Source organism: Wolffia australiana, chromosome 16 (assembly GCF_029677425.1).
Source record: "Wolffia australiana isolate 7733 chromosome 16, ASM2967742v1".
Classification (NCBI taxonomy): domain Eukaryota; kingdom Viridiplantae; phylum Streptophyta; class Magnoliopsida; order Alismatales; family Araceae; genus Wolffia; species Wolffia australiana.
Window position 1 is genome coordinate 325,944 of NC_135850.1, and position 72,089 is coordinate 398,032.

Sequence of the window (72,089 nt, forward strand, 5' to 3'; positions counted from 1 at the left end):
ACCATCTAGTTAGTAGTTCCTTTTAAATATTTTTCTCTTTAAATATTTTAATAAATGTTTTTATTTTTTAAGCTTTACTAATCACGAAAAAAGTTCCATCTGCAACCATGCTCAGATTTTAGGTTTCCAACCTTTCTTATGTGCATTAGGGATCATGCACAGAACAGATGGAGATGATTTGAATGTGAATTCAGAAATACATACTCTAATGGTGCATGCATGTTATCTAATTTTATACATTTATTCCATTAATTTAAACCCAATAAAGAAGTCTGTCCTGTCCTTGATCCTAAAATCCTGAGTAAGAAAGTTAGGGTCCTAAAGCATATCAAAAAGCATCTCTAGATGTATGTCAATGAATCTTGAAAATTTTCTCCGCATCTAAGTTGTTGGAATATCCAGTAGTGTGTGAAAAATCCTTTTTGGAAAAGATTCAATACAATAGAAGCAATGATCGATCTCAAATCAATCACTGAAATAAATCAAAGTTTGTGTACCTTATGGGGAACTTGTTCCACCCTAAACTTGTTCTTTTTTAGATTGTTCTAAAGGCACTCATGTGCCCACCCTTCAGTATCTGCATGATCAAGATGGCCACATGACTTCAAGAGTGGTTTTCCACATATGTTTCTTATTGTTACACATTTTATCACATTCTCCATCTCCTCACCTTATCGCTTTGATGTAATACGAATGTGCCGGGATCAACGGCTCGTATTACAACACAGTAGTGACGATGATTTTGAGATAATGCCAATTAAGGGAATGTATGAATAGTTGAGAAAACTCTCAGATGAGCAATAAAAGACACGACTGGTTGAGGTGAACAGTCCTTTAAATTCTTGGAAGAAAAGATTGGTCACAATAGACTCTCAATGACCCTTGAGATTACTAAAACACCTAAGTCGCGAGGGTTGTTTTATGACCCGAAATTGTTCACACTCCTAGATCAGAGAAATAATCTTCTACCACAATAATATCCTACCTCTCAAGAAAAGGGTGGCTATCCTATTCTGTCACCTTCCAAGTAATAGGGAGGAGGAAACGATAGGAGTCGACGGCACTGCAAAAGGTAATGATACTGAAAATGAAGGGGTAACGAGAAGGTACCTTGCAGGATTCAATCACAGGGACGCACAGTGAACTAGAGCTGCGGCTGGTGGCAGATTGAGGTGCACAGTAGGGACAGACGGGAGGCCAAATGTAACAAGCAGTGAGGCGCTGAGCGGGGCGGCGATGCACAGCAGGCGTGGTGCACACGGGGGCACGATGCTCAGCGGGTGAGAGGGCGCGGGAGCGAGAAGAGGCTGGGCGCGGTGTTTAGGGAGCAATCGCACAGGTCAAGGGTGCGTGAGGCGTGGGCGCATGGGCACAGGTGAGCCAAAACGTGGGCGCACAGGCGCGGGTGTGAGGGGCAAGGGTGCGCAGGCGGGGGTGCCCGGAGCACGGACGGAGCGGGGCGCGGATGCAGGGAAGCAGGTGCGCTAGGCGCAAGTGCGCGGGTGCGGGCGTGTGGGCATGGACGAGCGGGACGCAGGAGGCGCTCGGGGTGCGAGGGAGAGAGTGCGCTGGTGGTAGTGACAGCGATGGCATTGGCGGCAGCGACGGTGGATGGCGGCGTCTGCATCGAGGACACAAACACGACTCGCAATGGCAGCAATCTTGATCAGAATCCCTCAAGAAGGAGGCGGATGATCAAATTTTGACGATTCTTGACAAGTAACAGAATGATTTCAGACTTCTTGAATCAAGATCCTTCAAAGAAAAGCTGGGTACGGAGAAGACCAGTCGACATCAAGGCGAGCCATGGAGTGATCTCAACGTGGGAGGCGAGGACGACAACAAACCCATGATCTCCTCAATCTAGATCTCTAAGTGCTATCTACTTCTCTCTAAGATAAATTAAAGAAACATAAAATCTTCAATTGTTCAAAAAAATCCTGTCGACTCTTGGGCATGCTATCCCCTTATATAGGGAGGATAGGTGCCAAGTGAACGAATCTAGAGGGAGAAACCATTGTGAGACGAGGTCCTTTCTCTAGACAATGGTTACAACGAGAAAATACAAATTACGTGGACAAGGCCCAAACACACTGGCCCGGTCCAGAAAGTTAGCGAGACAAGATAAGGAAATCATTTATGCTGGATACTTGAACCCGGGGTCTCGAGCGTCGACGCGAGCGGCTTGGTGTGGTTGGATTCGTTCTGCATTGGTGTCGTCACGATGGTCCCCCATCACTCTTGAACCTCTGTCCTCTCTCTCTTTCCCAGATTCCGTTCTTGATGTTAATTCTTGGTTTGATCCTTTTCGTAACCCATAATGTATGTCATAATTAATGTTAAATCACTTACATATAATGTTTAAGTTAATATTAAAAAATCTGTCATACGAACATCAAGTTATTACTTATCATAATTACTTTAATTTATGTTTTCATTGCCACACCTCAGATGATCAAGTATCAATTTGTTTCTAGTATGAAATCATTTTTAACAATCAGAATTAAAATTATGATATCTTTTACTTGAGACGACATGGATGACCAAGAATATGTTCTTAGCATTAAATCATTTAATAATAATCTGGTGCATTTTCTTGGATATCCCTTTTGGTATTTACTCATCTTAATGACATTTATAAATGATATATCAACACTTTTATTGATTTTCAAAGCGATATGTCAATGTTTGAACACTTGAGTGACCCCTAATATACATGAGCAACTAATATTAAATCATCCACCATATGCACCTCCGCTTTTTAGTTATCATCATTACCATTATTGTATTTTTCCTTGACATGAAATAGATCACCAAAAGTCATTTTTTTTAGGATTCAATATTTTTTAGATTTGATGGTAATCTGGTGCCATTTTTTTGTTATCCATTATTAATATTACTTATATTTCAGATATACTATCCTTTTGAGGACTAAAATAATAAATGATATCTAAGCGTCCATCTTACTATTCTAATTTCTCATCATGTGAAATAAAATACATTGCAAAAATCATCTCATGTAAAGCTAACTTATGATTTAAAACTTATCTACTTGAAATCTACTCTCATTTCATGAATATTCCCTCATTTACTTTAACTCACATTGAGTTTATGTCAGAACCAACGTGGTAGCCCAGAAACATCATAAGCACATAGGAAAAATTAATAGATTTTGAAATAGATGGAAATACCCTTTTCCTTAACTTAATAATAAATTTTGATAAAGACTAGTTCATTCGTCAATTGTAGATTCAATAGGTGAAAAGTAATTACTCTTGAAAGGATATAAAATTTGATACTAGAAATGGTTTTTTTTAAAATGATACACAGATTAAAAAATAGACATTTTTAGTTCTATAAATGACTACTTTGGAAAGAACAGAAATATTGCATAAATATTTTATTAATGTAAATTCCTTGAAATGTGTTATAGCCCTAAACTGCAGATAAAACCTAACAAACTATTTGTAATATCCACATCAGGATAAACTATTAGGAAAATCTAATACTAAGCTTTTTCCTCCAGAAGTATCCACACAATCTTCAATCTTCTATATGATTCCAATGATTTGTCCAAATCTTCTCACCATTAAAGTCACATTGAGAGAGAAAGCTCCTCAAGATACAAATAAAAAAGAGGACAGTTTCTCAAGAAGAGACTTGCTTGGTGATAATCACAAATACCATGCTCATTTAATAGTCATTCCATGTAATTAATGTGCTTATTCTTCATTCAAATAATCATAAATGCATTTAACAAATTATTTAATTGATTTATTGCATTTTTACACTATAGTTCTGATTTTTCCTTTTTTTTATTTTCTGTAGAGTTTTCGATATTAAGTTCACAATGAAAAATAAGGATATAAGTAAAAAATAAATTTTGTAATAATTTAAATATTTATGAATTTATTATATTTCCACTTATTCCCCTGTTTCAAGAACTTTTCTAACGTTAACTTAGTAAATAACATTATTTTACAAGTTTGAAAAAATATTTAAGTATTTATTTAAATATTTTTAAGGGAATTTCAATTCACTTATTTCATTCTGCCATATGTTCCAGTCTGATTCATTTGGGTTATAGCCATTGATCTTCATCAACCAATCATTAGCTGTGGTGAATTATGGCATCTAGCAATCATTTTCTACGGCCAATGATTGTCATTTTATTCAAGAATTGATTATTATTTCTTTCTATATGTGAAACTGATAAGCATTAAAAATGACTGGATTCTTTTGCAATAATCACAGGTCCTTTACCCTGACATCTGGCATCACATGATTCAACAATGGGACATCTATTATATGCACCAAAATTTGTTGTCCCTTTTACCTTTTCCTAGGTATGTGGCAGATAACATGCAAAATACTGGAGTAGATCCATGCAATTTACATATATTTATGAATTGGAATAACCATATATGTGTTATCACAGTTCAATGCTAAAATATAATTTTAGCATGAAATTTCATTTTTTCTAGATTTAATGCTACTTTAATGATTTTTTTGACATCACATGCTTAAGGATATTGATATGATGTGTTCTGAAGCCCTTGGCCAAAAAACTGCTTTACAGTGAACTGAAAAGGTGTTCCATTAATTACTGAATGTTTTAGGAGGCCCCAAATGACTATAGATTGAGCCTATCCATTTTTTATGTTTCTGATTCAGAATATAATTTTTTTATTAATTATTTGACCTTACATTCATGAAGGAATTACGTTTCTAAATCATTATTCATAAGAATTTTATTTTTAGGTTTAAATTTCTTATTATCTAGTAATAATGTTTTTTATTAAAATTGGGCCACGGCAGATTTATCCTTTCAATTTGATCTAATGGGGACCTATGAAAATTTTTAGCAATGACAAGTGATGTCATTGTAATTCATGACACCATAATGTCCAATTATTTTCGAGCACATTTTACTTTTTAAATTTTTATGAAGACATGGACCAATGAAAAAAGAATATATTAAATCACAATAAATGTGATGCAAAGAACAATCTCAAGATGAAAGCTAAAATAGTCATTATTTGTGGTGTTACATGTTGTGGACATGGGTAACACCACCCTTGGTTTAAAACATAAGTGATTTTGGTGTTGTTGGGTTTTGGAGGCCTATTTCTAGATGAAGAAATCAAAATGATAGGCATTGGAAGACTTTAGCGAAATCAAACGACATCATAAAAAAGTATTGAATCAAGAACCTTTGCACTGATCGCATTTGTGATTTCTTGGATCTCGGAGCGAGATGAGCCAAGCTGCTCAAGTATGCAGCCTCTAGATGTATCCACGTGGCCCTCGACACGTTGGATCTCCTCCTTATCATTGACAAGCCCACTTCAACCTCCGTCGCCATCTTTGTATCATCCCAATGGCATTGGGAATGGAGATGAGTCATGGGAAGAAGGGAGAAGAAAAGGGAAGCCCCTAAACAATTCTGGCCTAGGTGAATTTTGTTCGGGGCCTTCCCCTATGTATACTAAGTGGGTATTTTATAAAAAAACCCCCAAATTTAAGTATATCTTCCGAAGTCCAAAAGACCATTTGCGTGTGACCCTCTAGGCCCATGTATCAGTCTAGTTAATAACTCCAATGATCCAATAACCTTTATTGGCCTTCCAAATTAATTAACTACATCATCATATAGATTAATTAACACTGTATCAATTTAATCCAATCAATAGGTTGAGTCTCCAACATGTGTGTGTGCCAAGCTACACCTTGTGCTCAAGAAGATACAAATGAGTGTATAAAGTCTCGCTCATGAAACCTGTTCATCATCTATTACCGTGTATACAGTCCCTCATCCACTTGAGGCTCCTAAAATGACTTGGGGTATGGTCAACTGTCAAAACCTAATTGGTCATCCGAGTTGGTACTAATGCATTCAAAAATCATCGAAGAAATCTTCTCCAAGATTTCATTGCCTTGGCCAAGGACTTCATAGCATTGTCTTCCTCGAGTTGTTACCTCTTATACTGAGGGTGGACGATCACATCTTGACAACTCAATCATCTTCATTAACTTCTTGATGCACCCGAACTAAGATCATTTAGAATCCCATGATTAGCGACACGTAGGTCATAGTCAAAGTATAGCCATTCATCCACAAGACGTCTTTGGTGTATCAAGTCTAAGTACAACTTACACGACCGTGACGTGAATCAACATGATTGAAAGTTCGGTATAATATCATTCAGGGATTCATACGGATCAATTGAGTGATCTCTTTCCTCTAAAGAACACCCACTATCTATGGGTGGTGTCTCGACACTAATGGCCTTAGGACCGGCCATACTCATCATATGAGTGAGGCTAGATAGTGTTATTCTATTGAGATACCTCGATGTCCTTCTTGCGTATCCTTCAAATAGGAATATTTAGAACACATACTGAAGAACTAGTGATCTCTATATTACAATCTCATCATAATTCACCAAGCCTGATCATGTATTCGTGGGCTTCATTGTAAGCATCAAACGTGCACTATAATGAATATGTTATATTATTTAACATAGAACAAGATGTGGAATGTGTGATTGGTTTGTTGGCCACATATATCTCCATCAGGTGTGGCACATGGAAACGCATCACTAGGTCACTCAATTATTGATTGTTATTTTCAATTCTGACATGAATGACACAAAGTAGTGTGTCATTTAATGTAAGAAAGTAAAAAAAAATTATAGAGAAGACATGTTGATGAGGAGTGGCGATGCACTACCATGTCACAAAATGATTAGTTAATGGGATTGCTTATTGTCTTCTTTGTCCTCATTGGGACTTGTGACATTCTTAGAGTGACCACTAGGGAAAGATGCGGCTCTAACATCAATCATTAAAATTGAAGAAGTGAAATTACTTCTCATGAGAAGGGAGAAAAATGGATGCCCAGGATTTCTCCAACTTCAATGCTTGATATCTCGTGATTCATAAAGCCAAGTGAATTGAATTTCTAGGGTTTCTTTGTCTTCACCCCACTTTTAATCCATGGCGTTTGATATATTTCTGCCTTAAAAAAATATCAGCAAGCAATAAAGCTTATTTCTGCCTTAAAAATAATTTCTTGGTGAGTTAGTCATCACAAAGTTTGAGGCAAATAGGGGGAAAATCAAAAACATAGACAAATGCCTGTAATCATTAAAAACCATTCATATATAACTGTTATAAGAATTGGAAAAGATATCCAGAATTCAAGAGATACATAAAATCAGATCAAGTGCTATTTCAATATACATCAACATGATAACATCGCAAAGAGAGGCATTTTATAACAGATATGTATAATTTTATATTAATTTTATGCTATTAGGTAAAAAAGATTAGAATGATAGGTTAACATTCTCAAGAAATGTTATCATCATTGGTTACCATGTTTGTATATTCCTTCTCTGTTTGACATTTCAAGGATGACTTATGTATAAAATCTTGATCCGTCATCTGAGGTACATACCAAGACAAAACGACTTCATAGCATCAACTTCGTTGAACTTTTTCTTGTATAAATGGCGGACAACCCCATGTTGACCACTTAATCATATTTTTGAATCTGTACTCCAGCAAAGATGTGTAGAATTCCATGAATCTGTACCTTCCATCCCCGAGACATCTTTGGCATCTCTCATCTAAGGACCACATACACAACTATAACCTAAATCAATCAGACTCATAATTATGTATAAAAATGATGTATAACACCATTTAAGGATTCATAAAGATCAATTTTGTGAACTCTTCCCCCTAAACAGAACCCACTATCTATCCTTAGTGTCTCCAAACTAAATGCTAAAAGATCAAGATTCATTATATGAGTAAGACTAGATAATGCTATTCTATGTGGATATTTGGATGTCCTTCTCAGGTATCCTTCAAATAGGAATATTTATTACTCATGCATAAGGACGAGTGATATCTATAAAAATATTTCATCAAAATTCACTTTGTCATTGCATGTATTCATGAACTTTATCACAAGCATCACACTTGCATTATAATGAATAGGTTGCATTGATGAACATCTGCCAAGATATGGAATGTGTGATTGTGATAGCTTGTGAGCTACATGTACTATCATCCAAAGGGACGTGGTGATCCCAAGTTGACAACACAGTCATATTTGTGGTCTTGTGTCTGCTTTCAAGCATGGACTGCTTGGAATCCTGTGATCATGGACTCATAGAACATGGTGAAAATATAATTATCTACCACCAAGATGGCCTTATATTCTTGGGTCAAAGAGCTAGTTACAAGAATCTATTATGAATCAACCTGGTTTATAGTTAGGTATAAAACAATATAGGGACCCCTATAATTTTAAAATGCCCTAGAGTAGCTCCCCATTAAGTAGTGATAAGTCTAACTTTAAGGGTTTTATGCTATTGTTTAATTCAGAATTCAAAAACAATACTTATGATTACTTTCTACTTAATACTCTATAAATAATATTCAGTAAGTGGTCTGCTCAAAAGGAGGTAGAACTTCAGTTTCAAAACTTTTCTGTGATTGGATTTCAAAGAAATAAGTCCAGAAGTCAAAAATATTTATTTATTTTTTATCTTTATCAAGTTTTTATTCAATCAAGAAGATAAGTTAATGACTAAAAATATTTTATATAATATATAATATATTTTTTAAATATTAGGAAGGATAAACGATGTTAGACGTCATCAAAAATGTCGTATGGCGGGGATCGAGACGATGCTCGGATACCTAGATAATGTCGACATTGTCAATAACGTCGTTCGACAGATAAATTCCCTAAGGGAAATATAACTACGTGATGTTGCATGACCTAGGCGGACGCTCGTGCAGGTCCGACTCGTGGGGATTCGCCGAGGTCTAAGCTTCGGGGTGGGCGATTGGTGACGATGATGGTGACCTTCTGACCCTCATCAGAGCAATGATGGCAATTACAATGCCGAAAATGATATTTCTGTTGGCGCTCACACGTAATGGATGGTCTTGATGCGTACCTAGGTAAACACTCACTTGTAGTTTTCCGGAAAATATACTGTAAGATGTAATATAACAGAAGAGCAAGGAGAATGGTGTACCTCATTGGTGGTGGCGTTCGTCGTCGATGTCCTCGTCGGTGCATGAGGTGATGCACACAGTTACAGGGGAGATGGTGTTGGAGGAGGGCACGCCGCAGCTCGACAAGCGCTGTGGCACGACGCTGGAGCAGAATTCTGGGGATACTCGAGGAATCTGTGGGAGCGAACAGGCAACGACGAGGCAACCTTGATGGCTAGTTTGCATCATGGGTGCGTTTGAGGAGGATTCGGCACGGCGGAGTGGGCAGCGGTCACAATTAGGCGCATCTGATGCAATGACGAAGGGCATGTCGAAGCACCAATTGTAGACTATGTTGGAGTTTAATCTTGACTCAGTTATTTGAGAGGTTTTAGTTTGAATATGTCAAAGAATAAAGCAGGTCGACAGAGATAACTGGTTTATAAGAAGATGTGGAGGCAGCAGCTAATTTTTAGGAGCTAAAGACTGGTGTCTTTGAAGACCAAGCACATGGACAGGTGTGTGGTCAGGGTTTGTTTAAATCCATAGGCAGTTATGGGGGAGTGCCTACAGATATGTAGGAGTTTTCATTGTTGTAGAATGTTGTGTGCATCAAGGTTCCTTCCTCTCTCAACGTGTTCTTGCATCTTGTTTCTCTGTGTGAGATCAAGAGAGTGAGGGCTTAAAACCTTTTTTCTCTGTGTGAGATCAAGAGAGTGAGTGTATGTGCTTCTCTTCTTTGAGTGAGTTGTTGAAGCGAGAGAGCTAGGATCCAACAGACTAGCAGAACATCACCGGGGCACAATGTGACATCTTCATTGTAATCCATTAGGTCACTCGATTGAATGTCTAGTGCACACGCCATCGGGAGGGTCCTAGGCATGGCGTAGTCCCAGCAAATGACCACAGAGGCGTGGACCGGGATCCAAATAGCAGGTAGCATCCAAGAGGATCCGGTGAGACTAGGGGTTCCGTGGGGCTAGCCTGAAGGGGATGGGGGGCAAACAGCTTGACCAATGGACTCTCATGATAGAATCGCAGCTGTAAAGTCCCACCAAAGAGGGCCCAAGTTGCCGCACTATGACAAGGCATTCCGCGATGTCAACGCCGACTGCCGAGGTGCAATAACACAGGCAATCTACGTCGGGCCCATGCAGCAATGGTCAGCATTGACCGGGCTGGCGAGTGAAACCGCAGTTTCTACTGCAACCGTCAACATGTCCCGCACGATACAATCTTGCATGCCCAAAAATGCACTCAAGGCGTTGTGCAGTCTTCTCGACAGAGCGTCAACACCCTGTGTCTTCAGAAGTTGACGACAGAGACAACAAGGAGAATAGGGAGGAACGCGGGCGCTGAGGGTGAATATTGTATGCCAAGCGGTGCTTGATGCGGCTGGTTGAGGCGATGGTCTTCTGGCCTATGTTGCGTGGAGGGTAGTGTAGAGGTCAGGGGAGGACAACCTTGCATCAGGGCTCCTTCCGCTTCACTCAGGTGTTCTACCTACTCTCTCTTCTCTCTCCCACACTCTCTTCTCCTTCTCCTTCTCTTTCTAGCAAGCACTGCTTAACTGTTAAGGACACGTACTTAGAGAACAGCACTGAGATGAGTCACAACTCGCCGGCTCCTCCAAAACATTTTCATAGCAACGGATTCCATTCAAAATATTTTCTTCTATTCTATAACCAATGTCACTTCCACTATTATAAATAGACCCTTGTAACGTTTGTTTTAGACACAGAAGATCAACTTATTTCTTAGACTACTTGTTCTTCTTGCTTCTTCTGACCTCTGATTCTCATCGTTCTTCACTCGATCATTCTATCATACTTCAACATGGTACCAGAGCGCGTTATGACGAGCCCTAAAGACGCGACGTGAAATGGAGTTATTAGCATCAAAGGTGACAAAGAACTCGATCGCCAGAAAAGCCCCAGCGCTACATATCCCTCAAGTTGGAATAAATTTCACCCGAACAAACTATCCGGTGTAGAAGCGCTGCATGGAGGCCACCGTCACATCCCAAGGCCTTGGTAAGCATCCTACTCACAAAAGGCCATCGTCTGAACCTATGTTTTTAGATCGAAAAAGCAACTGATGTATGATGAATATGACTGTCATGGCCATCTTGATGTTATCCATAATCGATGATGTTCTTCCAGTGATCCAAGACATCATTACTGCCCTTGAAGCATGGAGAACCCTTAACAATGAACTCACCTCTAGCTCAGAGGCAAGAGTCATGGAGTTAACCAACAAACTCCCCAATATCCGACGAGTTATGCACAAGATATACGCAATATCTCTAAATCACTTGGTGCAATAGGATGCATAGTCCATGAGCGCACATTGAAGTTTGTTTTTCTTCGAGGATTAGGCCAAAAGTATCAAGCCTTCAGAACTAGTGTAAATAAAAATTCCAGTTTTCTGTCATTTGACACCATTGTTGGGATGCTTTGAGCCGAAGAAAACTTATCGACATTTGGTGACAACAAGGAGACGGAAGACCAGCATCCACCAGAAGCAAAACAAACCCACAGCGAACAACCACCAAGGCAAAACCAAGGTCGAGGTGGCCCTGATAGAGGAGGTCGATGACAAGGAGGAAATCAATCCACCAGAACAGGTAAAAAATGCCAAATATGTGGGAAAATTGGTCATTGAGCTGACATTTGTTACAATCGATTTGGCCACAGAACTCCACAAAATCGGTCACCAACTCCACTCACAAAATTTAACTATCCACCCGTTCAAGCTTATTTTGTATCCCCAGGCATACCAGCATCGACCCCATCAGCACCAAATGCCAATATGACGCACTAGTACCCCGATAGCGGAGCCACGCACCATGTCACTACAGATCTACAAGTCGTGAATCCATTGATTCCTTTCTCGGGCACAGGTAAGCTCCACATAGGAGATGGATCAGGTTTGTCTATTAAAGCCATTGGTGATTCTGTCTTATCTACAAATACAAATACTATTTAACTACAAAAAGTCCTTTATGTCCCTAAAAACAATAAAAATCTACTATCAGTTCGAAATCTTACGATTGATAATAATGTATATGTTGAATTTCATCCTCATGCTTGCTTTGTCAATGATCGACGGACAGGGGAAACCCTTGTCAAGGGTGATGTGTGGAACGGGCTGTATCATCTGGCTACGACCAGACCACCACAAGTTTATGCTGCATGGGCATCCTCAGAATTATAGCACCAAACACTTTGTCATCCCACTTTAAAATTTTGAACAATATCATCTCGTGTTCTAGGGTTCCGTTAACTGACTTGCCAAGACAAAGCACATTCGAATCATGTGCCATGTCTAAAGCAAAACAGCTACCTTATGAACAATTGAGTTATGTTTTGTCAAAACCTTTGGAATTGATCTACTCGGATATTTGGGGACCTACCTCTGTTATTTCTTAGTTCAATTTGCTTATTATGTTACGTTCATTGATGCATATACTCGTTACACATGGTTATATCATCTTAAGCAAAAAAGTGATCTTCTCGACAATTTCATCTCATTCCAAAAATTAGTTCAACGACAGTTCAACTGCAAGATTAAAGCTTTTCAGTCAGATTGGGGAGGAGAATACAGGTCCCTTCATAAATATGTGCGCACACATGGCATTCACCATCGAGTTTCCTGTCCACATGCCCATCAACAGAATGGAGTTGCAGAACAAAAACGTAGACATGTCATCGAGATTGCCCTCTCACTCATGCATCATGCTGGTATACCGCAACGCCATTGGGATGAAGCAACTGCCACTGCAGCATACCTCATCAATCGACTTCCTATGGTCCAACTACACTTCCGGTCTCCCTATGAGGTACTATACTCTCAACCCCCTAATTGTACTCACCTTAAAATTTTGGATGTCTTTGTTATCCTAACCTCAAACCATATGCTTCCTCAAGGCTAAGTTTAAGGTCTGAAAGATATGTCTTCTTCGGGAACAGCTCTCACCAACACAGGTACAGATGCTTCAATCTTTGTACAAATAAAATTATTATTTCTAGAGATGTTATTTTTGGTGAAAATATATATCCATTCAAATTAAATTTCATTTCCATACCTCCTTTATCAAATGCATCTACGCCATGTTCCACCACACACCCAGATAGTATTCCTACATTGATGGAACCCGAGTCACTGTGCCTGCAAACACAACCCCTCGAAACTAACAATCCAGTCATGCCCAGTGAAATATCACCATGCCCTTCGCCAACCAACACCTATTCATCGGCACCAACTCCTACACCACCGAAACGTTTTCAAAATATTTCAGATCTATATTCACCACCTACGAGATATCTTCTCCCTTCATTTTACACCTCTGTCAAACTTCCCTCGGAGCCTCTCAACGTGGCAGCTGCACTTAATGATCCGCTATGGCGTCAAGCAATGTTTAACGAATATGAAGCTCTTATCAACAATTCTGCCTAGGATCTAGTGCCTCCACCAAAGAGTATCAAGCTCATCGGCTGTTAGTGAATTTTCAGAACTAAACTTCATTCTGATGGTCAAATCGCTGCAAGGCTCGCCTTGTAGCAGAAGGCTTCAGTCAAACTCCTACTGTTGACCACCATGAAACTTATAGTCCCATTTTTAAAATGACATCTTTGTGAATACTTCTCTACCTAGCAGCTAGTAATTGCTGGCACATTCATCAACTGGATATCTCCAACGCCTTCCTCCATGGTGACCTTGCGGAGACCATATACATGCGCCAACCTCCAGGTTTCACATCTCAACAACAACCAAATCATGTATCTCGCCTCCGAAAATATTTTTACGGACTCAAACAGGCACCCCGAGCATGGCTTGAAAAGCTAAGTTCCTTCTTTCTTACTCAGATATTTTTTATTACTCATAAATGTTTTGAATGGACTCATGCACTGACCCTTCATTATTCTTTAAAATTTCCAATAAAGCACCACTGTACATTCTCATCTATATAGATGATATGTTATTCCTAAGTCCTGACAAGCAACTCATTTTCCATACTATAAAAAACTTAAAACACTAAATTTGCAGTTCGAGATCTCGGTCCAGCCAAAAGCTTCCTTGGCATTCAACTGACTCATAGCAAAGCAGGTTTGTCTCTCTCACAAGAATGCTACACTATCAAAATACTACAATTAGCAAAAATGACTGATTGTAAACCAGTCAATACTCCAAGCTCCACCAATGTTGAAGTGTGCATCTCAAGGATGATGCTACATTATATAGAAAAATCATGGGAAGTGTGCAATACCTCACTCTTACACGTCCATGCATAGCATTTGCTACAAATAAAGCATGCCAATTGATGCATGACCCACAACCCAATCATTGGGCCTTCCTAAAACATCTTCTCAGGTACCTTAAAGGTACCTTCAAATTCTCTCTCTAATTTTATATTGACTCTCCAAATCAGTTACATGTTTTTAGTGATGTCGAATGGGCTGGAGATCCCATGGATCGAAAGTCCACCAGCGGATTTCTAATCTATCTTGGTCATAATCTTATTAGCTGGGCGTCCAAAAAGTAGACCACGGTGGCACGTTGCAGCATTGAAGCCGAATATAAGGTCATTGCTAACGCCACTACAGAACTCATATGGAGCAAATCCCTCCTTCAAGAACTCAATGTTCTAGTACTTCTCACTCCAAAGCTCTGGTGCAACAACATTGGAGCCACATATCTCAGTAAAACTCCTGTGTTTCATGCCTCAACTAAACACATCGAAATAGACTCTCATTTCATCCGTGATTATGTCTCACGTGGGTTACTGCAGATTTCCTTTATTTCCACACGTGATCAATTGGCGGATTTTATTATAAAATCTCTTCCCAAGACACAATTCTGTTTTCTTCAGTCCAAGCTCAATCTTCACCCTCATGAGCTTGCAGGGGAGTGTTAAGGACACATACTCAGAGAACAGCACTGAGATGAGTCACAACTCGCCGGCTCCTCCACGACTGCCGCAACTGCTGACAAGGCCAACCTTGCCGTCATTTGTTACCGAGAAACGCTATCATCAACCACCATAATGATCGTGTGGTATCAAAACATTTTCTTCTAAATTATAATCGATGTCACTTCCATTATTATTAATAGACCCTTGTAACCTTTGTTTTAGACACGGAAGATCAATTTATTTCTTAGACTACTTTTTGTTCTTCTTGCTTCTTCCGACCTCTGATTCTCGTCGTTATTCACTTGATCTTTCTGTCATACTTCAACATCAACAAAATAACACCGCTGGTTCATTAGGGCGCTCCTCATGCCCTCATATAGGGCACATGTTGGGCCCTTAGAAAGATCCATTATGGAGGGCCCATTTACATAAACAAAACAACATCAAAAAGACCGAACATAACGACATATGACGCACACTAAATGACACAAAGGCGACACGACATAGGACGACACAAACATGATCACGACACGACACATACAGACACGATGAAACAAAAATACAAATGCAATAAAATGGTGAAAACTATATGAATCAAAATGCAAGAAGGTACACATGTGCTTTCACTTGGGGTATTTGAACCCAGGTGTCTTCATATGTGCCTTGGCGCACCAGTCGGGCCGGATGCGAACTGGCAGGGCTGTCGATGACGGCGATGGCGGCTCTAACGATGATGGCCGTGCTGGCGACTCTGAAGATGTCTCTAGGGGAGTGGGCTGGCGCGCTCCATCAATAAATATATAGAGTCATTTTTATATCTTATTTTTTATTTTTTATTTTTTATTTTATGGAATTACATCAAAAGCAACAAAAAAATATTAAGGAGAGACAATATTTATATAAATTTATTAAAATTTTATTTTAATTATTAAAATAGGAGTAACGAATATGGATTTTATATTTATGTATTTTTATTTAAAGTTATAAGTGCTAACAGGCTAAAATTACCTTTTTGGTGGTTGGCAACAGTGGTCCCCAACAACATGCAATGACGGCAGGCATGGACCTGCAATCATGGGCCTTGGGTTAGATGTACTCTCAGAGGGCATGGATCACCTTAGAGAAACCTTTACTTAACCAAATGTGGCCAAGTCCTGTTAACAGAACAGGCCGGGGTGTAAAAGAAACACTTAAAACAATTTAATGGGATTTAAAGAAGAAGAAATGGGATGCAAAATTAGAAGAATAAATTGATGGTTTTTTTATTGAAATATGTTTTAATAACTAATGTGTCTGTAAGTTTTAGTGTTAGGCCCCTAACTAGGCGGCATTCCATGCCCAGAGGCCTGCATGCTTATTGGGGGGGCATGTCCGTTGTATTTCAGCTCACGACATTTTTAAGGACTGAGGCATAATGGGTAGCGATGCCCAAATACCTAATCTATTAGGCCATTGCCATTGTTGGTGGTGATTCACGGCAGACTGCGCACGTGCCCATCCACGCCCAAGGCGGGACGGATTAGGTATGGTACGCGCGTGCTGGGTGCGTGGGCTGATTGGTGTGTGCGCGCGCGCCAAGCACCGCGCGTCAAAGCCAAGCGCCACGCGCGGGCGCCAATGCTGCGCGCCAGCACCGAGCGCTGCGCGCGGGAGCAGGAAGTGCTGCACGCGGGTGCGAGACGCGCAGGGCGGGCGGCATGCCGCGGGTGCAGCGCGCGGAGTTGTGCGGGGTGCCGCACAACGGCCGCGTGGGCAGCGTGCGCATTGCGTGTGCGGGGCGCGCGGTGGGGAGACATCCCTCCTAGAGACTAAGGCATTAGGCGCACAGAGAGCGCAGAGACCGCATAGTGGGCGCACATCGCTCCTGCGGTAGTGCTGGGCGCGCAGCGCCCAGCTCGGGGGCGTCGAATGTGGCAGCATCGCGCAGACTACGCACTAGCGTGTAGACATGGATGTTGGTGGCGTGTGTGATCGTCAAGGCAGGGGTGGAGTGTGTGATCGCCACGCCCGCGGGTGCGCGGCGCCCAGCCCGGCGCATGTGTGTAGCGGCAGAGCGGGGGCGCACGCACAGAGCAGCGGCCCTGAGGTGGTGTGGCGACATTACCTCGGCGCAAGGCGCTTCGTCTCATTCCTTGTAACACCCCTCGTCTTCCTCCATGTAACCCTGATGTACTCTTTAAGATATCAATACAATGACCCCATTCACTGACGGTGCCTAGCACCAACATCTCCTCTAACCCCTTCTATGCGATCTTAAGCAATTGCAAAAGCTTCCGCTGCAAGAGATCAAGGCTGCTCAGTGTTCTGCTCCAAGCACTGAGGCCGGCACACGCCAATTCCGAGCAAGAAACCTAGCTCGACATTTGGCCGTGTGACATTTAGCGAGAGAGAAATTTGGATTCTAAAGAGAGAGAATGGGGTATAAAATGAGTAGATAAAGAGAAAGTGATGTAAAAATGGAGAGCAATTTAAATGAACGGAGATGAAGACAAAACTTTGGATATATGTTCTTAAAGTGTCGATGCTCGTGTCTTGAGCCCCCAACGCATATGGATCCTTATATTTTGCCAGGAACAAAAGGATGAGAAAGGTTGAACACTTCAAAATACTTCGACTACTATTATTCTCCTACTTAACTTGTGTTAAATATTTAGTACTGTATCCTCACGACAACAAACGCCCGAGAGAGAGCGAGAGAACCTCAAAAACACATTTTTCCCTTATCCCCCGTTGTCACTATCCCATCTCTTCTAGTTTTTCTGTATATATTTTTATCGTGTCTGCTTTGTTAGTCCAAAATTAAAGTATGATTCATTGGCGGAATTCAGCTTGGGGGAGATGGGAACCTACTACCATTTCAATTCCGTGATGTTGTCGAAGACGCCGGCCAACAAACCTGTTTCCGCGTCTATCGTCGGCTCTTCCAATTCTATTGCGGAGGACAAGTGGGCGTCACACAGAGGAACAGACGACCAAAAATAGACCAATATTAAGTGCCTAATAAATCGTGCACATACCTTTGCATCTGCCCTCATTTACTTTGGTTGTCTTCATCTTACGAACTTCCAACCAACATTTGTCTCCAAAAGGGTCAACGCAAAGGACAGTCAGCCTGGAGATGGAGAGGATTTTTTCCTTTAAAGAGATAATTCCACTTGAGATTCTCATGAGTTTCCCTTGTCGTCAAAAGGTAAATATTTTGCACCGTTTAAATTTTCTCTTCTCGCCTGTTCTAAAACACGATCTTCCTAATGGAAGATATGATACCTTACTGGTGTCACGTTGACGCGCGACCTAATTCTAAAGAGAACCCAAGATGCCTTGGTTGTTGGAAAGAACTCCAGAAGATAACGCAAGAAATCTTTCTCACTCACTCAGTAAAAGAAAGTCAAAAACACTTGTCATGATTTATCTTTGGTCCACACAGGTTTTTATACAACTCATGGGGCTACCACCTTGGCAGGCCACTTAACCACCGGTCAGTTAGAATCACCTACGTGTGATTATCTGAGCCGTCCATTCAGAAAGAAAATAACAACAGATAAACTATCGTGAAGCAAAAAAACAGAAAAAAAACTGTTCTTGGAACCGCTTTCTTCTAGATTACTTCTATCATTGGTGTCTCTCAGAGGAGTATTAGATGTAACAATTTTTTTTTTTTTCTTACGAGGTCACCCCATTGATTTTCATTTTTTTTCTTCTTCTGAATTTTCCCGCTTACCCAGGTAGGTAGGCCTACATTCCCTGGCGCCTTCAGTTGAATTCGCTAGATTGTAGCTCAACGTGCGGACGCTATGGAAGCGTGGGACAGTGGGGAATATAGAATTAGGCTTGCTGTAATGAATTTTCATATCTTAGGTGTATCCGTATTTATAGAAGTTTTAATTTTTTGAGGTCTCTCCTCCGAGAAGATGGTAATTCATGGAGCCCAGAAGGGTGCAAAAGAATGGGATTTTGCGCGCTTACATCTGCAATTTTCTGGGAAGATTAAATTAGACTTTTTGGAGGAATTACGGATGAGGATTTTGGACGGACAGAATGGGCATCCATTCAGTCATCCTGCATTTCGTTTCGTCTTAATCATCAACCGTCGCTGATTCGTGATCATCACCATTCCGTCATCAGCCCGTCATTCGTATGTGATGAAAAACGGAACAGATGACGGTCGAATGGATCACTTAATGGACGAAATAGAGCGAGAGCGATATACATGTATAGAGAGAGAGAGAGAACGAGAGAGAACACAAGAGAGGGAGAGAGGGTGAGGGCAGAGAGACAGAGAGAGAAAGAGTGAGAGAGAGCGACGTGGGCAGCAGTCGACATCGTTATAGTTCCCTTCGATGACGGTCGCCATCTCCATCGATGACGTTCGTCATCCACGTTGTCCACGACAACCGCAGTCCGCTGCACGGTTGACTACTATCGTAGTCCCCGTCGTTGATGCGAATTATCGCCCCCGTCACGACAGTGGTCGTCCTCGGCCGGTCGTCATTAAAGCATCCTTATCATTCCATCGTTTTGTCCACACCCGAAACGGGGTCCAGTCTTTCGTTTTATCGCGGGGCCACTCTGTCGGTGAGATTAGAGGTGAAAAACGGTGATTCAACGTCGGATGCTCGGAGAGATGATAGAACACGAGATTGAGTTGATGTTTCTTCCTGTTTATCCGTACATGTTAAAATCAATTTCAAATGACAAGGCGAGCCAGCGAGCCGTTGTCTCTTTTCATATGTTTGAAATTGGTTTTATGGCTTCGGTTCAATCAGTCTCACAACCGACAGTTCTGATGAGAAGTATGCATCAGCCACCGGGGCCTGAAAGACTATAGACAGATGAGGCGTGTTAGGAGGGGCATGCTAGAGGATTGCAACTTAATTTCAGTGAGCCTTAGAAGAAATCTCTCCCCCACTGTCCACATCGTCAATAAGAACCAAATCAAGCGAATTGCGCAAGTTTTAGGAAACAATTAAGCACCAGTAGTTCAGAATCAAGCCACAGGATGTAAGCGAATTACACGTCCGGGAAAGTAAATGATAACGCAACCTTCCAGTCGACCTTCAGAAGCGCCACCGTCTCCAGAATGATCAAGTGGAGATCAACGGCTTTCCTTAGTCGGGTAGACCCGTTATAGGCCAGGTACGTAGGTCACGCCAGTGGAAGGAATCCACGACGATCCTTGAATGAAGTTCGAGACGGTGAAATCGGAGCTCTCTGCGGCGCTGATTAAGTGAAACCCCGGCCAAGAGACCCGTCCCGAGGTTCCCGCGCCGCCGCCCGCGTTGAGCCCCTCGGCGAAATAGAGCGTGTGGAGGGCGAACCCGCCTGACCACTCGGACCAGCCCTCGGGCTGAATAAAGTTGTTGATATTGGATTGGATAATGACCGCGCGAGAGTATTTCTTCCAGGGCCGACCCAGATAAGATCGTACCGAATAGCGAGTGGGGAATAGGTCGGAGCCGGCCTGAACGTTGCACTTCTGAGCTACGAAGCCGGTGTTCTGCCCTGGGTCCGTGCGGCCGTTGGCCATCATGGCGTTGAAGGCGCCGGTCCTCGGCCGCCGGAAGATCAGGTTACAGTTCTGGAAGAAGGCCGCGGCGTTTCCGAAGATGAAGTCGATGGTTCCCATGATGTCGCAGTCTCTGTAGAACTGCCTCAGAGACTGGGCAAAGAGCGTGTCTTGGTAACCCTGAATGCTGCACCTGAAGAGCACTGCGCGGTCGGAGATGAGCCTGAGCGCGAGCGCCTGGCCTTTGTAAGGGCCCGCCGAGTTCACGAACCCGATGTCCATCGCCATGAACCGGTCCCCCGTCACGACTGGAATTACAAGGAGACAAATTGGTGAGCAGCGATAATTAGAGAAGTTTGATAGTTGAACGAGTTGTTAATTCTCCAGAGTAGATTTACCGACGGTCGCCGTGTCGGGCATGTTCGTGCCGCCGCCGACGCTTGAATCGTGGGAGATGATCGTTGAGTACTTGCCCTCTCCGACCAAAGTGACATCGTCGTGGGTTATCCTGATCTTCTCTTTGTAGAAGCCGGCCTTTATCAAGATCACGCGGCGGCCGTCCTGAGAGGCCGTGGCATCGAGCGCCTCCATTACCGACGTGAAATCGCCGGAGCCGTCGGCCGCTACGACCGCACTTGCCTTTGTGTCGGCGCTAGCAAGGAGAGTGAAGTTCTTCTTGGTGACCCAGGATGGTAAACGCGCCTCCGAGGAACGATACAGGGAGCTTTCGTCAACGGAAGTTTTCGGAATGCGATTAGCGAGGGCGAGGGCGTTGCTGGACAGCGCCGCCAGGCTTTTCATCTTCGTCGACATCAGTTTCGATTGGTGGCTTGGAAGTTCTTCGGCGGCGTCTTTGCACGTTTCCTGGAACGTTATCACGGCGCTCAGCCACGTCCGGATGTCCTCCTTTTTCTTCGACGGCGCTGACTTTAGCGCTTTCATGGTCTGGTTCAGCCTCCGAAAGGACATCTCCATGAGCTCCTTGCAGTATTCTGCGAGTCCATGCAAGCGCGCCGATAAAGCGTCCTTTATTCGTTCGCAAGACTTGGTCCGGAAAAAAAATTACAAAACTACGAAAACGCTCATAGCGGAAGATTGCCTACCAACTGCTTCCGCAGCCCCCGCCGCTTCCGATGCCTCCAGAGAGAGTATGGTAAGCCCCGGCTTCGTCATCTCCTCCATGATAGTGTCCACAAGAGCTAACGCAGCGGTGGAAACGTCATCGACGGCGGACGCTGACTGTTGTCGAGGGAGCAACGCGTCAACGCAGTCTCTGGGAAAGCGAGTGTATTCGCACAGTCTATGAATATCCTCTCCCCGGGCGGGCGCAATCCAAAGGTGAAGCACCACCTGAACGCACAGACAAAGAAGAAGCCATGGCTTTGGGAAGAACGAGCCGGAATAATAGCCCCCGCGCCAGGCCATTCCTCTCCAGACAGAATCACTCTGCACTCCGCCCTAAGCGCAAGCGCAGGCCACAGCACAACTATTTGCGTCCCTTCACGGGGCGGGGTTTTATTAACTCGTGGAGTCAATACTTGTAGCCATCGAGGACATCGACTCCGCTCTGGTGGGTGACGGGTCAAGTCCCAGGAACGATAAAAAACCCCGCTTGATTCCGCCTCTGTGAGAAGCGCGAAGCCTCGATGAGCTGGTAGGCCTTACGCGTTAAGAGGTCACCTTCGATGTCAGGTCATAGAAGATCAAATCCCCACAACTTCAAATCGGGTCGTAGATGTGAGAACATGGGCCCCGAATTGCACGCACATCTAATCAGAGAGCGGGTAGGATTGAACGAGTAACTTCGCAAGGTCCGCTATCTGCTTAAATTATCGCAGACTACGAGGCGACAGAAACCCAACCTCTACATTATCTAGGATACTACTGTATGGCTCAGAAACCCCTAGTTGGAATCAAATCTCACGGCCATGGTTTTCTGTTGGAGAAGCCGGGCATCTGCATGATTGGGAGCAGCCCAGTTAATTCTTCATTCTGCCGAATCTACCCGCATGCAAGCTTGTGAGTGCGAGAAGGGTCAGATAATCGGACCCTAGGGAAGGACCATCACGTTGAGGACCGTCGGTACTCCCCTGCGAGGCATGAGACTCAGAGCCCTCTCTCACACGGCAGTGGCCGAATAATTTGAGCCATGGCCGCACAACGAAGCAGGCAAAGGAACTATCACCGACCGCGCCTACCTATCCCACCATGAATTCCTTTGCGATCATGGGTGTCCGCGTGGCTGGCTGTTCACCTCCCGTCGTGACCAGGGACGACTCGTAATAAATCTATCCTGCTCTGCAGCAACGGACGGCGCCGACAAGCATTACTTGATTGACGTTCTGGCCGTCTCCCTTCTCTCCATATTGTTGTCCAGGTAATACGGCCGAGGACCGCTCCGTATTTTTGGGCAGGAAATACCCACGAGCAGGCCATCCATCATCTTCAAGAGGACCACTTTTTAATCAGTAGAACTTCCTCACTTCCCACGAGGGAAAAGAGAAATCTGCCGGATGTATCTCGAAGTCAACTCTATAACTTTTTTTGTGGGGGAGGTTGTTCTGAAGCGTTATGGAAATGCAAAGATTGGGAAACTTCTAGTTCGGCCAAACTCTAATGCGATATGATGCCATGCTCACATATTGGGAGACTTCTTGTTCGGATGATGTTTACCGATTTGGTTGGATGAGTTGTTTGGTACGGCATCTTGAAAATCAAAGTTTCATATCCTGATTGGACGAGGTAAGTGAAACTTTCTCAAATTAGGAGTCAGAGTGCAGGTACTTTATTAAAATAATCATTTTAAATATATCAAACTTCTTTTTGGAAATAATCAATATCCTATGAAATCATCCGACGCCAGTCAAGGATTACGACGCCGTCTTTTTCTGTGTTTAGCTTTATTTTGGCCAATGAACTTCTTTTTTATTTGATTTTGGAAGAATTTACAAGTAATCTGACCAGATTACGTCTTACGTCTGAAAACAATCCAAATGAATCTTTTTGTGAAATAAAATTGTCATTAATTAAAATCATTCAAGTTTTTTAAAAATCATAAGGAAAATGAAAGGACTTGAATAGAGTCATTCATGGTATCTTTAAAAAATTTAGGTTTTATTGAATGATGGTCCAAACTTATAAACATCGTCCACAAAAAATTAATTATTTTATAAATCATGACAGCTACCCTAAAAATTAATTATATCACCCAAGCACATTTGAAAGTACCTGGGGATTAAAAAACCCAATTGCTAGCATACTTTTTTCATAAAATGCTGACAAGGTTGGTTGATGTTATTTTATTGTCACCATCTTTGGGAATACATATTTGCTTTTTACCTAAATAGCTCTCTAAGAACCAAAACAACTTCTGCGGTTAAAATTTTGATAATTTCTTATTAGTGAATGGCAGGGAAGAAATGACCTTTTAAATCCAAAGTCACAAAGTATTCTTTGATCTGGTTTTCACTTCATCGCTTTGACCAATTTCTTCAGGGTTATCCTGATTTCATTTGGTCCAATATGAGTTAAAATCACCCATGTAATATCTGAATTTTCATAAATAACTCTATTATTCAACCATTTCTTAATTTATTACTATACCATAATTCAACCTCAATGAGATTTTAGTATTCTTCAAAAAAATCTCCTTATGGTTTGAAACTATTATCCATGAAATTGAATGCATGTATTTTTATTACTAATTACTGTCTAATCATTAAGTACCACTTAATCTCTGATTTATACATTTTCTAAAGATCAATCAATGCACTGTATATTTGTCCAAATATTTAGAAAAATTACAAAAACATTATTGGTTTAATACCTACATATTTACGATTAGGGGGTAATAATTTTTCTGTGATGTGAGTCATCTATTTCAGTTTTTAGTCATGAGATGAAAATATATATATTATAATTATTTTTTGAGTTTTGACTATGATCATGTAATTTATTAATTTTTTTAAATGATTTGTTGTCTTTAAATGAATTATAACTTTATTACAACGTAGAAAAAGAGAGAAAATAAAAAACTATTATTTTTTGATATATCACAGTTTGATGACGGCCCAGCTGTTCGGATAAGTGAATTGGGGTCATAAATAAAGCAGACCACTCTCAATTGACCACACACCTCAATAATCCTGAACATATTTTTACTTTCACACTTATGAATGCCTCCTGATAAATATTTCCATGTTCCATGAGTAAAAAAAATTATTAGAATTAAAAGAAAGGCTTATCTATGGGCTATAACACCATGTTGGATCTGACAGCCACTTATGTGGTATATCGAATGAGGATGGATCATTTTCAATTTTGAGCTTCAAAGGAGAAGTTGGTGGTATAAGGCACAACCTGACTCCATTCAATAAGCCATCTAGCTTCCCTATAAGAAAGGATAAAAAAACTCATTTGAAGAAGCACTCAACAATTTATATAATAAGAGAAGAAGTTTGAAAAATTAAAAGGGGCAGTGTTGTAATTATGCCCTGTGCATAAATTTTGTTTGCCCCTTTTTCTGTCTCCTCATTTATTATAAAATTTAGTGGAAACATAAGGCTCTCTAGGATAGACAATGACAAACATTATCCGTCACACCATTCATCATGATACCATAGGCATGACATAGGATGTGATGGTCACGGTGAGGATGAGGGGACAAAATGTTAGTGACAGATGATGTGCTAGTGAAGGAGGATCCTGGAAGATGGGTTCTAGAGGCCTAGATATGGAATACTTGAACAAATCGAACGACATCAACAAGAACATTGAAACGAAGTACCTTTGCATGGATCGAATCCGTGATTTCTTGGATACCTGACGAGTAACATAATATGCATGTAAATCGACATGTATTAGGAAGTTATGAAGTCATTTTAAATGAAAGAAACATGCATTTTATGTTAAATTCCACTTTTATGAAAATATTCGTTCATTACGTAAAATGTCCCATTTTAATAGGTTTTTGTGTGCTTATAAGCATAGTATGAAATTTGATGGTTAAATACAAAGAAAAAAAAAGAGAAAAAAATTATAAAGGAAAAAGAATATTAAATATAAATATCATAAATAAAAAAGGGGACCTCAAACGCCAAGGCGCAGCCAAGCCGAGTGCACCGCACGCGCTGCCCATAGCCATAGCGAAGACCGCAGGCGCAGGCGGCACGCGCAGCACAAGCCTAGCCAACAGCCGCGCCTCAAAGCGAGTGAAGGAGTATTATCAGCGCCCAAGGTAAGTGTGTGTTTTATAATTCTACAAGTGAAGAATTGCAAGAATTATATACCATTCATAGTTTTTAAAACAAGCAATATGGGATTGCGAAATCCCATATCGCAGGTGTGAGCAAGTCGGGCCAGAGGTTCTAAGGGATAGATCGCGGCCCATCTGGCCACGATTTAAAAGAAAATAAACTAAAAAATGTTGAACAGGCTTCGAGCCGACCTGGCCCGAAGCCCGTATCGAAATGGGCCTACTTAATTAAACGTTATAATCTTGACCGTTGATCTTCTTTCGGAAGATCAACGGTCAAGATCATCCCTCTATTTTATTTCTTTTCTTTTCTCTTATTTCAGGTCGACAGCTCATCCAAACGTGCTGCCGTGGACGAATCAAAAGAGGCCACGTAGAAACCCGGAGCTGACGTGGCGCCACTGATGCAGCAAGCGTCCACCGGAACTAACGGGGTTCCACGGCTACAATTTAATTATAGCCGTTGGACCCTCTAGAAAGGAAATCAGACGGTCATAACAACCTCCGATTATCTTCTTCATCCACCCACCATCTTTGTCGCCGGCGACGTCACTCCGGCGACAAGAAGGCGGATTTCCGCTGATTGATCGCCAGAGACGTCGCCAGAATAATCCCATACTGGTCAGGAAGGTCTTCCGACCATTCCTGACCTATACAAGGATGTAAATCACTGAAAGAAAACATCTTTCGCCACCGGAACATTGAATTGAGCATTTTGAAATTTAATCACCAGAGGAGAAGATCCTCCGCCTTCTTATCGTTCTCCTCGGTCTCTCGGTCAACGGCGGTGATAGAGCCATGACCTGAAGGGAGATTATAAGAGAGAAAGGAAGAAGATGGAGAAGAAATCCTTACCTGAAGGACGACGCGACCTGAGCGGAGTCTGGAGCCGTTGGCGACTCCGAGTCGGCGCAAAAATCCGGTAAGTATTTCGATTGTTCTAAGCATAGAAGTTTAATCTAGAAAACACACCTTTTATTCGTTTTTTTTTCTCGAAATCGAATTGAATCGATTTCGAGCAAAAACACAAACTATCCCAAATCGTCTCTAAGCCATTTCTTCAAACACTTGTTATGCACATCCTCTGAACGACTTTTAAACCGCCATTTTAAATACTTTTAAACAAATTAAAATTCTATAAAAATATATAATAAACTCTAGGAAGATATAATTCCTAAGCTACATCCATACTCTGATAAATACCTTAAAAGTTTTATCTCGTTCCTTATAAAAAACCATAAAAATCTCAAATACTCTGCTAGGCGTTTTTTCAAACATTTGCACTTTAGTATTTGCCCCTGCATTTTCTCCTACAAGTCGACCTCTAAACATTCACAAAAATATCCCAAAATCACTAATCTACTCCCTCTATCTATCTATAAAATCTGAGGTCTAAATAAAATCTATAGGGATGTCTTCATTTATAAAAATCATTATTCAATTCTTCCCTATTCTCTCTTAAACACTACAACAAACACCTAGTGGTGTTTGCTGACTCTCCTGCTCACTAGTGAATTCTAGCTCTAAGTGCCAATCCTTGTGGAGACGACCTTGCTCATCTCTATACAATTTTGAGTAAGTTTACACATACAAATTTTTATTTGATCGAAGCAAAAATAACAACGACAATTAAAACCCCATTTTCGCCTTCATCAAATTACAACTCATCCCGAAGCACCGACGTGGACAAATCTGATGCATCCAACTAGATTCTCATGGCTGACATGGCTCGTTGACGGAGCGAGGTTCTACCGAACTTAAAGGGGTCCACGGCTACGATTTAATCGTAGCCGTTGAACCCCTAATGACTCAGATCTAACGGCCAGGGGATCTCCGCATTTTCTTCACCATCGACCACTGTCTTCGTGGCTGGCGATATCACTCCGGCGATGAGAAGGCGGATTTCCACCGCTCGGTCACCGGAGATGTCGCCGGAATGGTCCCATACCGGTCAGGAAGGTCATCCGACCATTCCTCACCTATAAAGTGGTTGTGAATCGCCGGAAAACCGGATCTTTTTGCGCCGAGTTGAAATCTATAAAAATTACATCCTTTTTGCACGGCGGGGTGCCCATTTTCCCCTTCTCTCGTTCTGGTTCTCCCGGTCATCCGTGGTGACAGCTCAGTGACCTGAAGGGAGTGCTGAAGGAGGAAGAAACTCAAAGGAAGATCAACTTTCTTACCTGAAGGAAGACGCGGCCGGAACAGAGGTCTGAAGCCGTTGGCAACCTCCATCCTCCACCAAATCCGATAAGATGATATTTTTGTGTCTGTTTAGATCAATAGATCATTTCTTACTTAGAAATATTGAGGAATTAACCTCAATCTAATTCTCGAAATCGAATTGAATCGATTTCGAGCAAAACAGAAACAAGAATCTCAAATCCTCTTTCATACATTTCAAAAAACACCTTGCAACCGTACATTCAACTTTCTTTTTCCCCTACTATTTGATCTCTAAAAACTCCATAAAAATATTCCAAAATCACTAATCTACTTCCTCTTTTCATGTATAAAGTCTGAGATCAATATAAAATCTTTAGGGAGGACTTTCTTTATAAATATCATTAATAAATTCCTCCCTATCCTTTCTTGACCATTCTACTCATTAGTCTAATTCTATCTCAAAGTGCCAATCCCTGTGGAGACGACCTTGCTCAACACTACGATTTTGACTAAGTTGACACATAAAAAATTTTATTTGATTGAAGCGAAAATAACAATGATACTTTACACCATATTTTTTCCTTCATAAATGTCGGAGCGAGACGAGTGGAACTTCTCAAGTGTGCAGCCTCTAGACGTATCCATGCGATCCTCGGCACGTCGAATCTCCTTCTTCTCCTTGACGAGCCCGTTATACCTCCACCGTTGTCATTACGTCATCCCAATCGCATCGGGCATGGAGAGGGATTGTGGGGAGAAGGGAGAAGAAGGGGAAAGGCCCCTAAACAATTCTGGCTTGGGTGAATTTCGTTCAGGGCCTTCCCCTATTTATACTAAATGGGTATTTTTCATAAAAATCCCCAAAACTAAAGTATATCTTGTGACGTCCAAAAGACCATTTGCGTACGACCCTCTAGGCCCATGTATTAGTCTAGTTAATGACTCCAGCGGCCCAATAACCTTTATTGGCCTTCAAGATTAATTAACTATATCGTCATATAGATTAATTAATGTCGGATCGATCTAACCCAATCGATAGGTCAGTCTCTGACACGTGGGGTGCCAAGCTACACCTCGTGTCCTAGAAGATACAAAGGAGTGTGTATCGACTCACTCATGGAACCTGTTCGTCATCAGTTACCGTGTATGTATAATCCCTCATCCACTTGACGCTCCTTTGACAACTTAGGGTATGGTCAACTATCAAACCCTAATCGGTCATCCGAGTTAGTACTAATGCACTCAGAAATCATCGGAGAACTCTTCTCTGATATTTCACTACCTTGGCCAAGGACTTCATCGCATCCTCTTCCTTGAGTTGTCACCTCTTATATCGAGGGTGGTCGATCCCATCTTGCCCACTCAATTTTCTTCGTGAACTTCTTGATGTACTCAAACTAAGACCATTCAGAATCTCATGATTAGAGACTCATTGGCCATAGCCAAAGTACAACCGTCCGTCCACAAGATGTCTTTGGTGTCTCAGGTCTAAGCCAATCACTGAATTGATCCGTACAAATCTCTGAATGGTATTATACCGATAGTGCTATTTTATCTGGATACTTCGATGTTGTTCTCGCGTATCCTTTGAATAGGAATGTTTAGAACACATGCTTAAAGACTAGTGATCTCCGTATTACGATTTCATCATAATTCACTAAGTCCAATCATGTATTCATGGACTTCATTATAAGCATCACACGTGCACTATAATGAATATGTTCTATTGATGAACATGGAACGAGATGTGGAATGTGTGATTGGCCTGCGGGCCACACATATTTCCATCAGATAAAAGAAGGGGAGAGAAAGAAAAAAAAGGAGAGAAATAGAAATTGACAAATAGAAGAAGAAAAGAGACCAAGAAATATGAGAGAAATACCTATAGAGGGTTGGAGAGAGATACCAAGAGAGAGAGAGAAGAGAAAGAGAGATTGAGAGAGATAGAGGAGTGAAAAAGATACCGAAAGTGAGAAAGAAAGCAAGAGACACACAAAGAGAAATGTAGAGGGAGATAAAGGGAAACTGTGAGAGACATCAAAAGAGGGAAAGAGAGGTCGTCCCATGGTGCATTACATCTGGTGATGAGATGAGGATGGGACAAGGGGGCCCGTGATGGGTGACACAAGTATGATGATTTCCAAAACATCTAGGGACTTGTGATGGACAGGAAGACATGAGTATGTATATATCACAGATTCATCTAACACCATTTTCATGCATCCTATCACATCCCAGACATGACATCCAGGATGTTTCATTATGTATTCCAGTATCTGGTTTATTTGACCTGGTAGATTTAAGGTTTTGGAAGTGTTTATTCATCGTTCTTTGCCTTTTGTGCACAAAAAGTTTGATCACAAAAAAATAAGGATTTGAAATAAAGGAGAGACATTCAAGATTAAAGGCATGAATATCAGAATCTAAGGAACTATATATGATCACACCCCATCACCCCATCCATTCGCTTCAATGTTTTTTTTTTGTTTTATCAGTGATCTGAAATAGATTGTGCATAAATAACTGAACCAAAGCTAAAGGATCATACATCTGGCATTGAACAACTTATACAAAAAATTGGTTTCTTGAATGATTATCTTCTTATTTTTGAGATATCTGGCCTCTAGACTTATTCTCCGAATCTTTACCATGCTACATTGTCTTCTTATTTCCTTGAACTGTGCCACCAGAAATTGGAGCGTTGTTCCTAATCATCTTGTATCAGAGAAAGTAACACTTGAGAAGAGCAAGAGAAAAGAGGAGAAGGGATTCAAGAATGTCTAAAATGGGTATCAAATGTAGGCACCTTCTCCTATTTATATGACCTAAAAATAATTCATAAAGCCAAGTACTCTGAGAAAAATCATAAAAGTCTTCAAAATTAGTGTTGAATTCACCAATGTTGAAGGTTTTATGCATGTGCTCCTTTAGGCCCATGTATCAGTCTACTTAATGAATTTCATGGCCAAATAATTTTATTGGCCAACTGTATTAGTAAACTTTATCAATGAATAGAATAACTCATCTAAGGGGATTTAATCCATTTGCTACACCTCAGGCCCTAAAAAATCCAGAGGAGAATGATAACTCTTTCATGGAGCCAGCTATAACCAGTTACCTTATATCTATTATACCTATCATTTTGATGCTCCTAAGATGACATAAGGTATGGTTAAAGTTTAAACACTAACTGATAATCCCAACTAGTATAAATAAATTGGGAAATCATTAGAGAGTTCTTCTCTAAAATTTACATATAGAGGGAAGAAAATCCCATCTTGACCACTCAATCATCTTTGTGAAGTTCTTGGTGAATCCAAACTAAGTCTATTTGGAATTACATGATTAGGAGCTGGTAGACTATAGTCAAAGTATAATCGTCCCTCCACAAGACGTCTTTGGTGTCTTCTGTCTAATGACTGCTTAAGAAATCATGATGTGAATCACCCTTATTCACATTTTGGTATAATACCTTTGAAGGTTTTTTTAGTGAACTTTTTCTACTAAAGAGTATCCATCATCTATCATTATTATCTCCATAATAAAAGCTATGTCACCAGTAATACTCATCATATGAGTGAGAATAGATTGTGGTATTATGTCCAGATATATTGATGCCTTCTCAAGTATCCTTCAAGAAAAAGGGTATTGAGAATATAAGCTTAAAGACTAGTGAGTGCTATAATGACTGACTTTTTCATCAAAGAACTCTTACATGAATCAACCTGAGTGAGAGTTAGGTACAATATCATTCAAGTATTCAAATATATGAACCCTTAAAGAGCGCACACTATCTATCATTATTATCTCCTCATTAATGGTTACAAGATCATCCATAGTCATTATATAGGCCAGACTAGATGGTATTTTTATCTTTTACATCTATATTGATCTGCAGTATCTTTTGAATAAGAACACTTGGAATACATGCTCAAGTACATGCGACCAAAATAACTATGTTCTCATGATAATATACTTATTCTTTGGAGGCATTAAGAACTTCATATAAACATCACATCCACATAAAAATGAATCAAGTTCAATTAAATCATCATAAATGAGACACAGAAGTGTGATTGGCTTGCAGGCTACACAATATACACCGTTTAAATTTGTTATTAATACATTATCATTTTATTATCTCTCTATTCACCCCTTTCTATCAACTTCTGTCAATAAGATCACATTACGTCCATAATATATGTTTTATTCTTTAATTTATCTCTCTACAATTTTAAAAATAATTCCTTTATTTTCTGCTCAAAACTCCATCTACACAATCTCCTATTGTTACTCCTATCTTCCTCTCTGGTTCTAGCTGCAGCCATTTGACAAAAGCCTACATCCTACATTTCCCGCTATAGCAGGGTATGTGTGTAGTCGTATGCTCTACAGCTTCTAGGCCACACAGAAAAAGTGTTCACTAACCAGTCCATGCTGGTGTCGTCTTTGTGCACACCCATTTCAAGCTTAATCAAGATTCAAAAAAAATTATCCAGTTTTGGAGAACAGCAAGGGAGCCCAGTGCATGATGATCGTACAAGAAGATATATCACTTTTGCAGGTCCCTAACTACGAAACAAGGCCCCGTCATGCACACAGTCACACATGTTGTCGTCTAAGGAAAAAGAGTGAGGTAATATTTATTTTATGTATCAAAAAATTAAATGAAATAACGTGAAATATTATAAATTAAATTACCACAGTTCTGATATGAGACAAAATCTATAAAAATCCATATTCTAGAAGTTGAAAAAAAATTGATGTCATTTCTAAATTGATTTCTATCATTTCAGGGCATATATAGCTAGAAAATAATCACCTATCTTTCAATGTATTTAGCCCTTATTCCCCATAATGTATTATAGAGTAGTTGTGTAATTATACTGTATTGTTAGATTTATCATTATGATTTCATGATTGACCTACGTAATGACATATAATTTTATGTTACTGACTTGATATCTGGAATTTCAAATCAATCAAAATGGATTGAAAAAATATCTTATTTTATTGCTCACATTTATTCAAACGACTAAGATTTTATTCAAATGAGTGGTCATTATATAACGGTTCAATAAAATAACTAACAAGCTATTAATAAAATAAAATCATAATAATTTTGTAATAGTATAGGAAAAACGATAATGGGGAATGAACAAAGAAAAGTAAGAAGAATGAATGAAAGGGGTGATAAGATTATATGAATAAAAAATTATAAGCAAAAGAATAAAGTAAATAATAAGATAGAAAGAAACTGTAATGATGTACAATTAGAATTAAAAAGAAAAGCAAAAGAAGATAGTGACATCATATGACAACTTGTCAACAAGGAAGTATTTCTACCAAAAAATTTAAATTAAAGTCGTCATTGATAATCAATATTTCCTCTTTAAAATTTCATCTGTTATCATTAGCATGCTTCGTATGCTGATGTAGACATCAGTGTATAGAAAAACTTAAGTAAAATGCGATTAAAACCTTTATCATTTGAAAAGGGTCAGATTTTTTTCAGAACACCACAACAGAGGAGCATTCCCTAGGATAGTCTGGTATATCCTGAAACATATAAAAATAGTTTGCATTTCATGTATCTATTCTCAGTCTTATAAAGGATCACATTGATGTAATTCATATGTTAATATATATTATGTATATCCAACAATTTTTACTTAGTATTGCAAATATTGACCTAAAATTTATCTTTTCAGATATCAAAATGATTTTTCCCCAAATGCATCATACATGTTTTATCAGTTACTCAAATACTAGATGAGAAAAAAAAAATAATGCACTAAAATCCTTTAAGTTGGTAAAATCCTTTCTGTCTCTCTTTTGTAATGAATTTTAGTAAAAATGAAACCTAAGACTCAAGTCTCTTTTACCAACTTCTAGATAGAGGATTTTCTTCCACTTCCCTAGCTTACTGTTGATATTTCCATCCATTCATATCCACCCCACATTTTGCACCAGGTTAAAGCTATACGAAAATCTTAACTGCTCAAGATTTTTCAAGGCAATTGGAATAAATATCATGTAATAGTGTTCCCATCTACGTTTTCAGCAAAAGGGCCTTTAATATTAAAAGATCAAGAATATGTACAAACATTTTATGAATATGGTCATGGACTTTCCCAAGATCTTCCTACTGCACAAACCTTTCAATGAATGGAACTTGATGAGTTGAGAAACACTTACATAAAATATTTGTTCAAAATGTCGTTTAAAGGCCATTCGTTGCTTATTTTATAATTTTATGACTGGAAATATTACACTTTTCAATGTAAATTCATATGAATGGTTCATATTTTTCCCAACTACTTGTACATCTAGCAATGAGAAACTGGGGGCTTAAAATAGTTTGGTGAGCTTTTGTATTTTACTGAGCTGGCATGCTCCTGTGTCAACACCCTCGTTTCATTTTAACCCATTTTGGGATGAGCTTTCAATCAAAGTTAATCATGCCTAATGATGGAACGGGACTGATGACAGAGTTATGGCGCTGACGAAACAGATACAATGACGATTAGGATGACTGACCGTATGTTCGTTCAGTCCCATTTTATCCGTCCGAAATCGTCATCCGTATCCCGTCCAAATAGCCCCATCACCATCATCAAAAGTTTATGTATTCATTGACAAGACACTCTGATCTCTCCTCTCTTCCTCCCTCTCAGGCAGTCTCAGCACAGAGGCCAAAAAAATGGGGGACCAATCTACAGGCAGTTTACAGGGGGGGCAGCTTCCTCTCATGCAGGAACAAATCACCAGTAGTCGCCACAGGAGCATCGCCCGTCCACAAAGCGATGCAGAGTGGAGGGATCCTTGAGCAGGACCTCCCGCTGAAACTCCCGAGAGACGGCCATGGCGGCGGCGTGCCCCTCGCCAGATAATCGCACATTCGTCACGATCCGAATCGCACCGGCCGACCCATGGGCGAGCGCGAAACCGAGCGCCATCTTCTCACAGGCAGCGGCTTCCTCCGCTTCGTCCATGGCAACCAGCCGGTCCCGCCCTTCTTCCGCTATCCATTCCTCTATTCTCTCCAGCATCCTCCGCGCCGGCTCCGAGCTCAGCGCGGCGGCGCCCGCCTCCCCGCCGACCGGGTGGACCCTGTTCTTCGCCAACACCCAGCAGCAGACCACGCCCTCGCCGCCGCCGCCCAGCTTACTCTTCTTCTCCGCGCCGGGTAGCTGCAGCCGGGAGGCCAGCCGCCTCAGCGCCGAGCTCCTCGGCCTCAGCGGCAGAAGCTTCTCTACGGCGAGCTGCACCGCCGCGGCGTCGCCGTTGGCCCGGGCGGCCGTGAGCAGCGCCGCCCAGACCTTCCCGTCGGGCTCCGCGGGCAGCCCCTCGACGAACCCCACCGCCTCCGCCACCCTGCCGGCGCGGCCCAAGAGATGGACCATGGCGGCGCAGTGCTCCGGGCCCGGCTGCTTCACGCCGGCAAAGATGGCCTCCCCCTCGGCCACCATCCCGGCGAGCCCGCAGCCCAGAATGGCCCCGGCGAGGGTCCCCCGGTCCGGCTCCGCCTCTCCCCTCACCATCCGCCGGAAGAGCCGGACGGCGTCGGCCCCCCGCCCGTGTAGGACGTACCCGTCGAGCAGCGCGTTCCAGGACAGGACGTCCCCTCTGGCGAGCAGCCCGTCGAAGACCCTCTCGGCGCGGCCGAGCGCGCCGGACTTGGCGTAGGCGTCGGCGAGGGAGTTGGCGAGGGCGACGGAGTCGGGCAGCAGCCCCGCGCGGAGCGCCGCGGCGTGGATCTCCTCGACTTTGCGGTGGCCGAAGAGGTTGGCGCAGGCGGGGAGCACGCTGAGGAGGGTGATGTGGTTGGGGCGCTTGCCGAGGGCCTGCATCCGGCGGAAGATCCTGAGCGCGGGATCGCGCTGGCCGTTCTGGATGGCGCCGGAGACGAGCAAGTTCCAAGAGGAGGTGCTGGGCTCGCCGTCCATGGCCCGGAACAGGTCCATGGCCTGGTCCACGTCCCCGGCCTGGAGGTAGCCGTTGATCATCACGTTCCAGGAGACGACGTTGGGCCGGACCCCGGCGGCCTCCATCTTGGAGAAGAGGTCGTAGGCCCTGCCGCAGAAGCCGGCCTGCGCGTAGCCGCCGATGAGAGAGTTCCAGGTGAAGACGTCCCGCTCGGCGGTGCCGTCGAAGGCCCGGCGAGCCTCGTCCAGCCTCCCGCACTTGGCGTACAGGTCCGTGAGGGCGTTGCCCACGAGCTGGCGGTCGGCGAGCCCGGCCTTGGCGGCGGCGCCGTGTAGCTGCGCGCCGGCGGCCGAGTCCTTGAGCGTGGCGCAGGCGGAGACGGCGCTGGCGAAGGAGACGTGGTTGGGCGCCACGCCGGCCGCCACCATCTCGGAAAAGAGCTCGAGGGCCTTCTGGGGGCGGCTGTTCTGGGCGAACCCGGACACCATGCTGGTCCAGGTGACCACGTCGGGGACGAGCCCGCGGTCGGCCATCTGGCTCATCAGCGCCAGGGCGGAGTCGGGCTGGCCGAGCTGGTTGTAGCTGGTGATGAGGATGTTCCAGGTGACGAGCCCCGGCTCGATGCCCTCGTCCCGGAGCATGAGCTCGAACAGGTAGAGGGCTTGGTCGAGCTCGCCGCGCTGGCAGTGGCCGGAGATGAGGGAATTCCAGGAGACTCTGTCCCGCGCGGCCATCTTGTCGAAGAAGCGGCGGGCGGCGGCGAGGTCGCCGCACTTGGCGTACATGGCGAGGATGGAGTTGCTGACATGGGCCTCCACGCCGAGCTCCGCCAGCCCGGAGCGCACGGCCAGGGAGTGCAGCAGCCGCCCCGTGTCGGCGTCGCCGAGGTTGGCGCAGGCCTGGAGGAACTTGGGGAAGAGGAAGGCATCGGGGGTGGCCTTGCCCTCCGCCACCATCTCGTAGAAGAGGGACAGAACGTCTCCCCACTTGTGCTCCCGCGCGTACCCGTTGATCATGGCCGACCACGCGAAGAGGCTTCTGTCGCGCATTCCGTCGAACACCTTGCGGGCCTCGTCCAGGCGACCGCATTTGGCGTACATGCTCACGAGCTTCGTCTCCACGAAGCTGCTGGGGCTGCGGACGAGGGGGAGCTTGGCGTGGAGCCGCCGTCCCTCCTCCAGGGACTTGGAATCGATGCAGGATTGGAGGAGGGATATGAAGGTCTTGGGCGCCACGCTCGCGCCCTCCTCCTCGATCACCGCGATGGCCTCGCCCACCTTGCCATCTCGGGACAGCCGCTTCAGCTTCTGGTCCGCGGACTGGCGGGCGTGGGCGGGTTGGATCGCCGCCGGGGGAGCCGGCGTTTGACGGGATTTGAAGCAGCTCAGGGTCGTCGCGGGCAGAAGAAGAGGGCTTCTGCGCTCGAGCCCGCCGCCGGGGACGGCGTGCAAATCCATCGCCATCGCCGAGGTGGGCGGAGCCAGCTCGAGCTCACTGGCGGGCTCTTCGATCAACGTTGTGCCGGGAATCGCCCGTCGCCTCGTACATAGCTCATAGCTGCTGGGGTCGCAAGCTTCATGCCCAACATGGGCAGGAGTGGGGAGGGCCCCTTCTATCGCCAACAAGGGCGTGGCGGACCCGCGCTAGCTTCTGTGGCTGAGACTGCTCCACCTGAATGCGAACCATAGCAAAAGAGGAGTTTTATTTTTCTTCTAATTTCATGGGTCTTCTTTGTCGCCGTTGTGCCTTGGAAGTAGAGATGTAAGGGAGAAAACTAGGTGATGGAGCTAGTTCATTTTATATGGCAAACCATTTAGAGAATTTAATTTTGATGAACATGCATATACATGAATCAAAAAAATTTCATCCATTGGTTTGGGAACGTGTGTAGATAAGTTAAGTTCCTAGAGTGGATCAAGAGCATGTTTGAGGTGGAACACATGTGATTTTGAGCAATTTGGGTTCAATTTCAAATTGGGGAGAGCGTCTAGTTGGTGATTAGATGATGGAAAGTCAAAGGGTAGAAGCTCTATGCTCCAAAGGTAGAATGATGAGTGAATTGAGATCCCCCATTCCATTAGCTCGAAGTAACCGATGCCACTTACGTAATTTGTCTCGCCATTAGCCTACTCTTATTTCAAGATAGGGGTGAGTCATTCTCCAAGTCCTATGCACAGAATACGCCGTCTTCCACCACATCATTTTTCCCACACATTTCACATTCTGCCAATGACCACCTTACTTCCACTACCGAGGATATGCCTATCTCCCAAGTACGTCTATCTTCCTTTCCACAGTATCACTACGATATTGCTTCTTCGACTCTTTTTCTGTCCATGATTCGCTCTGCATTATCTCAATCTTATTATTTTGTCCCTTCTCTATTGACCAATATGATTGTTATGTCATTCATGCTAGTTGTCTTAAGATGATTGGAAACCACTCAATGGAAGGTGTGTTACTTTTTTATATTCCTCTTCTATTAAAAAAAAGAAGATAAGAAGAAGAAGAAAAAAATTTAACATTGAGAAAAAAAAATTGGAAATAGAAAATTTGGAAAAGAAGAAGAAGAGAAAGAAGAAATAGAAGAAGAAATAGAAGAAGAAGAAGAAGAAGAAGAAGAAGAAGAAGAAGAAAGAGGAGAAGAAGAATAATAAATAGAAGAAGAAGGAGGTTCTTATGTTAAATTTCCCATCATGGTCATATGGCTGTCTATCTTTGTATCATCATATTGCTCCCATCTTTTCTACCCCCCCCCCCCCCATTTCTTCTAAAATCTTGGGAGTAGTCTATCTTAGGTAGCAGCGCCTCCCTTTGACCATAAATTCATCCCATTGTTAACACCTACTTCATACCCTTCATGTTATTTCCGTCTCTCGTATCTCAATCCCAACAATTCTGCATTATAATCTTCTTGTTATCTTCCATATTCTGTGCTCAACAGGAGGAGGAAATTGGCTTCTTCTATTCTTGGGCAGGGGGAAAGCTAATGGAGAGACAAGTACTAGGTGGCCGCCATCCCACGAGAGAGTGATCTTGCTTGCGAGAGATGTGAGACCAGCTTCAAATGAGTGCAGAGAGTTTACCTTAGGAGTATAGCGTCATACCTAGCAACAAGTACACTCCCTTTTCATCTACTTAGGTATCCAAACCAAGAAGAAAGGAATCCCACATTCCTGAAAAGGTCGAAGCTCAAATTGTCCCTTAATGTTTCGTCTCAGCTTGTGATTGATATGTCTACCGCTTCCACACTTGTTTTATTTCACTTACAGGATGAAAAATGAAAATTAGGCAAACTAATTAAATGTTGCTAGGGGACTAGCAATGTTTCAGTAGGGGGGTATATGATAACACCTTAAATTCGGTCTTTTAAAGAAATTTTGCACAATTTTATACATTTAACTAGATTAAAAGGGTTTTTTATCATATATTTACATGAAATTAATGTTTTCAAGTGATTTCTGATTTTTTACTAATTTTCTGTTAATTTTATGAATTTTTAGCGATTTATTTGAGCTTGAAATAATTATTTTTAAATGAAATGGCAGGTTTAATATTTAATTTCGAGGTTAATTAGTATGGGGATGAATTTATGAATTTTCTAGCATTTTATTGAATTTTCTAGATTTTTTAGGATTTTATTGGATTTTTCTGAGATTTATTTAAGTGAGAAATGAATTTTTCAAGATGAAAGGGATATATTTATAAGTAGAAAACGAGCTTTAAAATAATTTTACTCTTTTAGGGGCTTTCGTAGATACAAGTTACAACTATATCCCTAAAAATAGCTCTTGGTAGTGGCATAGACACATTATGTAAATATCGCAGGGATTTAATTGAAAATATGCTTGGTATTTTTGTGATTTCAGGAAAAAATCAGAGGAGAGAGAAGGCGCAAGGGGCATATTCACAATTATTTTTGGGCAGCGTTCAGCAGCAATTCCATGCTTTTAAAGGACTTTTGTGCAAAACAAGATTTCAAAATGCACCGCCAATGAGAGGACGACACATCATGGTGTGTTAAAAAAGAAATTAATAAATAAATGAATTTAAATCCAATGGCTTAAATTGGTTTAAAATTCATTTATTAATAACTTTTAATCCTAAAGTCCGATTGTGATGACTTTTTTAAGGATTTGCTCGTCTTGATCCCCTCTTTCTAGCTGTACAGTTGGATCATTCACATAAAGCCTACATTGATAGATAAAAAGTAATTACCTAATAGGGGTAAAATGGTAATTTCTACCATATAACCTAAGTATAAAAGCTGGATTTTGAGAGGGGGAGCTCATTCTTGATGGTGCTCTATCACAGCTGCAAGACAGAGAGGAGCTCCAGCTTGGATCAACCTATTTGGCACTTTTTCATTCTTTGTATTTGAATTGTTGGTGTATTTTGGATGATGTTAGTTTAATTTCTTGATTGTTCTTCTTGATTCTGGTCTGAACTTCTAAATCACTTGGCTTGAATGGCATGTACAAGCAATTACTAGGATTGAGAAGATAAACTGAGAGATTTACCTAGATATTCCAAGTGCACATTAAACAAAACTATAAAAAACTTCAATTTCTAGGAGATTAAATTTCCCTTTTTATTATCTGATAGAGTAGTTATTTTTTTATTATCCAGCCTACAGAACCAACCAACAAAATCAAAATATTCTCCTCTCAACCTCTCTAATTGACCCTTTGACCCTTTCCTTTGGATCAAAAAAGCCAATTTAGAGCTCCATATTCTTCTATTCCTCTCATCTCTGCTACCTCCCTTTCTAAATTTCTCATTTAATTAGGGTGATTTGATCTTCATTGAAGATCAAACTAAATTTAATTAGTGTCAAATTATTCAATTAGATAATCAATTGAATTAACTTACTAGCTTCCCTTGGACGATACCCTTTACTTATCACTACACATCGTAAGTTAAGGTTTTATAAATTTTATTATATAAGCTGAAATTGACAACGACACTGGATTAAAATTTAGTAAAATTCACCCCTATTTTTGGCTTATTAATAGGGAGGGATAAAAATGGGGTGATGAAAAAATTAATGATCCAGGCACAAAGGCTTTAGAATTTTCCATTTCACTCTATCCGACTTGATTTGAAAATTTTTGTACAAGGCCAACGATTATATGTATGGATGTCCACCATAGTAAGTGAATTATTATTAATCTATTAAAATTTCCTAGTAGAAAGATGATATTGCCAATATACATTGGCCTAAGGTATTCCATCTCCCTTCACTTCTAATGGTAATAATATCATCCACATAAACGATGAGAAGAACAATTCTGGAAAATTTCTGCCCGCGAAGCTAATACTATGTAGGTTGATCGGTAGGAACTTGCTCTATCAAGTTTCTAAGAGAAAGACATTCTTTCCCTGTTTAGTTGATGAAGCTTTTCAACTAGAGTTATTGGCGAAGGATAAAAATACACAGATGGAGTTGAGAAGGAAAGCAGGAGAAAAATGTCTCTATATAATCCATGACATGAGCCAGAATGAGCCCCCGCCACTAGGCAAACTTTGTGATGATTAATGAACTCAATTTTGGAGTAAAATCTTGGATGTATATCACTAGAATAGGTATTAAACAAATAAGCCAGACTCTAAGATTGAGAAGTCTGGTTTTCATGGATATCCAAAAGATACATGTGGATACAATTTTTACCACCACAAGGAACAAACTATATTCATTTTGAGACAGGGTTTTCTTCTTAGAAGACACATATTTTATATCGGAAGACACTGGGAGTGAAGTAGGGTCTCAAAAGAAATTCCAGATCCTGATATCAACTCAATCTTATTAAATAAGGAATCAACTCTTGAAATCATTGAGATACACACAAAAGAAGTTATAAAGTGTGGTCGGGCAACTATAATTTATTATCAATATGTGAGGCATATTGATTCGAGTAATAATGATACACTAAGCCTCAAGGATGGAAATCATTTTATCTAAAAAGAGATTAGTTGTGATTTTAATTTTAGAAATTGGAAATAACCTATAGGTTCTAAAATTCAATACACGCAAACAGGTTTTGGAACTTTGTAGGCCCTCTGAAGGGTATCATTGATGGAAATATATGAGCCGATAGGCCAATTACACATTCAATATCTCAATCCATGTTCATCAATAGAACATATTTATTATATTGCATCTGTGATGCTTATAATGAAGTCCATCAGTACATGATTGAACTTAGAGAATTATGATGAGATCATAATATGGATAGCACTAGTCTTTAAGCATGTGTTTGAAATATTCCTGTTAGTCGGGCATATTTTATTTATGTTTGTTCTTCCTTATTTGCCCTTTTTAAGTTGTTGTATTTCAATGGGCCCAATAACGTGGGCCCACATGTAATCCCATAAGTATATGAAGGTCTAAGACATAAAGTCATTTTGTTTTTCCTTTCTACCTTTCTCTCCACTGTAACCCTAGACTCTGAGCTCGCCCTAGTGTGTAACAAGGGAGATTGGCGGTCAACATGGTATCAGAGCGTCTAGGCGACTCCACGACCTGATCTCACCTTTATCAGTTGGAGGACTTGAGGTCTACATCATCTCATTGCACATGGAAGACAACCACAGTCTGAGATCTACATCAACAAGGTATGGTGAGGTGTCAAGAGAAGATTAAAAGGGATTGTGTGGGACGCCTACCTGTCTACCAAACCTACGACTTGGCAACGATTGAAGCAGAGCGATGACCAAAGTTGCCGAAGGTTCACACCTGAGAAAAACTATGGCTGAGATCACAGCTTCAGTAGGTCTCAAAGTGGATGGGGAAGAGTGGGAAACAATTACTCAGGTAATGTTTCATATTGTTCCTGAAGTGGTGAAGTTTTATGGCTTCAACCTGATGGATTGGAGTCAATATGTTGAGCTTATCCTAGAAAGTAAAGGGCTGGTTCATCATCTTATTGAGGAGGTCAACCCAGACAGTCTGAATATAGAATGTGGAAGAAGGAAGATGCTAGTGTCCATGATTAGTTACTCGGGAGCATGGCAGGTGACCGATTTTAGAAGTATTTGTACCTGAAGACAACAAAGTAAATCTGGGATCAGCTACACAGAACCATCCAGAAGAAAAGCCATGCTTGGAGGCTCTTTGAATTGGTGACCAGAGCCACCACACTTGCACAAGGAGATATGTCAGCCTCAGATTTTGCAGAGGAACTCCAAACACTATGGCGGGAAATTGATCACCTAAGAGTATGAATATACACTCCTGGAGTGGCAATATACACTCCAAATACCATAGGAGTGGCAATACACACTCCAAGACCATATGTTTAGGTTCCTTATGGGGCTAAACAAAGAGTATGAATGGTTCTGAAGCCAAATCCTTAACTGAGAGAGGGTTCCAGACCTGGAAGAAGCAATTCAACTAGTACTTGACGAAGAAAGACGCAGGACTTATGGTAACGACAAGGAAGATGTTGGGTCAGGACTCATGGATAAAGCTAAATCAGAAAAAACCTGATAAAAGGCATCACTACAAAGGCTCAGAGAAAAGGAGAGGAGAGTAGTGACCAGAAAACACCAGGAGACAAGACACAATATCGATCAAATGTATATTGCTCTTATTGCAATAGGCGGAATCACACCAAAGACTCTTATTGGGTCCTACATGGGTGACCAAAGAAACCTGCACAAGCTTATACCACTGATTCTAAACACATTGACCCAGGTGAAGGAATCGAGCCTCTCAAAGCCACAACAGAAGATTATCTCTATCTGAAACAAGAATTTCAAAAACTGAAGACCATGATAAGTTCCACCTCCATGGCAAGAACAGGTGAGATGTCCGTCTACTCTAATCATATTTTGTCCGATCGGATTATTGGTACCAGTGCAACATATCATATGACCCTTACCGATGTAAGTTCTACAATTATAACACATACAACGGAGAGAGGCGAGTATTCACAGCTGGAGGGGAGAGTCTCCCGGTTACTGGTATTGGAGATGTGGAAATAGAAGGCCTTAGTCTTATTAAATATGTCCTACATGTACCTAGTCTCAAGGAGCAGCTTCTGTCTCCATAGAAATTTGTTAAAGATCTGATTCATATTTTTTCTGTGATTCCTGATGGTATTTTTGTTCATGAAAAGACAAAGAACCAGAGGACTTCACCTTTTAAAGTGAAGAATGGGCTCTTATATGTGAGGGACGTGGATGGTGCTGGTCGGGTGACTTGTTATTTAATACTGCACACATCCAATAGTGAGCTTCCTATTACATACCAGGTTTCAACAGATCAATAAAGGACAAGCACCCCCGCGCTAAGATAACCCATGTGACAGCCAACCTTGTGTGGATTTGGTTTCATACACTTGATAAAGGCAAATTTCTTTAAATCAAATAAATTTGATAAATGATATAAACTCTCAGACGTATAGTTAGATCAAGGTCATCTCCACAGGGACTGGCCTTTAGATGTGAATTTAATATTTGAGTTATTGTAAATGAAAATTAATAATACTAAAGATAGTGAATATAATAAGGAATTAGTAGTTATTAAGTAGAGGGAATATTAGGTGAATAAGAGAACAAGATATGAGAGAATATCAGATATATATATTATAGATACTAAAAATAATAAACAAGTACGATATTATATATTATAGTTAAGGATGATATTAGTGTAGGTAGTGTAAAAAGTGGAGAATACTAATAAGATAGATGGAATAGAACTATTATTATGAATAGAGACTAGGAGGGTATTTAATTAATGAGTAATAAACTTTATAAAAATAAGAAGTGCATATAAGGATAATGATATCAAGACCTTAGTTAGATAGGACGTAAGGAGTTCTAGTGATGAGATGTAAATAATCACTGAATAACAATAGTTATTGAACTAAGAAATAGGAGGAAGAATGAAGAATGGAAGTAGGATTTTTGATAGATAGCGAGAGAGTGTTTAATTAGGTGTAGATAAGTGAGCTGGAGAAGTATTTATATGTACTAAGAAGTTTAAGATTAAGAGAGCTATGGAGAAAAGACGGAATTGTCTAATTATAATATAATGAAGTAGCTAGATAGGAAGAGAGGTTAAGAGATAATAAAGGGGCTGGTAAGGGTAATTGAAGAGTATATTGATTATAATGTTGCCTATAGCAATAGAAGATGACTTATATAAGTATATTATTTATTATATGGTTAATATATATTATATTTTTATATAATTTTGATGGCTGAAAATTGTGGGATATAAGGGTAGTTCTGTCGAAACTCGAGAGATGTTCAACAAAATGCCCAATAGAGACCAAAATAAGAGATGTATTTTTTATATTTATATATGTGTATATTATACATTTTTAATAAGGTAAATCTGGATAAAATAGACTCAAAATGTCGTTGCCCATAAGGTATTTGTAAAAATACCTCAACAAGGCTAAAGTATTTACTGATAGTCAAAATGGAATTGCAACGTGATCTCTACAAAAAATAAATCTGCATTGAATCACAACTTTAAGCTAGAAATCTACCAAGGAAAGTTTATACGCTCACCAGGAACACCCTAATTTGGGCAGCTGAGAATGGGGTCATCATTTGCGGTCCCCGGACCTCAGCGTGCATCTCAGCCAGCCTCCTCCATGCTGGCATGCTTCTGATGCATCCTACACCCTCTTTGATGCCGTCTTGTGCAAAAAAAGCCTTATTGGAGGTGTCACGACTTCCAATTTTGTAGACCGAGCACAGGATGGGCTTTTGATGCTGCTGAAATCCCCATCAAAGGATGGTGAAATTAGGGGCCTTCGTGCCCCTTTAACGGTTTGGGACAGACCTCCTAGGTCTGTTGATGGAGGAAACGGCCCTAGGGATCCTCCTTGGCCGTTAGATGGCTTTGGCAGTCCCTCCCCCACCCCCCCCCCCCATGGTCAAAAATTGTCGTCCAGCAACAGGACGACAACCAGGGGTAGGGATGGACCGAACTGCCCCTGGCCATCTGAACCCCTTCATATGGGGTCTGACAGCTGCAGTTAAATTCCAGCCGTGGACCCCTATAAGGTCGGTGCACCCTTCGAGCCACGTCAGCTTGCCTAGTCAACCAGGCCCCGTCACATTTCTTCCTTGTGATTTGCCCATTCGGGTGGCCCCCCCCCCTATATGTCAGCCTTCATGGCCAATCAGAGGGCCTGAAAAAAAAACAGTTTAAATAATACAGGTCAGATCCCACCATCCAATCCTCTTCAAGAAGATCAGATGGATGAGATCATGTTCATTTGCTTAAAAATGACCCAAAATTACATGGGCTTCAGACCGGGTCGGCTAGAAGCCCGATTATAATTTCTCTTTTCATTTCTTAGGATTGTGGCTCGTTGGGCTACGAATGTTTTTATTTTTTCTGAGGTCACCTAACACATAGACAAAATAAACATTCAAATATAATCCCATATCATAAAAGTTTAAAACAGAGAACACTATAAATATTTCGACTGATATTATAGATTGAAATAACTAAAGACTTACCTCACGCATATGCATGATTCCTTGTGGGATCCTCATGACTCTTCGGTGGGCTCCTTTGTGGGTTGTGCCTGGTGTCACCCCTTGCTTGCTGCGGGTGGGCTTGAACACCATGCATTCGCCTGCCCATGACTGGCTTGGGCGTTGTTGTTCCTTGGCTCAGGCCTTGCTGCCCACCTGAGTCAATTTTTTTTATTTTTATATGTGTATATATTTTTTTCCTCTATATTTCTCCCTTTTAGTTCCTTCTTCAACTTTGATTTTTTCCATAAAAAATATAGTATGACATACAAGAGGGAACCTTAATATCCTTAAATTAACAATGTTTTAAAACACATCTTTACTAAGAAATAGATGGACTTAGGGAAAAAATATAGAATGACATACAAGAGGGAACCTTAATATCCTTAAATTAACAATGTTGTAAAACACATCTTTACTAAGAAATAGATGGACTTAGGGAAAAAATATAGAATGACATACAAGAGGGAACCTTAATCTCCTTAAATTAACTATGTTTTAAAACACATCTTTACTAAGAAATACATGGACGTGTAGAATATGTAAAAATTACATTAAAATGCATTTTTTTATCATTTTCTCCATTTAGTGTGTGAAATGAATATATGTGTAAATTTGAAGATAATACACATGAAATGATCCCAAAATTACTTAAAAATGTGTACAATTGCATGCCATATTTTGGGTTTATCAACAATCCACAAATGGTAGAGCCCACACTCTAAGAAAACTCCATCTAGAGTGGATCTGATCTGATGCAATCCACAAATTAAGTGTGTCAGGCATTGAGGATCCCACTCTAGCATAGCTCAAGATGACCCAATTTATGATTCTCAAGGTCAACACACAAGGCCATGTAGTGTAGATTGACTTTGACTTAGTTGTTGGGTTTAGGGTCGTGATTGACATCAAACTAGTATGATTTTTGGAATCTTAATGGAACTTCAATATTATATAATCAATCACCTTGACATGGATCACATCTACAATTTCCAATTTTTTAAGTTAGACACATTGAGTTGCTCAAGTGTGCAGCCTTTATATATGTACATGTGATCCCTTTCTTGAATCTCCTCCTTAATCTAAATGATTCTCATTTTCAATCCACCATTTTAATTATCTCAATTCAAATTATCCAAAGGATCCTCATTCATCTTGATCACCTCCATTAAAACTGATGTGTTTGAAAATAATTAGGAACTCTTCTCTAATATTCTGGTACCTTGGCAAAGGACATCTTAACCGCTATCTCCTAGAGCTATCTCCTCTTATACCATGGGTGAAGGATCGAATCTTGACCGCTCAATCATCTCAGCAAATTTTTTCCCACACCTAAGTTAAAACGGCTTGGAATTCGATGAAGAAGAACTCATAGGTTATAGTAGAAGCACAATCATACCTAAACAACACATCTTTGTTGTATCAGCTCTAATGAACACTAACAAAACTGTGATGTGAATTAACCTAATTAAATTTTGGCATAATATCATTCTGGAATTCATACTGGTCAATTCATTATTTCATTCACCCAGATATGACTCATTATCTATATTTATTGTATCCTAACTAATGTCTTTGGGATCATCCATACACATCATATGAGTGAGAATAGATAGTGTTACTCACTAGATTTTTTATCTACTTCCAGATTATAATTTGAACCTGAATATTTATAATTTTTTCATGATATTTTCATTATTCACTTAGTCATTGCATGCATTTAAAGAATTCATTATGATCATTACGATTTACAATTTATAGATATATTGAATGCACGATTAGTCCGCAGCCACATATATTGTTGACACTGTTCCATAAAACTTCGGCACACACGCTTTGACATGCCACTCACTTTTAGGTTTGCACATGGATGACCCATTAAAACATAAAAATGAGAAAATAATTAATTATTTTCCTAATTCCTATTCTTTCGTATTTTATTGATTTCTGAGAATGACTTTACCCGACTCCTGAGCATCAAGTGGAACTTAATATATAAGACCTTTGTATTTCAAAATTTGGATAACTAGTGACAAGCCCTAATGTATGAAAATTAGACATATAATAAGTTTTTTATATTATATCCTTCTCTTCAAGAAATGATCCATCAGAATAATGAGTCACCCATTCCATTTTATATTGGTTGGTTTTGGTTTGACATGGTTTTCACATTAATGGTTTATGTAAGACTCAAGTTCTCCATTTGTTGAACCCTTTCTTCCCCAGGCTTTGGGCTCATATTTTTTTGTACACAATCAAAAGCGGCCATTCCAACAAATGTTGCAACATTTGCTATACCATGCTCTTACTCCATATGTTCTTCAAAGGTAATAAAAGTTGGTGATTTTAGATACCCAATTTTTTAAAATCTTGTTGGCGGAAAAAAATAGTGTGCCAGATTCCACCAAATTGAATTTCATCCATGAATCTAAGAAATAGTAAGAACTATTGATCTCTTTGAATTAAAATATCTAGAATTGGAATTAATGATATTTCATGTATTCCTCCTTGAAATACCTATTGTGTGTGCTAGGGAAAGACAGATAGATGTCACTCGCATCAGGTCATTTGTCACGATGATGGATATGTGTTAGTGATGGATGACATTTTTCAGCCCAGTGATGGTGACACATGACATGAAAAAATGCCTGTGATGGATGACGTGACGATGATGGATGGTCTCAGACGGGTGACATGATGGGACAACTGTCAACGATGAAAATAGTGACAGAAGTTTAAATGATGAAAAAATGAAAAAAAGGGATGATAAAATTGTGAATTATTTAAAATAAAGGGAAAAATGCTGAGAGAGAGAGGGACCAAGAAAGGAAAAATGACTCAGAGAGAGAGAGGGAGACCGAAAGTGGGGAGGGAGTCTTAGAGAGAGAGAGAGGGAGAGGGAGGGGAAGCCCAAAAGAGGGTGGGAGACCAAGAGAGAGATAAAGGGAGACCAAACGAGGGAGAGGGGGGAAGCTCGAAAGAGGGGGAGGAGATCGAGAGAGAGAGAGAGAGAGAGAGAGGAGACAGAGAGAGAGAGGGGGGGAAATAGAAAGAGAAAGAGAGAGAGAGGAAATTTGAGAGAGAAAGACAAGGGGAGCCCGAGAGAGAGAGAGAAGACAGAGAGAGGAGGAGGGAGAAACAGGGAGGGAGTCAGAGAAATAGATAGAATCCAAGAGAGAGAGGAAAACAAACAAAGAAATGGAGTCTGAGAGATATAGAGAAAGAATTGAAAATTTTAAAATTAAACAATTAATTTTTTTAACTATTGATATATCCTTTCGTGCTCTGTGACAGGGATGCCATCTGGTGGCAGGACGAGGATGGGATGACAGCTCTAGTGATGGAGTGATGGCTGAAAAAAATGTGATGGGTTTTACGAAATCCTTGGACGTGTGATAGGACAGGAGACATGACCAAATCCACATCACGATCTCATCTGTCACCTCTTGTCACATACCCGGTCATATCTTGATGTAGCCCAGAATCACATCCCAGATCTGTCGTTCCCTAATCCACGCTCCTAAAGTTGGGCCTCAATTTATTTGTGACAATTGAGACTTTTATTTATTACTTTCTTTTCTTTCTTTATACATCATTCTGCATCACTTACAAGAACTGAGCGAAAAGATGTACCGATCAGTTTGGTTCAGAAACAGATTAAATAACAGAACCATATTTCTTATTATAATCAATCGCTAGACCTTCCTTTGGTTTTGCAAGAATTTCTTGAAATCAACACCAGTTCTAGTCATTTCTTTACTTGTGTGTACATCATCTTTTCTTTGCAACCTCATTTTCTACTTTTCAGACATAAGACCTTTCAATTTTTTTATTCACGAAATCAGTTATATTAATCCCTCTCTCTATATATACATATAAATAGGTCTCTCTCTCTCTCTCTCCCTCCCTCTCTCTCTCTCTCTCTCTCTCTCTCTCTCTCTCTCTCTCTCTCTCTCTCTCTGTCTCCCTCCCTCTCTCTCTCTCTCAGTCTCTGTCTCTCTGTCTCTCCCCCTCTCTCTGTCTCCCTCCCTCTCTCTGTCTCTCCCTCTCTCTCTGTATGTGTTTGTGTGTGTCAATGTCCCTAACTCTCCCTCTCTCTCCCGCTCTCTCTTCTTCTCTCCCTTCTCTCACTCAGTTGTATATCTTAGAATCTTTCCCTACAATGATCAAGACAGAAACCTCGTCCTCTATAAATATTCAGGCTGACTTTATTGTAATTTCAACCCCAAGGCTTATTTCTATCACTCACCCAAATCCATAGGAACCAAAACATTATTGGTGCAGGCTTTGAGAAGTTACAGGGAGAAAAAACTGTATTCGGCAACCTTTACTTTATGTACAGGGAGAGCATCTGCTTGAGATTTTTACTATTATCTTTTAAACATTACTTTATGTAATATTTTTCATAAAATAAACAAAATTTTAGAGAATTGAAGAACTTACATGTAAATGAGGATAAAAGTTGAAGAATCACACAACTAATAACAAATTTCATAAAACTTTTTACGCTATATTTTCAATTAAATAGAAGTATTTTCTAATTTCTGTATGAGTCCCAAATTTTTTTACTGTAATTTGGTGTAGGAATCTAGAAAATATTTCAATTAAAATATAAGAAGTTTAAAGACCTAGAAAGAACTCTTTCACAAAGGAATGGGAAGAAGAAAAGAGCTAGAGAAAAGAAGTTGACAGGGCAAAGGGGAGATAATGTGAAAGAAATTTGATTTTACATTCAATGGATATCTTGCATTTGAATTCAGATTTTCAACGGCATCTAAAAAATCATATAAATATTATTTGAAAAGTGATTTGATAAAATTGTGATGAAGTGCTTATTATGGGACACCTGAAATTTTTTGTTTGAGGAGAATACCTGAGAAACATCTCCGAATATTTTGGGTTTCTATTTTATGTTTTGAGAGATATTATAATCACATGTGGATGACTTTCAAAGTCTAGGAGATCATAGTTTCTATGATTTTTTATTTTATTGATATTAATTACAAAAGCACAATGTTGCTAAGTGTTTTGGTGGTGCCTCACAAAATCTCAGGGTATGGCTTTCACAATTCTGTCCTGGATGTGCAAAACGCTGATTTTTTCTTAATTAAATCATAAATACTATTTAAATCAAAACATATTTTCATGTTATCATGGATGGAATTGATCCAATTTACCTTCAAAATAATTCCATAATTGTTTTCTTTATCGTCTGTTATATATAGAATTTTGACCTTGAACTCATGCTCACATGATTTTTCTACTTCAGAAAATATATTTATTGAATTATCTAATATATTTTATAATTCCTGTTCTGCCATGTGTCATGATTATTTTTGAGATATTTGGCCAGTGATCAGTTTTGCTCATAGTACGAAGAGAAGTTATTTTGACCCTGTGCTTGCAAAGTCCAAATTATTAATTATAACTAATCATGTCAATATATTGCACAATCGTCTAGGACGGGGATCAACAATGGGTTTGGATGAAGATCACCCCGTCCTACATCCCAATTTTTAGAAGTAAGTCAAAATCGTCTTGCCCAGAGTTCGTCCCATCCCAAATATTTTCATGTGTCCCATCCAAGACATTGTCGTCCCGTCCCTCGTCCTGCACTGCATGTTTCAGCTGGAGCTCTCAGGCCGATACTTTACTCCCACAGGATGCATAAACCATCCCAGACGGGACGGTTGTTTTGTCCATGGACGAAACAATCGTCCCCTCTGGAGACCGACGGCCCATTTTAGTCCCGTCAATCATCTGGACAGGACAATTTTTTTGTCCATGGAAGAAATTACCATCCATCAGCATGTGCACTATAAATGTCGATTTACGCAAATTGGGACAAGGTGAGAAAACCAAGCCATCTGAATCACATTAAATGGGATTACTGACCTAATGACGTGGCCAAGTGACAAAAATGTGTCTCGGCATTTAGTAAGAAATGCATGAGAACCTTGTTAAACTGATGGCAAACCCTAGGAGTAAGTCTGGACTACTGACGAGTATCAAACTGAGCAAATACGTCATATTTCAGGAAAGTTGAAATTTCACCGTATGGTCAAACCAGAGTTTGAACCTGAAATTTGTATAAATGAGTAATTTTCAAATATCACTGGTTAATTTTTATCTCAGTAATATATGATTATACTGGTCAAAATACAAGGTCATCGTCAGTATCTATAGTTTGGTCAATATTGTCCAAATTGACCAACAATTTTCCAGAAACTTAAGATTTGAAGAAAAAATATATCATGAGTCTAGATTGGGTTATGAATAATTTAAATTCTATTTTATACAGTTTGCGACTGAAATTTCTGGAGTCAAAATTTCAAAAAAACTAGGGTAATTACCATTTCATAAAAATAAAAGAAAAAGGTTAGGGTTTAAAAACGATAACCCCCGACTTTCACTATCTCCACCCAATACATCTCTCTCTTATCCAAACTATTTGGGTAACTCTCTCTCCTTGAGATATCTCTCTCCATAAAGCTAAAATTCCACTCGCGTGTAAAAAAGCGCGAGAAACCTCTTTATTTCTTCAGTACTGCAGATGAGAATGAAATATAGTTATTTTAAGAAGAATGAAAGGTTGGTAATCTCATTACGGTTATACATAACCTTTTTTTTAATTTTGGGTGGAAGAGTTGCGGAGATTTGAAGACAATAGCAGCTGCAACTTTAAAGCTTCAATTCAACATTATTTTTTCTTTGATGGCTGATCATAATTCTGGTATATTTGAACCGTACTATGATCTCTAACATTTCTATCAGTATATATTGCATTGTCAACAAATCTGGAGGGAAAACGATTAGACTAATCAAGAAACAAGAATGAAAAGAGAAAAAGAGAACCCATAATGTAAAGACTGTTTATCTTCTTACCTTTCTCTTCACTTTTGAAGGATTGACTTTCAGAGAGGCTCCAAACAACAGAATTCCATTGAAACATTAAATACCACCAGAAATCACATCTGATGCCCCATAATTTTCATTGGATACTCTATATGAAGTTCTGGCCTTTCAGTGCTTCCCATGATGGGGCGAGAGCTTGAAAACTGTTGCACTGGTAATTCTCAAGTACATAAATGAATGAACAAAAAATTTAGAATGTCCGTTAATAAATATTTATCAATCAATACCTATTCATGGAAATTAGTTAAGGTGAAACTAATTATATTGCAATCAAACAGTACTATAGCCGGCATTTTGAGTCAAATTTTCCAAGTTTCAATTGGACATTAAACTCCCCTTGATATCAGTTATGATGTATGATGAAGGTTTAAGTAGTAAATTGAAAACGACATTCTTTCCCCAAATAAAATCCAGCGTAAAAATCTTTAATAATCTTTCTAAAATGCAACTACTTGTATAACCCATGAACTTAATCCAAGACTTTTTTGTGCACTAGCGCATAAAAAACAATTACGTAGATAGCATGGTTATAGGCAATCGTAACTGGAGCAACACTTAACCCAACGTGAAATCACAATTAAAAAACCTAATGAGAAAGAATAAGAGTCAAATCTCAAAGCAACTTGTTTTTTCATATGATAAAAGTAATAAAAGAAGTCAATAATTTCTTTTAGCATGTGCAGATGAAACTTCACCCAATACTCCTGAATTATTTTCCGTTATGATTTCTAATTTAGTGTATATGCTGAACTAGGGAATGACGGTGTCGGTCTCCATACTGGTTTTTTGCAAAAACCTAAACCTTACCTAAACTTCAGTACAGTCTCCGTTCGGTCAAAGATCAGTTCAGTTCGGTAAAACCTATAGTTCAGTCATGAATACCAACTGAAAATCATGATCAAAGTTAAAAACTTAAAATCTTCACAAGTGAATCAATCAATTTTAGAATGTAATTAAAACATTTCCACTATTGATTCACCACATAATCAAAGAAGATTCATGTAAGAGTGTTAATGGTTTTCTATTTCAAAAATTCACAAGGGAAAAAGTTATTTTCTGAATTTATTTTTACAGGATTATATATTTTAATGAATACATTTGTATACGAATATATATTACATTTATTTACTGTTTTCGTAAAAGTGTCATGGCTAAGTTGGGTAAAGGGTATGTGCGCTGGAGGCGTGTAGACCAGGGTTCGAGCCCCCATGGTTACAACTTAAAAATTATAATACTTTTACTTCTTCCTATTTCGGTCCGGTTGGCGGTTCGGACCGAACCCTTTACCAAACTATTGGTAAAACCATGAAACCTGAACCGACGGTATCGGTTCGGTACGGTTTTACCGATATTCGGTAAAAAATGGCGAACCTTATGCTGAACCATCCCAAACCTGATCTTGTCAAAGCATATAATTCAGAAGAAAAAAATTAGATCAGGTAGAGGCAGGCGTTTGTGAGTGGGAATTAGTTTTTGAATATTTTTTGATCCACTACTAATGGATGGTTTTTCACTAGTCTCCAAGGAAAAGTTATTATCATTCAAAAATAGAATGAAGGATCAGCTGACCTACTGAGTTCCATGGACAAGCATGAGATCATGTCCCGGGATCTGACTGGGGCAGCCCACGGGGGCGTAGATATATTGCCATCAGAAGGCAGACAGCAAGGCCAGCAGCACCGTCAAATGGCCGCCATGGGTGCGGGCCAGCAAGCCAGGCTGGTGTATCTGGCCGGTATCGCAAGAACCCACCAATCTGTACCGCAGAGTTGACTGTAATTATACCAGCTCTGATCCCTATTGGTAGAAAGAGGCTGCCCCTTGCCTCTTGCTTAGCCCCAGAGAGGGCTAGAGAGAGAAGCAGAAACCCAGGAACTGACTGGACAGACCTGCAGAAAGACCAAACTACAAAGTTAAGGGAGAGAAACCATCCAAAGTAAGGCCTTTTTTTACTACAATCAGCAAAGTTGATGACTGACATTGACAGATGGTTTCAACCAACTGTTAAACCTACCAGTGCTCGCCTTTCAATGAAAGTCCTGATATCCGATATCAGACAATCCAATATCCGGGGAAGTCTAAACAATTTCAGATGACTGTATTAGATATCAAATGGATATTAGACATTAGCCCAATATTGGATATGGGGACAGATGCCCAAGGGCTCACGATGGTGGCAGATGACATTACCAGATATACCGATGTCGGAAACTGATATCTGTACTGAGATCCGATACCTGGCTCTTGAATGTCGATATCCGGATATCAGATTCCGATAACCAGATATCATTTTTTGTGTAAAGAAACTTCGTCCCATATAGAGAAAGTATACAAAATGGTGTAGATATTGTTCGGTGTGAAGGCAATATGAATAAGAATTCTGTCATGAATGACGAGTTCCATGCAGAAAGCCGACTGATCTTCGCAGACTGGACCTGGACGCATACCCAACTAATGTTCAGGTTGGTCAAAGACAGCACCTCTTGGTTCTTGTTTTCAAGAAAAAACAAGGTCAGTCGAGGTCCAGTCTGCGAAGATCAGTCAGCTTCCCGCATGGAGCTCTTCATTCGTGACAGAACTCTTATTCATATTCTTAGTCACCCCCTCTTGATTCTAGATTTGGATAGCCACCTATGGGTTATTTAGCATGTACATGGCCCTCAATGAGCTATTGTTAACTTAGTTGTATTCCAAATAGGTTATTTCACTAGTATACTAATTATAACATACTAAAAACTACTTTAAATATTTAGTAGAATATCAGAAAACTGATTCCCGATATGATCATCCAACCCCTCAGAAGAGTTCGGATGACAGTAATGGATAACAGTTCTGTAGCAGTTGATATCCAATATCGTCATCTGGTATCAGTCAAGGCGGGTCATATTTTTCCCTTCCAACATCTGGTATAACAGATGTCGAGCATACACTAATACCCTCCATCATCAACCATCCTAAAATTTGTCAACGTCACCCTCATCAACGATGACGATGAATGTCAAACCGTAATCTGACGTGGCAGACTTAGTCAAAGTCAACTCAGAAGTCTTACCCCTGGAGGAGAGAGAAAACGAGCCCAGAGATGACGATGGCGCGGACATGACCGAGGTCTGCCGCCATCTCCTCCACCAGCCATGACCGGAAGAGTAACTCCTCTACCGTGGCAGCGCAGGCGGCCGACGCAACTGTTTGGAGGGTTTTGATGAAAGCCCAGCCGTAGGATCTGATCAGGACGGCGGCGCTGACCGGTGGAGACGAGAGGAGGGGGGGGCGGACAGATGATGCGAACCCAAGCAGCGCGCTGATGGAGTGCGCATAAAAGACAAGAGCTACCCCTCCGAAGAAACCCTTAAGAAAGAGCCTGACCTGTGTAATTGCGCCAGGCCTGCAAGTCAGTTTGCTAAAAATCTTTAGACAAGATTCATTTTTTGTTATAAATATACCTTTGGGGAAGCGAGGTCTAGGCCATAACGTTGGAGTGGGTCGTCGTAGTCTCTGATTCTTCTTCCCCACAAGACGAGGAGAATCAGGATGGCGACGTAGAGTCCCCAAATGCATGCGTACTCGGCGACGCCTCTGCTGCTTGTTGACCGCCAGCTCTCGACGATGGTGGGAAGCAGAGGAACGACCACCGGGGACCACATTATCAACGCCATACCGAAGAACGCTAGTAGTCTGGTGGATACAGTAAAAGATTGTTTTTTTTTTTGAACTATAATACAGTAAAAGATTGTAGAAATCAGAGAACAGAAAGTGAAAGAAAAACATAATTGGGATTTTCTGGGAGGAAAATTTGTTGAGTTTATACTGTTATGTTTGAATAAACCAGAAAAAAAATTGCATTCTCATGGATAATTCCTTGGGGGGGGGGGGGGGGGGGGGGGGGGGGGGGGGGGGGGCTCAAAAAAATAAATTCCTTCTTCGATGAAAGAAAGATCATACTATTTGATCGAATAAACAGGAAAAAGCAAATTGGATCATTTCGGGATGAGAAATTTGATGGACGAAAATCATTCGGTTTTGACCGAAACAATGTGTCTTCTATTAGACCAAATATTTAAAGAAAATATAAATATTTGGTCTAATAGAAGAAAGGGGCTCTGGCCCCAACGTGATGATTAAAAATATAATAAAATACATAGAGTGGAAGCCTAGTTTGCAAAATGATAATGTTGCAAGATCACCAACCAACCTCTGGAGTAAAGGACGCTCAGCAATCCGCAAGAACGATATAAGCTTGTCAGTTAAACTCATTGCCCCCCGCATCCCGCCCCAAAGTAATGCAGCCTTACCAATTAATCTTAGAATGCCCCCCTTCTGCCCTAATTCCGCCAGTGAAGCCACCAACCTGCTCAAAAACGAATTAAAAAAGGACATCAGCATTGAGAAATTGATTTACAAGGGAAGGAAGGATATGGTCAACAAATTTGACCTTTCATGGTCCACCCCCCCGTCCTCCTTAGTAGGGACCACAGGAGCAGCAACAGACATCGCCTTCTCGGCAAGGCTGCTGACAAGATTACTCTGTGGCTTGTCCTCAACCGCATCATGAGAGCTGGGCAGTTGATCTAACTGTCCCGATAGAAGGTCGCCATTGCTCTTCGAGATATTTGCTTCATTTTCCTGCCATATGTGAGTTTCATACGAATGTTATTTTCTTTTGAACAGTTTGAAATCAGCATAAAATAGTTCTTTTTCTTGAGAAGTAAGGTTTTTTGCCATAAATTTATTTTCTTTGTTAACCAATGACAATGATACAAGATCAGAACCCCGGCTACAGTGAAAAAATTAAACAATTTTTTTCCAACTTCTTATGAAAGGGGGTGCTTCGAAACATCACTCCTATTTTGATACAGAGAAAGTCTATGAAGAAACCATACAGGAACGCGACTATCCTTTTAATAAAATTGATGTAAATAATGAATATTCTCTTCATCAGAAATAAGCAACATTAGGTAACTTCGTTATGTATGTAGAACTGAGAGAAAAATTGGCAGGTTCCGAACGGATGAAATTGTTGTTTGTGTTTCATTTGGGGTTTTGAAGAGAGGAACAGAGAGTTTTGACGCTCTTTAAAAACTGAATACTGAGTCATAAAATATTATGAGAAATCTTCATATTGACCTTGTGATGCGCCAGTAGTGCCGATGCTCCTAAAGCCATTGTGACAGCACCTGCTACAACAGTGCCCGTCTGTGTTGAGGATGTCTGAGATATTCTACTTCCTCCTATTTGAAGCGACTCTATCTTCACCTCATTACTCCCTTCCAGACTAAGATCACCGTTTTTATCATTACTTCCGTCGATATCATTATAAATCTTTTCATGCGTGGAACCAATACTTTCATCATTATCATGATCCTCAAAGTCTTGGGAATAACCGTTGCTTTCTTTATGATCTAGAACCTTCCACTGGCCTTCATCAGGGTCAAGAAACAGATCCATAGTTGGTTCAGGATCAGAAGATTTCAAGTTTGACACCTTCAATGGCATAAGGTATGGCTTAGCGTTGAAGTCCAGGGGAACTCTTTTCATATCATGAGCCTTCAATAATTCGTCATAACCAAGGTTCTCAGATTCATCGCTGTCATTCTTTGAATTATCCTCTAGTGTCTCAATTGTTTCAGCTCCAGAATCTGTTTCAGGGTTATTTGTGCTTGGCACTGAAATATCTATAACAGCCGTGTCATCAGATTTCTGGCCAACATCCATACTGAGACCCTCTCCCTCTAGTTGGTCAATCATGTTTTCGATAACACCAAACACACTGCTCACTGCCATCTGCGTGGAGTCATCAAAGCCAGTCAAGGCATCTAAAGCCTTGGAAACACTAATCGTGGGGGGAGGGTTGAACTGTTGGGGATTAGAACGTCGTGCATTACCGCTGTCACTCACCGGAACATTAGTCCCTTCTTTGAGCAAATTTTCGCCTTCAACTGAAGATGAATCTGCTAAGTTTTCTTTTCCTTCAGTCGGGTTGATTTTTTCTACATCATTGGATTCTTCTGGAACTTTTTTCTCTTTGACTTGGTGATTTTCTTTCTGGATAAGCTTGTCATTGATTGTATTTACAGAATTTTCCGTTTCTGCCTCTTCCGGTTTTCTGTTTACACCAATTTCTGCCTGCGGAGTAGATGCCTCTGAATCTTCAATGCTTCCGGTGAAATTTGATGAACAAGAAACAGACGAAACATCATTTGAGTCCTCTGGAACTTTGTTCTGTTGGATTTTGTAATTATCTATGCCTTGAAGGCCATCATTAATGCTATCATGAGGACTTTCCGTTCCTTCATGACTTGGTTTGCTGCTCGCTTCAACTTCTGACTTGGACATAGAAACTTCTGAATCTTCAATATCTTGTGGCAAAGCTGATGAAAAAGAAACAGAAGAATTATCTTGAAGAAGCTCGTGATCAGAGCTTGCGTTATTCACATCTTCATGGATCTTCGGCCTGTAGCCTGAGTTGGAGCAGGGATCACTCCCGATCCGTTTAAGAATATTGACGTCTATTTTACTTCCTTGTGCTTGGATGATACCAGATACTGCAGAATTAAGCTTTCCGCGCACATCTTCTGGAACTGCCTCATTTAAAGCTTTCATAAAAGTCTCTCCCTGATCTGTTGCAGTGAGAATCTGCATTTAACAGGACCAATTCTCCACCGTCATCTCGCAGATATGACTTTATATATTTTTTTGACTTTATATATAATGAAGCAAATTTTCAAAAAATAAAATCCCATCAGGTGCAACTGTCTTAATCTCAAAGATGGAATACCAATACGACGGATTCATATTAAGGATGAAATGTAAACATTAATTCAGAAAATAAAAAGTTGAGGATAATATTGATTTATTTCAATTAATATCGATCATATTAATTGAAATAAATCAAGTCCAAAAACGTAACTGGACTGATTTGATTGTAAACGATTAAAGAAACCATCGACAACCAAGGTAATGCTCCCTATTCATGACGGGAACTAGAACTCAGTAAATTTAAATTTGAAACATCTTACTCAGTTAGAAAAAAAACCTTATGATTTTCGACACCGAAAAATAGAAAATTCATTCTCGAGGATAATTTGGATCATCTTAATTTAAATAGAGAAGTTCTGAGGAAAAATGACATTAACCTACATCTTGGAATATATTTAAGATCGACGATGAGAAATGGAAATTAAGTCAATCTATTTGTTATAAAAAACAACCACAAACCATTCATTATGTGAAATGGATGCCTGTAAATTTTAAATTAAATAAGTTTGAAACATGAAATTTTCGAATATTTTCATGACTTCAGCTTAGTACTTTCTGCTGACGATTTCACTGGAACGGAGTAAGTCCCTCACAACTGAAATTGAGTCGTCATCAGCATTCAAATTAAAAAATGAGTGTGAAAACTGTTTGACGTGCTCTCAACAAGCATCGGAAAACGCCATGTGCAGACATGAACCGGGCAAAATTTTGGGGTGAGTGTATTGTCCAAGAAAGTGGTTCAAGCCTCTCTTAATTGAAGTTAAATGATACCAATGGTACCAATTTGGGAGAAAATTCATGACGTCAGATGTTAATTACCTTATTTTTCTGTTCGGCGTCCAATGTTCCCGGCATAGTAAGATCGAGCATATTTAGAATCACATTAGCTGCTCCAAGAATCTGACCTTTTTCATGATCAGTGGCACTGTCTTCCGACTCCTCCGATCCGCCCACCAAGCTACAATCTAGAATCTCCACAATATTACTCAAATGATCGGCCTCCGCCCTCTGAAGGCCCCCAAAATTTCCTTGAAAACGGTGGTCAATTTCCCATGCCGGATTTTGGGAGGAATTTTCTAGATCGGATGACTTTGGAATTTTATCCCCATCTGCAACTTCTTCTTTTAAACTCTTCGTTTTGATGGGTAAGCTCTCTCGCGGAGTGACAGCAATGTCTACGCCCTCCTTCAGAAGAGGATGTCTTCCCTTCAAAATGGCCAACTCTACAGCACAAAACCACTGCATTTCCGAAATCATAGAGGCATATATCAGATTCCCGGGATTAAAATTTCAACTCAGTATATGGAGCGCATAAGATTCATCCACCAGCTGAGCAAAATGAATCAGATGTATGAACTGTCAAGCTCCTAAAAGAAATTTTCCGTTATTTACCTCCATTGCAAGGTTTCGTCGCCAATTTCTGGCAATTATCTGGTTCTTTGGGAAGAATGTAGAACAAGAACAAAGGATCAAGCTTGTGAAAGGATTATCTTCTATTGTGCTCCGAGGAACGGGACAAATGGAGTCTGGGCTACCTTCCCTGTTCTACAAAAGTACGATGAAATTCAGAACCTCCAGTTGTTGGAGGCCTCAAATTATATCCCCAATTCATCTTAACATATTACATTTGCCAAGAGTTTAAATATTATTCAAAGTCATTGCAAAGGCATTTACATCAAGATGTCAATAAAAAACATGATCAAGGACAAAGTCAGACGTTAAAGTCTCTCAGTAGCGGCAAGAAAACTCCAGTCCAAAAAATAGAGAGAAACATAAATGATTCCAATTAAACGTATTTACAGGATCAAAGGGTTGTACCTGTAAGAAAAGAAGAGGAATTTTCACATTTTGAATTACATCTCTTGTACTAGTCTGTAAATAGAACTCTTCAACGGATTCGAATCCATAGGAGACCATAGAAATAGAGGCTTCAAAATCACGCAACGATCTTGCCGAAAGAGCTTTCACGACGTCAAAACCTTTATTCTTCCCCCTAAAAATCTCCTAAACATTGAAGAACGCGCAAACTATAAGTCAGTAAATGCTCAAATTACCTACTCGGCCTCGAAGTAAAATTTCGGAATCGACCAAAAAACAATTTTCCTCCCATTTGGAACTTACTTAACTTTGTTCGCACGCAGAATTTCCACCAATCCAAGCGTGATCTTCTCATCCATGGCAGACGATTTTGCTGCCTCGTTGAGGTCAAAAGGATTATCGATGCAAACCGCAGCAGTAAGAGGTGTTTTCTCTCCCACTTCGGCGAGGTACTTGGTCAACATATTTGCCCCATACCCCCACCCGATCGCCATCAGCGTCGTCCGCGGCCTCGTTTTGGTAATGAATCGCACAGCGGCATCGACATCATCGCTATCTGCCGCAGAAAACAACCTGTAGACGAAAACTACAAGAATCAGCTTCAAATTCAAAAAATCACGCTAATTTGGATGATCGCTCGACAAACCGAGGAGTGGTGACCGGGGAGCCAGCGCATCCTCTAGGGTTCATGACAACGGGGAAGAGGCCATGGCCGACTGCTTCACGAACAAATGCCTGAACCTCGCGAAACCTGCTTCCCTCCGGCGTACCAGGCACGATGAGCACCGCCGTATCGAGACTCTGCTCTCCGGCGAGATCCAGATGCTCCGGCCAGTCCAATGCGATGACTCCTGCGTCCTCCGCGCCCACGCAAACCCGCTGATAAGCGACGTCCGCCGTCGGATCGACGTCGGCGGCGGCGGCGGCAACCCGGCCGGCGCTGAGGAAACCGTCCCTGCGCAGGCTGCCGTCCACGAAAGAGACGGCGGCGCAGCGGAGGAAGACGCAGAGGTTGAACGGCGTGGGGCTGGAGAGGAGGAACCATTCCCCCGCCTCCTCCTCCGAGGCAGGCCAGCCGAGCCGTCCTCCACCGCCGAAGCCGAGCGCGGCAGCGGCCGAGCCGATGCCCAGCGCGGCGACGGCAGAGCCGAAGCCGAGCGCGGGGAGGAGGTCCGGCCAGCACGCCGAGGCGCCAGGCTGGGGTTCCGAGCTAGGGAGGGCCTTGAGGAAGCGGCGCCGCCCCCTCGGGCGCCGGCTCAAGATACCGCCGCCGAGGAGCGGCCGCCCCGGCCGGATGGCCGCCGGCGAGGAAGTGGAAATCCCGCCGCCAGACATGGCCGCAGAAGGTTCTGGCGACGGGGGCAGACTAGAAGGCACTGGCGGGGGGCGCTGGCCGTTGGAGCAGTGAACACGTGGACGGGCGACAGTTGCCCGACGCGGGAAAAGATTAAAATAATAAAAAAGCTTATCGGTCACGCACAGTTTTCGGGTCGGGTCGGGTCGGGTCAGGTAGGGTCTGCCTGTTATGGCTGGTCTGGTCTGGTCTGGTCTGGTCTGGTCTGGTCTGGTCTGTGTGTGGGTATTGATCAGAGGCGCAGTTTCTTAGGGGGGACGGGGTCGGGGTCATGGATGTCGTGGTTGTCGGCGGAGTCGGCGTTGTCGACGCCGGCCTTCTTACGGGCGAGGATCCGGTTGATCTTGTGCAGCTCATTGGTAAGTTTCTGGTCCTTGTTCTGCTTCCGAGTCTTCCTCCCGTCCTGCATCTTCACCCCGAACTGGAACGCCGCCTTCGGTGTCGCCTCCTTCTGCTCGTTGTACGTCGCCCACTCCTCCTCGGTCTCAAAGTCCCACCGGTGGAGCCGCCCTTTAGCCTGCCCCAATCAAGTCAAAGTCAATGTCAACGTCAACATCAAAGTTTAGAGAGTTTTGACCAACCCGTGCACCCATGTCCATCTTGGAGAGGTCAGCCTCGTCGTCGCTCTCGACGATCTCACAGTTGTACTCCTGGTAGCCGGGGTAGCATTCAGAGTAGCTCTCGGACACGAAGGTGGGGTCCTTCTCACGGGCGTCTTTCTCCCTCAGCTGCTGAAGCCGCTGGTCGTCGCGCTTGAACACGGAGCCCAGACCCCGGTCCTTGTCCTCCTGGGTCATGAACCTCGGGTCCTGCACCACTGCCGCTGCCTCGGCCTCAAACTCTGGCATACTCTGCTGCGCTTGGAGATACTGCCCGGCATACTCCACCTGCGAGGCGGCATACTGATACGCCACTGCCGCCGCTTGGGCTTGCTGGAAAACATCAAAACCTCCATTCTGCAAACAAGAGAAAAGCAGTGTTAAGTGTTTGTGTGTGTTTGTGTGTGAAGTGGAGATGAGATAGGAGGAGGAGCTCACTGTGGTGTCCCATGACTGCGGAGGCTCAGGGCCGAAGGCCGGTTCAGAGAAATAAGGTTGTTGTGTGTCTTGGTGTTCTCTGTTCCTCGGAGACTCTTCCATGTCCTCCGAGAAAGGGCTCCGGTCTGGGGCCGAACCTGGAACAGCATAATCTACCCCGCTGCCAACAAAGATATCATCTTCCTCTTCTCTGGATGGTGGTGGCGGAGGTGGTGGCGGCGGTGGCAGTGATTCCCTCTTCTGCCCAGTAGCCTGCGACCTCGCCTTGTCTACTTCCTCCAGTTCGTTTCCAAGAGAGGACAGGAACCCTGTAGATGCCAGAGGCATCATAACTTGTTGAGTTAGCAGCATATGATGAATCATCATTGTCATCATCATCTGCAAATCTTGCCATCATCATTCATGCTTAGGCTATTGCGGATGAAGATTTGTTGTCAACATTAGGATGTTGATGATGATCTGGACGTTGATGGATCTTGGAAACCGGATGATAAAGACAAATACATCTTTTTTAAAAAAAATAAAAGACAAATACATGATAAAATGATCCATCTGAGCTTGGAAACTGATGAATGACAATGATGATGGAAATTATTCATCAACCGAATGATTATGACGATAATGATAATGACGATGACTTTAGCAGCTCTTCATCGTCATCTTGTTATCCTTGGTACCAAACCAAAGTAACAATGCATTAAGATGTTTCTCGCTCAGAAGATATACCTCGCGAGTCCGCTTCCTTCTTTTTCTTCTTCTTCAGCACCTTTCCTGAAGATCCCAACCGCAGATAAGACATGATCTTGGCAATCCGGTCGAGCACAGAGCCATCAACGCCAACAGAAACCATTTCCTGGACAACACCTCAATGTTGTCAGAAAGTGAACTTTGAAAAACAATGGTGAATAAGAAACTAACCTCTGGAACGGCGCAGTCTGCCTTGCTTCTGTGAAGAGTGGTAGGGATATCGTGGAACGACCCTTCTTCCTGCATAGCACCACAGTAGACAAGTTGGTAAACAAAGCCAAATCCTCTCAAAAGAGTATCAATAAAAAAGAGCCGCTGGTGCGAAAGACAAAAATCTCACCATGTTAAAGACAAAGGACATCCGACCAGGCAGAAACATCTCATTAGCCTTGGAAACGGCCAGTGGCTTCACGATCCACTGATATACAGACTGCATATGAAGAGTTCAAGTCAGATTTTACTTTGTTGTTACTGCGCCTCTGAATGCACCTGTTCATAACCTTTGCAGTTGGTATGCGGAAAGATAATATCTGATCCTCCTTGGCCACTTTGCTGCATGAACAAGGAAAAGGGTAATGATTTACATAAGAGATTTTTTTGAAGAAATGTTTTGCATATGAGATATTAAAGTAAAATATCTGCAAGCCGAGACATCCAAAAGACATCCAGCATTAATCGTTTCAAATTAAACTTTAATTTAATACTGCAGATTTCCCTTTTCCCAGAGAACAAAATGTGATCAAAGTAATGATGACGCAAAATGTTTGTCAGGGAATAAAAATAAGTGCCTCAATTTTGCCTCCTTTGCGTCATCAGCCTCTGATTTCTTAACATTGATTTCACTTCGCACTTTCTGCAGCAAAGCATAATCCAACCCCTTGACCAAATGTGTATGCTCAAGATCCCCTGAAGAGCAGATCAAGAGAGACCACAGATAACGTTAGCCTTTGCCATCCCCAAGAGGATAATGAAACGGTAATTGTCATATTTTTTCGTCCACAGGTAGGATGACAACGAAAATTTTGCATCAACATTGCCTCTCATCACTTTTTATTTGTCAAACTCACTCAGATGCCAAGAGATGATGACGAAATCCCCATTGTCATTAGTCAGCGAAAAGGATGATGATGATAAAATCGTCGTCGTCACTCAAACAATAATCATCCGAACCAAGAAAATATGCCTACTATAATAACAGCGCCCCCTAAGATTTTCAGAAGTACCACTTGTCGTTACATCATATATGAGAAAATGAATAAAAGGAAACGGAAGACACATGACGGAACGATGAGCGGTGGGCTTTGGGAAACTCATTTCATTGATAACATTTTTTAAAAGAAAATTTCACTGATATCATGTAAAAAGAATTGACAAAACAATTGCATATTTTGGGTAGATCCTGTCGCACCAAAACACAAAAAATTTGACCATTATTGATACGATAAGTCGAAGAGAAAGTGCTGCGTTTCAGTTCAAGGACTCACCTCCAAGATATTTGCTATTTTCAATAGATATTGTGTTGACTTCGGCAGGCCTAAAGAATGTGCGATTCAGCGAACTTAAGCGCATGTAATTAAATCCAAAAAAAAGAACACTATCAATAGGACACATGATTGTCAAATTGGACCTTAGGACGGCAGCACCGGGTGGAGCAACTGCATGAAATGCACCCAATTCAGCCGGTTCGTAGTCGGGGTTTTGATCCTCCCTTCGCTCTTTCGCGCGATCACGATATTTAGGTACTTCAGGTTCTTCTTTCTTATCCTCTCTAGAATATAGCACAAAAAAGTAGTTAAATTTTCATAGAAACTCTAATTGATAAATTTCGAAACACAGCCCATAATTCCCGCTACACCCTCAATCTTAAAACTGGATTTTGTGAAAGAAGGATCCAAAAACCCGAAAAAAAGGAAACACCGATAATGAAGAGAGTCTTACTTCCGCCGATTCATCTTCTCCTTGTAGTAGTTTTTCTTCGTGGCCGACGCCATTCCGAACGATGTACTATGTAACTCTAAGTTCTATGACAAAGAAAAATACTAAAATTAAGAATCACCTCTCATCAATTCAGAAAGGAGGCAGAAGTGGAGTCTGGGGACTCACGGAGCAGGTCTCCGTCATCCACAAAATACAAACGTAAAATCGGAATTCATCGCACTACTAAATTCAAGATAGCGAACCAGATCAAACAACCGGCACCACCATGCGGAGAAACTGAACCCACTTCCTGATAAACTGCGTCGCAGCTCTTAAAACAAGGGAGAGAGAAAATGAACCCTAGTTCTCGCCGTTCCGAGGGAACGTTACAGTTGGATTTTATTTCTCTTGTTTCTTTAACATGGGTTTGGGAACGGCAAGCGTCATCCGTCATGTCACACGGAACCGTGACGGATGACGTGGTGGTGATGGTTTTCAGGGTTGGTGACGATTTTCAAGTTTGATGACGGTGACGGATGACGAAGATAGCATGACAGTAAGGTTGGGAAGAATTTTTTCATTCGTTCACAAACATTCGAACGAACGAACACGAACTCAAACACGAACACGAAAAAACAGACACGAACATGTTCCCCAAATGGTTAGCAAACAGACAAACTGTTCGCGAACAGGTGGGATTCCCGAGGTAATGTAATATAAATTATTGTTTTTAATCTAAAAGAGAGATAAAGAGAGAAGGAGAAGGGGGATCTCCGTCTCTCTCTCCCCGCCCTCCTCTCCTGCCTCCTGTGCCCCCTCACTCCCTCTCCCCGCTCCCTCTCCCGTGCCCCCTCGCTCTACCGTGCGGCCGTGCCCCCCTCCCCCCCTCTTCTCCTGTCTCCCGTCAGAACCCCATCTCTGTCGTCGCTTCCATCCGTCAAAACCTGTTTGCTTCGAGATCAAAGGCAAGGACAAACGAAGACTATTCAGTGCTGGTGAGCTCCAGACCCAAGAACCCTCATTTTTTCATCAAACAGTGAAACCTAAACTAAGATAAACAAAATTTATTTCTGTATTAATCGTGTGGTTTACTTTGGCGGTCTTGTTCTGCATTGCAAAGAATTTTTCTCACAGATGAGATGTGCTATAATTCTCTCATCCTCACTTGTGAAGATTAGATCAATTTTACATTACTAGGATGATTTTTCATCTGTCTGAAAACTCGATCTCCTGATTGGTTTCCAGATTAAACTAGGGAAGATTTTTCATCCATGTAAAAATTCGATTGACCGGTGAGTTTGAAGATTGAAAATGACAGAGTAGGTTGTGAAATTGCATCTAGGAAGATTTTTCGTCCTGCATATAGCAGCAATTCGATCAACTCATAAGTTGATCTAGCGACTGATCATTCATCATTTTTAGATATTGGATTGACTGATCAGTTTTGAGATTCAAAATGGACAGCAATCAGGAATAAAATTGAATCTTAGAAGATTTTTTAATTTTTGAAAGAAAATTTGATGGACTGATAAGTTTGGAAAAAAATGAAATTGTCAACAACCGGGTACAAAATCGCTCTCAGTTTAGAGATATTTAAAATTGCATTTAGGAACTCAATCAGTTTCTCCTTTTATGTACACAAGATGGCCCTTAAAATAAAAAACACAAGTTCTAATAATTAGAAATGGATAAAAAATTGTGTTCTCAGTGTTCAGAATGTATTCAATGGATAAAGTTGCTTAATCAACTTTACATACTTTTTTAGTACTAATTATGAAGAGAGAAATCATTGATTCTAAATGACGGAAAACCCTAAATTTTGGAAAACAGGTGTGGTAGGGACTCTGCTTGCAAGGGAAGAAAGTCTTTTTAGTGTAAAAGACTTATTTTCTAGGGCTTTCAAGGTATATTTTTTAATTTTTAACTTGAAAGTTTATGTTGAACAATCAGAAGCAAGTTTCTCTATCTCCCCATTTCCAAGTTGAATATTTACATTCGTCACTACTGTTCCTGTGGTTTTGTATAATTTAGACTTTGACCAATGTCATAAAGTAGATTGTTATAAGTTTTATCTCCGTTAGTAAGATTCATCCTCACTGCATACGAGAAAGCAAGGACGATGACTCATCATTGTCCTCTCATCAATTTCTCTACTTTTACTCTTTTAGAAGGCAAGGATGATGATCAAGACGATGATGAGTAGTCATAGTCTTTATCATTCTTCTATGGCTAGGAGATGATAATGATGACTTTGTCCTCATCATTCTGGCAGTAGATGAGGTCGATGACGGCTCATCATCATTCCTGGTAGATGACAAACTTGTCATCGGCGGCAAACCTAAAATGTTAGTACGTCAATGTTTGCTTTGCTTCAAACACACTTGTAATATTTTCTTTTAAAGTTTACGAGAATATCTGATTTATTCATAGTATTTGATGTTCTGATGCTAGTGCATACTGTGAATGATGCGCTGATTTGTTGACTTGTAGAAGTTATGAAATATATGAACAATTGCGTTATTCTTTATTCTTAGCGGAAACGTCTTGGAAAAGCTTGTCATCTATGAATGTTGAAAAAGGTCAGATGGACAGTAATTCAAATCAAATGAATGCAAATGCTGAAATGGCACAAGAGCGTAGCCGTAAACTAGCGTCAATCACAACTACTCCAATAACCACGTAGAGAAAGCATCGAGGTCGAGAATCAGAGGCTATGCAATATTTTAAAGAGATTGACGTAAACCAGTATGAATGTATTTTATGCAGGGAGAACACCCCTTCATGAATTATGACTATTGAGAGAAATAATGAGGGGATGACAACAATGTTTTAGAGGCACTTGTAGAAGAGCCATAAGGAGTCGCATGATCGGCTCAAAGGTAAACAAGTGCCAGAGTTAGAGGAGCTATTTTCCGGAGGTCAACAATCTATTATTGAAATGTTGGGTTCGCCCAGTAGGCAAAATACCTTCTTACTAGGTATCACATTTGAGAGAACAAAAGAGATGCTCACCAGACTTATAAGTCTCACTGACCAAGCATGGTCCATAGTTGATGACAAAAGTTTCAGAGAGGTGTTGCTTTATTGTGCGCAACACAAGATTGGAATACCATGCTCGAAGTCCATTCGTGAATACACAAAGGCCTGCTTTGGGCGAGAGAAATAATACCAGGTCCACTCACTATCAAATATTAGAAGTGTTTGCCTAACAGTAGATGCATGTACAAGTGAAAATATGACACCTTTATTGGGAATCATTATGCATTGGGTTACAAAAGAATGGAAACTTGAAGAACGTGTTCTGGAGGTAAGTTACCTCTCACAACTTCTTCTAGAGGTGTTGGTCGACTTTGGCCTGGGTAAGAAAGTAACTGCTATTATGACGGACAACGCAAGTAACAATAGATCGATGATTACATCGTTGACTATATTGCATAAAGTGAATCCCAACTTTGATAGAAACCAACACATGCCTTGTATTGCGCATGTGATAAACCTTGTGGTGTAGGATGGTTTGAAGGCAATGGGAATTCCACCTCCACTTACACCCGATGAGGCAGCGGTGCTAGTGGACGGTGAGTCTGAAGAAGCACGAAGGCGATGGGTTGGCTGATCTGCCTCTTTGGGAGATCTAGTTATGTGAGTGCGTCAAATTGTTGCAGCCGTTCGTTCTTCGGATGAAAGATGGAGGAGCTATGTCCAATGGTGTTCTAAATTAAAGATGCCAAATACTAGAAAATTAGTGTTGGATGTAAAGACTAGATGAAACTCCACGCATGAAATGTTGCAAGTCGCATATCAAAGGAGAAAGGTGTTGTACAAGATGGCAATTTTTGAGCTAGAGAGCATAAGGGAGAAGAACTTTGTGACAAATGAACATGAGTGGTAAATGGTGGCACACTTTGCTCAAATTTTAAAGCCGTTCTGTGAAGCGTCAGATGTCATGAATTGCAGCTCCAAACGTGTGACGGCGGCAACAGTTTTATCATTACTCCCAAGTCCTTGATGAACACCTTCGGGAACATATTGATGCCATGGACCAAGGACGCCTTTTCCCAAACGGTATTGTCCTCGCGGTGGAACAACGTACCTCCATCCAAATCACATGTAGAGCCATGAGAGCAAAATTGTCCAAGTACGAGGCTCGCGTTCAAGGAAATACTGCCTTCTCGGTTGCATCAGTTGTAGACCTGCATATTAAATTAGACTCCATTGCTCTAGAAGAACGTGACACCTTTGTGGCATATGTGCAAAAATTTCTAAACGATGTTAATGAGGAGGAAGTCACAAATTTGAGGGATGGCGACAACAGTGGAGGCGACGGAGTGAGTCGACAACAACGCATGATTCATAATGAGGAAAGCGTGATGGATGAGAGCTACATACCGTCCATCAAGACGAGGCTTGCACATGTGTTCCCGCGACAAGAATATGTCAGTCCATCCATGGACGACAAGTTACAAAGTTATCGAAAAATGTCTCATGTCTTGACTGATGCTCTCTTATGGTGGCAAGGTGACCGTTGCCAGAGATTCCCTAAGCTCTCCATTTTGGCACGAGATTTGCTTCCTGTATGCGCATCTAGTGCACCAGTTGAACGCTTCTTCTCTGTCAGACGTGGAATTTGCATGTATAAATGTTCACGACTTTCAACGGAGAACATGTCCATACTGATGACTCTAAAATGTTGGTTGAGACAACAACAACCAGAAACCAATATATCAGAGTCATTGTTTGAGATTGAAGAGGTCGAATTAGTGGAAGAGGATTCGGACGAAGAAAATGTATACGAAGGATGGTAGCGTGGGGATTTCAGGTATATTTAATTTTAAATCTTGCATATTTTTATTTCTCCGTGGTACAAAAAACGAATGCAGTGATCATTTACTTTTGAATTTATTACCAGGTACCGAATGTCATCAAAAGCAGCATTATAAAATTTTGGTATACACGACATTTGGATGTCATTGATTTCAAATACAATTCTTTCTGAACGTTTTTTGACTGACTTGGAACATCATTTTTCACAGAAAATTTATGTAAATTCTCAAAAAAACAGGTACATTGATGGCCACGTAGAGGCAATGGAGGGTGTAGGAGCCGGAAACAGGTGCACACCATAGAGGAGTGTGCGACTACTCCGATAAAGACTGGTAAAGCAACCCCAAGATCCGACTACTATTTTCATCAACTCAGACTCCGAACCAGACGGCGATGACAACATGAAACACACAAACTATACAAATGGAGGC

General features: G+C 41.2%; 4 protein-coding genes across 16 annotated transcripts; all 4 read right to left on the reverse strand.

Moving 5' to 3' along the window:
- Window positions 1–19,888: 19,888 nt before the first annotated feature.
- LOC144713775 (pectinesterase 2-like) lies at window positions 19,889–21,940 on the reverse strand. The gene is made up of 3 exons (XM_078588459.1): window positions 21,545–21,940; window positions 20,840–21,433; window positions 19,889–20,749 (listed from the first exon to the last, which is right to left on the reverse strand). The coding sequence occupies exons 1-3, from the start codon at window positions 21,864–21,866 to the stop codon at window positions 20,061–20,063; spliced, it is 1,605 nt and encodes a 534-aa protein (XP_078444585.1). The 5' UTR covers window positions 21,867–21,940; the 3' UTR covers window positions 19,889–20,060.
- Window positions 21,941–34,470: 12,530 nt separating this feature from the next.
- On the reverse strand, window positions 34,471–37,554 carry LOC144713805 (Pentatricopeptide repeat (PPR-like) superfamily protein). The gene has a single exon (XM_078588497.1). The coding sequence runs from the start codon at window positions 37,251–37,253 to the stop codon at window positions 34,626–34,628; it is 2,628 nt and encodes an 875-aa protein (XP_078444623.1). The 5' UTR covers window positions 37,254–37,554; the 3' UTR covers window positions 34,471–34,625.
- A 15,068-nt stretch (window positions 37,555–52,622) lies between these two features.
- LOC144713794 (alpha/beta-Hydrolases superfamily protein) lies at window positions 52,623–63,125 on the reverse strand. 12 transcript variants are annotated; one of them, XR_013584157.1, is made up of 15 exons: window positions 62,429–63,125; window positions 62,091–62,355; window positions 61,783–61,968; window positions 61,357–61,509; window positions 60,784–61,203; window positions 58,333–59,841; window positions 57,641–57,831; window positions 57,401–57,556; window positions 56,652–56,883; window positions 56,261–56,574; window positions 54,782–55,097; window positions 54,016–54,093; window positions 53,179–53,359; window positions 52,915–53,090; window positions 52,623–52,840 (listed from the first exon to the last, which is right to left on the reverse strand). XR_013584157.1 is itself a non-coding variant. In XM_078588485.1 (11 exons), exons 1-11 carry the CDS (start codon window positions 63,115–63,117, stop codon window positions 54,806–54,808), a joined length of 4,407 nt encoding a protein of 1,468 aa, XP_078444611.1. In that variant the 5' UTR covers window positions 63,118–63,125; the 3' UTR covers window positions 54,679–54,805. The 12 variants fall into 12 exon arrangements, 1 of the variants encoding a protein (XP_078444611.1); XR_013584156.1 differs by having other exon boundaries at window positions 53,179–53,368; XR_013584159.1 differs by having other exon boundaries at window positions 54,016–54,069; window positions 54,778–55,097.
- Window positions 63,126–63,216: 91 nt separating this feature from the next.
- Window positions 63,217–67,217, reverse strand: SMU2 (RED family protein). 2 transcript variants are annotated; one of them, XM_078588487.1, is made up of 12 exons: window positions 67,101–67,217; window positions 66,859–66,941; window positions 66,548–66,688; window positions 66,405–66,454; window positions 65,709–65,826; window positions 65,421–65,472; window positions 65,261–65,350; window positions 65,092–65,160; window positions 64,900–65,026; window positions 64,174–64,481; window positions 63,718–64,092; window positions 63,217–63,653 (listed from the first exon to the last, which is right to left on the reverse strand). In XM_078588487.1, exons 2-12 carry the CDS (start codon window positions 66,909–66,911, stop codon window positions 63,369–63,371), a joined length of 1,668 nt encoding a protein of 555 aa, XP_078444613.1. In that variant the 5' UTR covers window positions 66,912–66,941; window positions 67,101–67,217; the 3' UTR covers window positions 63,217–63,368. The 2 variants fall into 2 exon arrangements, with proteins under 2 accessions (XP_078444613.1, XP_078444612.1); XM_078588486.1 differs by having other exon boundaries at window positions 67,024–67,211.
- Between the last annotated feature and the right edge of the window lie 4,872 nt (window positions 67,218–72,089).

Excerpts from the sequence above, each read along its gene's own strand:
- LOC144713775 (XM_078588459.1), bottom strand. The coding sequence starts at position 21,866 with ATGGCCTGGCGCGGGGGCTATTATTCCGGCTCGTTCTTCCCAAAGCCA. Across the intron at positions 21,434-21,544 it reads GGGGGCTGCGGAAGCAGTTG|AATACTGCAAGGAGCTCATG; the intron begins GTAGGCAATCTT and ends ATGGACTCGCAG. Across the intron at positions 20,750-20,839 it reads GCCCGACACGGCGACCGTCG|TCGTGACGGGGGACCGGTTC; the intron begins GTAAATCTACTC and ends TTGTAATTCCAG.
- LOC144713805 (XM_078588497.1), bottom strand. The coding sequence starts at position 37,253 with ATGGCGATGGATTTGCACGCCGTCCCCGGCGGCGGGCTCGAGCGCAGA.
- LOC144713794 (XM_078588485.1), bottom strand. The coding sequence starts at position 63,117 with ATGTCTGGCGGCGGGATTTCCACTTCCTCGCCGGCGGCCATCCGGCCG. Across the intron at positions 61,510-61,782 it reads TTCCTCTTCTTTTCTTACAG|AACAGGGAAGGTAGCCCAGA; the intron begins GTACAACCCTTT and ends GTACTTTTGTAG. Across the intron at positions 56,575-56,651 it reads TAGACCTCGCTTCCCCAAAG|GTCAGGCTCTTTCTTAAGGG; the intron begins GTATATTTATAA and ends GCAATTACACAG.
- SMU2 (XM_078588486.1), bottom strand. Across the intron at positions 66,455-66,547 it reads CCCGGTGCTGCCGTCCTAAG|GCCTGCCGAAGTCAACACAA; the intron begins GTCCAATTTGAC and ends CACATTCTTTAG. Across the intron at positions 65,351-65,420 it reads TCCGCATACCAACTGCAAAG|TCTGTATATCAGTGGATCGT; the intron begins GTTATGAACAGG and ends CTTCATATGCAG.